This window comes from Pelophylax lessonae (assembly GCF_965119305.1).
Source record: "Pelophylax lessonae genome assembly, chromosome: 2".
NCBI classification, from domain to species: Eukaryota; Metazoa; Chordata; class Amphibia; order Anura; family Ranidae; genus Pelophylax; species Pelophylax lessonae.
In genome coordinates, this window is record NC_138769.1 from 600100907 (window position 1) to 600172995 (window position 72089).

The 72089-nt window shown below is 43.9% G+C and overlaps 2 protein-coding genes across 2 annotated transcripts; one reads left to right on the plus strand and one right to left on the minus strand.

The window, feature by feature from the left end:
- Window positions 1–21820: 21820 nt before the first annotated feature.
- LOC309548203 (mitotic checkpoint serine/threonine-protein kinase BUB1 beta-like) lies at window positions 21821–23084 on the plus strand (the record flags this gene model as incomplete). The annotated part of the gene is made up of 1 exon (XM_082248158.1): window positions 21821–23084. The coding sequence occupies exon 1, from the start codon at window positions 21858–21860 to the stop codon at window positions 23082–23084; it is 1227 nt and encodes a 408-aa protein (XP_082104284.1). The 5' UTR covers window positions 21821–21857.
- A 3903-nt stretch (window positions 23085–26987) lies between these two features.
- Window positions 26988–28103, minus strand: LOC309547315 (E3 SUMO-protein ligase ZBED1-like; the record flags this gene model as incomplete). The annotated part of the gene is made up of 2 exons (XM_082247149.1): window positions 26988–27446; window positions 27657–28103. 2 exons carry the CDS (start codon window positions 28101–28103, stop codon window positions 26988–26990), a joined length of 906 nt encoding a protein of 301 aa, XP_082103275.1.
- Between the last annotated feature and the right edge of the window lie 43986 nt (window positions 28104–72089).

Consider the following 72089-nt stretch of genomic DNA (forward strand, 5'->3'; position numbering starts at 1 on the left):
CTAATTTTCCTTCCTTTTCTTTTTCCTTCTCCTTCTTTTCTATTATTGTTTTTGTTATGCTTTTTAAGAATTCTTAAGTGATGCTGATGGGGGACTATGAAGCCTCTAACTTCCAACGCTCTTGGTTTGAGGTATGGTGTTATGATAAGGCACTGAAACAATTCTTGGCAATTAAGGTTTCCCTCCCTTTCCATGTAATTGAGATACAGTATGTGGACCTACAGTTTATCTGAACACTACTTCATAAATTTTCCTATTCATGAAGTTTTGCAATAGGCTCCTGATACAGCGTGCCTCGCAGCCCTAGACATAAGGCCACTGAACACTTCAGAGGGTGCATCCTCTTGTTGATATTTATTTTGATACTGTATGTTTTTCATATATGATGTTTAAAACTCTACAATAAAAATTATTGAAAGTGAATACAAATGTCCCAATGGGGGGATTCCTCCATCCACCTCATTTGTGTGGAATCAGGAATGGTTTAATTTTGTTTCTTATTTAGCCCATTGGCTGAAAAAAAAAAAAAAAAAAAAACATATCCATCTATAGCCAAACCTAGTAGATGTCCTGGGGACCCACCTACATCTTTCATTTTTCGCAGTAAACCAGGAGATAGACCGACAGGTTGATATAGGTGAAGAATTTTGCTATCACTTCACAGGGGAAGATGCACTTGTAGGCAGTTGGTGTTTAATTGGGTGGCCCATGCCCATACAGACAATACAAACAGAATGGCTTCTTTGTGTCTACTGAATTACTTATCAATGACAATCAAAGTCATGGCAGGGGATGGGGGAATGCCTACCTTGTCTTGGGCCCCATTTTGCCCTAATCTTCTTGCTTACTTGAATTATTCAACATAAATTAACAATAAAAGGATTTTCTTTTCCTCATTGATAAGATTTCTCCTCACTTCCTGTCCTGATAATACAGGTTGTCCCCATTACAGAAATTAGGAGAAAATCTCCCTGAAGGAGACACAAGCATAAAAAAAAAATTATGGTAAGAAGGTTCTAGCCCTTCTTTCTCTATTCAAAACATGAAGCTGAGATTAGATATGTATACACGGCTATAATTTGTAGTATATAACCAAAATACAGGTATTCACTGCATATCAATCACAAAAAAAGTCCTTAAAGTTCATGTGCAAAAATTAATAAATTCATGTGCAATTAAATATAAGTGCAAGTAAAAAATTAAACACAGTTGTGACTTCTTGACAGTAAATGTCCAAAAATAAAGTGATTAGTGCTTGGTGCTCCGTGATAAATTTAATCACTCTTGCCCTGGTGTCCCTTCTAGTGTTTCACCGTGAAAAGGTAGATGAAATTCACCCTCACCAAATCGCAGGGGTCCTATATGTCTTATGACACTAGGACCATACGTGCTTTTAGTGACCCTCTCTGGGTCGGGGTACGTTCCCTCCAGGCAAATGTCTTTCTCTGCAGTAACAATCCTCCTGCTGATCACCTTCAATAAGGGATGTATGGAAAGTAAAGAAAGATCCAGATAGTGAAGATGTCTAACCAATGATGAAACATGCTAGGTGGAACGCACGTCGTGACATCACAGGAGCTCAGTGGAACACAAGCCGGAAGTGCCGCTCTCCACCTCATAGCTCACATGTGTGACGGCGTGTTTTACTGTTTCTATTGATTTTTTACTGTTCTATTGGATTTTCCCTGTTTTTATTCACTTCCCTATTTTATTGGAACTGTAACCTTTGGATTGTCCGGATTGTGTGCAATAAATAACATTTAAAAACGTTACTGCACTATCTGGATCTTTCTTTCCTTTCCATACGTCCCTTATTGGAGGTGATCAGCAGGAGGAGTGTTAGTGCAGAGAAAGACATTTGACTGGAGGGAACGTACCCCGACCCAGAGAGGGTCACTAAAAGCACGTATGGTCCTAGTGTCATAAGACATATAGGACCCCTGCGATCTGGTGAGTGTGAATTTCATCTACCTTTTCACGGTGAAACACTAGAAGGGACACCAGGGCAAGAGTGATTAAATTTATCATGGAGCACCAACCACTAATCACTTTATTTTTGGACATTTTCTGTCAAGAAGTCACAACTGTGTTTAATTTTTTACTTGCACTTATATTTAATTGCACATGAATTTATTAATTTTTGCACATGAACTTTAAGAACTTTTTTTGTGATTGATATATTTTTTCTATAATATTTGTTCTTAAATATTTTGATATACTATATATACAGTTTTATTTTTACCGTATTTTATATTTATTGCAATTTTACCTCAGCACTATTATACATTATTTATTATTCAATTTGTAATGCATCACGGGATTTGTATGTAATTTATCAGATTGTTTACCAATTCATTTAAGCAAGCGCTATAGGTAATCACATATTTATTGATTACTCCATCCATTTTTGAGCAGTCGCACTTTACTATAGCAGCTGCGAATCACACTATTATAATTGAATTTATTTAGGTCCTTACACACTCATAGGTCTCCTCACGTGGTGCGGGAAATATACCTTGTATATTTTATCTTCCATTCACTGCATGTATTCATGATCTGCTGATCAGATATCAAAAGAGGAGGGAGGAACACATAAAGTACTTGTCTCATTTACCGTATATACTCGAGTATAAGCCCACTTTTTCAGCACATTTTTTATGCTGAAAAAGCACCCCCTCGGCTTATACTCGAGTGAGCAAAAAAATGAAAGTGGAGAAATGCCAGGAACGTTTAGGAATGGCCGGGAATAACTGTGTATCTCACCCCGACCCTCCCGCCCCGCATCCGCCGCCGTTAATATGATAATACTGTATGCCGGAAAGACATGACCCGCCGCTTGACTCCTCTGTAGCAGAGGAGCGGAGGAGACAGTCAGCGGAGAGTCAGTGGACGAGCTGCGCCCGCACGTCACACCGTGGGAGGAGCCAGTGCTGGCAGCCGCGCTGCTGAAGAAGTGAAGAAGATGCCCGAGCCGGGAGCGGGAGGCACAGAGGGAACCGTTACCCACACCTGCCACCATCTGCAGATCAGCAGCATCCACCACCCCAAGGTTCCTCAATAATTATATTTATTGGTTTATTTTACAGTATAGATTTTTATTTATTACCGGTACTTATGGTTAACCTGGGTTGAGGGAGGGGGAGGGGGGAGGCCTAATGTGCTGTAATGTACAGTGTAATGTGCTGTGATGTACAGTGTAATGTGCTGTAATGTACAGTGTAATGTGCTGTGATGTACAGTGTAATGTGCTGTAATGTGCTGTGATGTACAGTGTAATGTGCTGTAATGTACAGTGTAATGTGCTGTAATGTACTTTGTAATGTGCCAGTAGCTGCTGCATTTCCCACCCTAGGCTTATACTCGAGTCAATCATTTTTCCCATTTTTTTGTGGTAAAATTAGGGGCCTCGGCTTATATTCGGGTCGGCTTATACTCGAGTATATACGGTATTTATTAGGCCACTTATTAGGCCACTGACCACCTAAGAAACACATTTTAAGATTTACAGTTGCAAAATCAGTGAAGCGTTTAAAACCTGGTCTAAAATGTCTCTTTCATAGTGAATATATTATTTTCAAGATAAAAATCCAAGACATGCATTAGGACACACTAAATAATTTAGGGTAAAGGTATTTAGGCATAATGTGCAGTTCAACTGCTAAGTTAGGCTTTAAGAATAATAGTCCCTTCAAATAAAAGCCCCATAAAAATTAAAGCGCTATTAGTCACATTAAAAATATAGAGGTCAAGGAGGCTTTCATAAAACATTGTGGTCTTAGAATTCCTAAATAGTGTTGAGCGAACACGGACTGTATTATTCGTGTTCGTACCGAATAATTGGATTTTTTTTACCCGAACACGGACACGGACACTTTACTGTATGTTCGGGTAAAAATCCGTGTTCGGTCGTTTTATTTCCGGGTTTTGCATGCTTTGGCGCTCTTTTCATGGCGGGCTTTCAACAGCCAATCAACAATCGTTTAACTGGTGTGCCTTAAGCCATCCCAGCCATGCCTGCAAATGTCTTAGTAGCTGTGATTGGCCGTCTGAAGCATGTGACCAAGTCTTTATAAGTTCGAGGCAGCCGCCGCAGCAGCGTCATTCTGCTGCTTAGCTAAGGGACAGAGCACACATCAATGTGCTGGCTGCTGATTAGGGAAAGATAGGCAGGAAAAAACCATTTGTGTCCGGAAAGAATTGAGGGACAGGTCGGAGTGTTTAGGCAGGGCGAGTTGTAGGCATTTTAGGGATAGAGTCTGCTGAATTATAGGGTCAGTGTCTTCTACAAACTACAATCGATATTGCTGTGTGGGGGGTGGGGTGAATCTGCACTCAATCCTGATCTACGATCTCTTCTCAATCCTGTTAGGGACAGAGTCTGCTGAATTTTAGGGAAACTGTGTTCTACAAACTACAATCGATATTGCTGTGTGGTGTGGGATTGGAGATAGGCAGGTGTCAGTGATCCACATCCATTTTTCTGTGTGTGAGCTGCAGTGAACACAATCTTTTTGGGCTGCAGTGAACACAATCTTTTTGGGCTGCAGTGAACACAATCTTTTTGGGCTGCAGTGAACACAATCTTTTTGGGGTGCAGTGAACAAAATCTTTTTGGGGTGCAGTGAACACAATCCTTTTTGGTGTGCAGTGAACACAATCTTTGTGGGGTGCAGTGAACAAAATCCTTTGTGGGGTGCAGTGAACACAATCTTTTTGGGGTGCAGTGAACAAAATCCTTTTTGGGGTGCAGTGAACAACATCCTTTTTGGGGTGCAGTGAACACAATCTTTTTGGGGTGCAGTGAACAAAATCCTTTGTGGGGTGCAGTGAACACAATCTTTTTGGGGTGCAGTGAACACAATCTTTTTGGGGTGGAGTGAACAACATCCTTTTTGGGGTGCAGTGAACAAAATCCTTTTTGGGGTGCAGTGAACAAAATCATTTTTGGGGTGCAGTGAACACAATCTTTGTGGGGTGCAGTGAACACAATCTTTTTGGGGTGGAGTGAACAAAATCATTTTTGGGGTGCAGTGAACAACATCCTTTTTGGGGTGCAGTGATCAAAATCCTTTTTGGGGTGCAGTGAACACAATCTTTTTGGGGTGCAGTGAACAAAATCCTTTGTGGGGTGCAGTGAACAGAATCTTTGTGGGGTGCAGTGAACACAATCTTTGGGGGGGTACAGTGAACACAATCTTTTTGGGGTGCAGTGAACACAATCTTTGTGGGGTACAGTGAACAGAATCTTTGTGGGGTGCAGTGAACACAATCTTTGGGGGGTACAGTGAACACAATCTTTTTGGGGTGCAGTGAACACAATCTTTGGGGGGTACAGTGAACACAATCTTTTTGGGGTGCAGTGAACACAATCTTTGTGGGGTGCAGTGAACACAATCTTTGGGGGGGTACAGTGAACACAATCTTTTTGGGGTGCAGTGAACAACATCCTTTTAGGGTGCAGTGAACACAATCTTTGTGGGGTGCAGTGAACAACATCCTTTTAGGGTGCAGTGAACACAATCTTTGTGGGGTACAGTGAACAGAATCTTTGTGGGGTGCAGTGAACACAATCTTTGGGGGGTACAGTGAACACAATCTTTGTGAGGTGCAGTGAACACAATCTTTGTGGGGTGCAGTGAACACAATCATTGTGGGGTGCAGTGAACTCAATCTTTGTGGGGTACAGTGAACACAATCTCATACTTCTGAAGATTTGAGGGTGCTGCCTGTTCCATACTCCCCCTACTCCTCATCTAGCCTTTTAGGGGTACAAACAATAGTAATTGGGGCCTAGTGTGGTTGTGTACGTGTGATATACATACACTTTTTTTGGATCATATTTTCTATTCCGCTATTTAATCAAAAACCTTTGGGGATCAGTTAAATTGGGGGATAGTCTGTGTTGGTACGTGTGAGAGAGATCCACCTTTCCAAGTTGTTGGGGTTCATCTCATACTTCTGAAGGTTTGAGGGTGCTGCCTGTTCCATACTCCCCCTACTCCTAGCCTTTTAGGGGTACAAACAATAGTAATTGGGGCCTAGTGTGGTTGTGTACGTGTGATATACATACACTTTTTTTGGATCATATTTTCTATTCCGCTATTTAATCAAAAACCTTTGGGGATCAGTTAATTCGGGGGATAGTCTGTGTTGGTACGTGTGAGAGAGATCCACCTTTCCAAGTTGTTGGGGTTCATCTCATACTTCTGAAGGTTTGAGGGTGCTGCCTGTTCCATACCCCCCCTACTCCTCATCTAGCCTTTTAGGGGTACAAACAATAGTAATTGGGGCCTAGTGTGGTTGTGTACGTGTGATATACATACACTTTTTTTGGATCATATTTTCTATTCCGCTATTTAATCAAAAACCTTTGGGGATCAGTTAAATTGGGGGATAGTCTGTGTTGGTACGTGTGAGAGAGATCCACCTTTCCAAGTTGTTGGGGTTCATCTCATACTTCTGAAGGTTTGAGGGTGCTGCCTGTTCCATACTCCCCCTACTCCTAGCCTTTTAGGGGTACAAACAATAGTAATTGGGGCCTAGTGTGGTTGTGTACGTGTGATATACATACACTTTTTTTGGATCATATTTTCTATTCCGCTATTTAATCAAAAACCTTTGGGGATCAGTTAAATTGGGGGATAGTCTGTGTTGGTACGTGTGAGAGAGATCCACCTTTCCAAGTTGTTGGGGTTCATCTCATACTCCTGAAGGTTTGAGGGTGCTGCCTGTTCCATACCCCCCCTACTCCTCATCTAGCCTTTTAGGGGTACAAACAATAGTAATTGGGGCCTAGTGTGGTTGTGTACGTGTGATATACATACACTTTTTTTGGATCATATTTTCTATTCCGCTATTTAATCAAAAACCTTTGGGGATCAGTTAAATTGGGGGATAGTCTGTGTTGGTACGTGTGAGAGAGATCCACCTTTCCAAGTTGTTGGGGTTCATCTCATACTTCTGAAGGTTTGAGGGTGCTGCCTGTTCCATACTCCCCCTACTCCTCATCTAGCCTTTTAGGGGTACAAACAATAGTAATTGGGGCCCAGTGTGGTTGTGTACGTGTGATATACATACACTTTTTTTGGATCATATTTTCTATTCCGCTATTTAATCAAAAACCTTTGGGGATCAGTTAAATTGGGGGATAGTCTGTGTTGGTACGTGTGAGAGAGATCCACCTTTCCAAGTTGTTGGGGTTCATCTCATACTTCTGAAGGTTTGAGGGTGCTGCCTGTTCCATACCCCCCCTACTCCTCATCTAGCCTTTTAGGGGTACAAACAATAGTAATTGGGGCCTAGTGTGGTTGTGTACGTGTGATATACATACACTTTTTTTGGATCATATTTTCTATTCCGCTATTTAATCAAAAACCTTTGGGGATCAGTTAAATTGGGGGATAGTCTGTGTTGGTACGTGTGAGAGAGATCCACCTTTCCAAGTTGTTGGGGTTCATCTCATACTTCTGAAGGTTTGAGGGTGCTGCCTGTTCCATACCCCCCCTACTCCTCATCTAGCCTTTTAGGGGTACAAACAATAGTAATTGGGGCCTAGTGTGGTTGTGTACGTGTGATATACATACACTTTTTTTGGATCATATTTTCTATTCCGCTATTTAATCAAAAACCTTTGGGGATCAGTTAAATTGGGGGATAGTCTGTGTTGGTACGTGTGAGAGAGATCCACCTTTCCAAGTTTTTGGGGTTCATCTCATACTTCTGAAGATTTGAGGGTGCTGCCTGTTCCATACCCCCCCTACTCCTCATCTAGCCTTTTAGGGGTACAAACAATAGTAATTGGGGCCTAGTGTGGTTGTGTACGTGTGATATACATACACTTTTTTTGGATCATATTTTCTATTCCGCTATTTAATCAAAAACCTTTGGGGATCAGTTAAATTGGGGGATAGTCTGTGTTGGTACGTGTGAGAGAGATCCACCTTTCCAAGTTGTTGGGGTTCATCTCATACTTCTGAAGGTTTGAGGGTGCTGCCTGTTCCATACCCCCCCCTACTCCTCATCTAGCCTTTTAGGGGTACAAACAATAGTAATTGGGGCCTAGTGTGGTTGTGTACGTGTGATATACATACACTTTTTTTAGATCATATTTTCTATTCCGCTATTTAATCAAAAACCTTTGGGGATCAGTTAAATTGGGGGATAGTCTGTGTTGGTACGTGTGAGAGAGATCCACCTTTCCAAGTTGTTGGGGTTCATCTCATACTTCTGAAGGTTTGAGGGTGCTGCCTGTTCCATACTCCCCCTACTCCTCATCTAGCCTTTTAGGGGTACAAACAATAGTAATTGGGGCCCAGTGTGGTTGTGTACGTGTGATATACATACACTTTTTTTGGATCATATTTTCTATTCCGCTATTTAATCAAAAACCTTTGGGGATCAGTTAAATTGCGGGATAGTCTGTGTTGGTACGTGTGAGAGAGATCCACCTTTCCAAGTTGTTGGGGTTCATCTCATACTTCTGAAGGTTTGAGGGTGCTGCCTGTTCCATACCCCCCCTACTCCTCATCTAGCCTTTTAGGGGTACAAACAATAGTAATTGGGGCCTAGTGTGGTTGTGTACGTGTGATATACATACACTTTTTTTGGATCATATTTTCTATTCCGCTATTTAATCAAAAACCTTTGGGGATCAGTTAAATTGGGGGATAGTCTGTGTTGGTACGTGTGAGAGAGATCCACCTTTCCAAGTTGTTGGGGTTCATCTCATACTTCTGAAGGTTTGAGGGTGCTGCCTGTTCCATACCCCCCCTACTCCTCATCTAGCCTTTTAGGGGTACAAACAATAGTAATTGGGGCCTAGTGTGGTTGTGTACGTGTGATATACATACACTTTTTTTGGATCATATTTTCTATTCCGCTATTTAATCAAAAACCTTTGGGGATCAGTTAAATTGGGGGATAGTCTGTGTTGGTACGTGTGAGAGAGATCCACCTTTCCAAGTTTTTGGGGTTCATCTCATACTTCTGAAGATTTGAGGGTGCTGCCTGTTCCATACCCCCCCTACTCCTCATCTAGCCTTTTAGGGGTACAAACAATAGTAATTGGGGCCTAGTGTGGTTGTGTACGTGTGATATACATACACTTTTTTTGGATCATATTTTCTATTCCGCTATTTAATCAAAAACCTTTGGGGATCAGTTAAATTGGGGGATAGTCTGTGTTGGTACGTGTGAGAGAGATCCACCTTTCCAAGTTGTTGGGGTTCATCTCATACTTCTGAAGGTTTGAGGGTGCTGCCTGTTCCATACTCCCCCTACTCCTCATCTAGCCTTTTAGGGGTACAAACAATAGTAATTGGGGCCCAGTGTGGTTGTGTACGTGTGATATACATACACTTTTTTTGGATCATATTTTCTATTCCGCTATTTAATCAAAAACCTTTGGGGATCAGTTAAATTGGGGGATAGTCTGTGTTGGTACGTGTGAGAGAGATCCACCTTTCCAAGTTTTTGGGGTTCATCTCATACTTCTGAAGATTTGAGGGTGCTGCATGTTCCATACTCCTCTTCCTCATCCTCCCTTTAGGGTAGGAAAAAATTTAATCGGGCCTAGTCTGTGTTTGTACGTGTGAGATACACAGTTTTTTATCCTATTCCGCTATTCAATACACACCCTTTTGGTGTAAAAAACATTAAATTGCGGCATAGTTTGCATATTTGACATTTGCATATATTGTGCCTTGTTGCGCTGTTTTGGGTACTCCACCAACATGGCCAGTGGCAATGACGCCATTCTCAGCTTAACTATCCCACTTCTATGCCTCCTTGAAAAAACAATTTGGGCGATGATGGAAGAGGATGTGGCACAGGATGAGGAGGAGGAGGAGGAGGATGAAGAGGTAACATTTCAAAGGCTTTCAGGGCAGTCATTCGCAAGGGGCTCCGAGGGTGGGTTCCTGCACACACAAACGCCAGGGACACAATTGTCCAGCAGGGGCACAGTTCTGGAGGATGAGGAGGATGAGGAGGAGGAGGAGCTGGAGGAGGAGATGGAACCATGTTCACAGCAGGGTGGCACCCAGGCCAGCTCATGGCCATCACTGGTGCGTGGCTGGGGGGATACAGAGGACACGGACGATACACCTCCCACAGAGGACAGCCTTTCGTCGCCTCTGGGCAGCCTGGCACACATGAGCGATTACATGCTGCAGTGTCTCCACAACGACCGCCGAGTTGCCCACATTCTAACTTGTGCTGATTACTGGGTGGCCACGCTGCTGGATCCCCGTTACAAGGACAATGTACCGTCCTTAATTCACTCACTGGAGCGCGATCGCAAGATGCGCGAGTACAAGCGCACGCTGGTAGACGCCATGCTGCTGGCATTCCCATCTGACAGCGGGGCCACAGTGGAAGCACAAGGCAGAGGAGGAGGAGGAGGAGGTCGCCAACGCAACCAGGGCACCGCCAGCACCTCAGAAGGCAGGGTTAGCATGGCCGAAATGTGGAAAAGCTTTGTCAGCACGCCACAACAAACAGCAGCACCAGCAGCTCAGATGGAACGTCTTAGCAGGAGGCAGCATTTTACCAACATGGTGGAGCAGTATGTGTGCACACGCCTACATGTAGTGAATGACGGGTCTGCCCCCTTCAACTTCTGGGTCTCCAAATTGGGCACATGGCCTGAGCTTGCCCTTTACGCCTTGGAGGTGCTGGCGTGCCCTGCAGCCAGTGTATTATCTGAACGGGTATTTAGCACGGCTGGGGGCGTTATAACAGACAAGCGCAGCCGCCTGTCCAGAGACAATGTGGACAAGCTCACGTTCATTAAAATGAACCAGGCATGGATCCCACGGGACTTTTCCGTACCTTATGCAGAATAGCAATGGATACCGACCTTACCCACCCATTGTTCCATTTTTGCTCTTTCTCACTCTTTTGGGGTGTACCCTCATTTAAAATTTTTGAAAAGAAGCAGTGTTGGCTACCTCGTCCTCCTCCTCAGGGCCAGATTAATGTAGGGGCTATTGGAGCTGCAGCTCCAGGCCCCTACCTTTTATATAGGCCCCGGGTTGGCCATATTCACTGTTACCGCTCTTCTGTCACTTGTAAACACAGAAGTCTGGCTTCTATGCTTGCTTCCCCAGGCAGCACCCTCAGAACCTCCCCACACAGCGTGAAGGCCGGACAAGGAGGGACAGTTGGCGATGCATGGATGTGTTTATGGGCTTCAGAGACAGCATCCCATGTTGAATTAGGCATGCATGGCTGCACCCTTCCTCCTCTGGGTGCATGGCAAGGCACGGCCCTTAAGGCCCTTCAAAATCCTCAGCACCAAGCCCATGATGCTGTTAATCCGGCCCTGGTCCTCCTCCACCGCCGCTTCCACCTACACCGCCCATAGGTGTGCGCAGCCTATTGCATTAAGGTGTGCACCCCAAAGTTGAAATACACATGCATGTGTTTGCCAGCAGGGAGAGTAATGTATCGGGGCCATGTACCTGTAGGCAAGGAGAAATAGAGCAGAGCAGGTCCCAGGGAGATCTTTCCCATCTCCTCACTGGCAATGCTATGTGCCCTAGGTGATTAGGGTGTGCCCAGGCACACCCAGCACACCCTGTGCGCACGCCTATGTCACCGCCACATCCACCACCACCTCAACCTCCCTCCTACTCCATATGGGCCTCGTCCTTCAGAGATGAAGAAGAACATTGTTTTATTTTTCTGTTTTTTTTTGTTGTTTTAAGTTATTTCCCTATCCACATTTGTTTGCAGAGCACTTGCCATGCTCTTAATTAAGTTTTGCTGCCATTTGCAGCACTCTAGCCCTTTCCTTTGGTGTTTTAGAGCCATTTTAGTGCCTTAAAGTTCGGGTCCCCATTGACTTCAATGGGGTTCGGTGTCCGGGAAAAGTTCGGTAAAAGTCCGGGACACGGACCCGGACTTTTTTTTAAAGTTCGGCCGAACCCGTCGAACACGGACATCTAGGTGTCCGCTCAACCCTATTCCTAAATGTTTTTTCGCTTGCATGTGTATGGTTTTACAAGCATTTAACGCAGTGACATGTGGATGTTGTACGAACTGAGCTGTTTTACATCAAATTTATAGAGGTTGTTTGAAGGAAAAGGAAAACTAATAATAGAGCTATCAAGTAGAAGAGGATTTTTAAAAAATGTTAATACAATTATCCTTTGTATGCAATGCTATATACAATTCAGAGTGACATAGGTTTTCCTAGGCAAATCAGAGATTTCCACAGGCTGAAAAGCGACCTAGAAGCCAGCCACAGCCTTGAAAAACAAAATGAAGAAAGGGCCACAATTATACTGTGGATTGTGGTTTCTAATGATGATCTTAAGTGTATTTAAAGAGGTTGTAAAGGTTTAAGGCTTTTTACACTCATGCATTCTATGCATGAAGATATACAGTGGGGATCGAAATTTTGGGCACCCCAGGTAAAAATTTGTATTAATGTGCATAAAGAAGCCAAGGAAAGATGGAAAAATCTCCAAAAGGCATCAAATTACAGATTAGACATTCTTATAATAAGTCAACAAAAGTTAGATTTTATTTCCATCATTTACACTTTCAAAATAACAGAAAACCAAAAAATGGCGTCTGCAAAAGTTCGGGCACCCTGCAGAGTTAATATCTTGTACTGCCCCCTTTGGCAAGTATCACAGCTTGTAAACACTTTTTGTATCCGGCCAAGAGTCTTTCAATTCTTGTTTGAGGTATCTTTGCCCATTCTTCCTCACAAAAGTCTTCCAGTTCTTTGAGATTTCTGGGCTGTCTGTCACGCACTGCTCTTTTAAGGTCTATCTATAGATTTTCAATTATGTTATGGTCAGGAGATTGTGAAAGAAAAAAGTGAACAACTGCGCTAAACCAAAGAGATTGTAAGCAGCAACTTCAAGTGTGACTATCACCTCAAAAACAATGTATAAATATAAGTTGCGCTATATAGTGAAAACATATATGATAATGTAAAAAAGTCCAGAGATAAAGTCCATATAAAGGCAAACAGCACGTCTGACGAAATTTTCTGTACAGGTACCGCTTACCAAAGGCTAATGATAAATAGGCCCAAAGATTCCAAGTGATCCACAGGAACCAGATCTCAGACGGACTCCGTATGTTGAATGGATCTCCTCAGTGTTGAGTGATCATGTGAAATGAAATAAAAAACGCCATAGCGTAAAACCACAAACAAATAAATGTAACACCCCAAGTGATGGGAATATCAGAAAGGTGCTGTAGTAGTGATAGTAAAGAACATAGACACCTCCAATCCTGTGAATATACTCCTTACCAGAGTAATAGAAAAATATTGCAGAAACAAATAGTGTAGAGGACCTCCCCCAATAGGACTGCAGCTTACCAAAAGGAAAGTAAATAGAGCACATAAATCCCAATCGTGTCGCCGAAGAGGGCTGACATACATATGCCCTTACCAGCTCCAAATGATAAAAGGCAGAAAAGGGTCCTAATTCGCCTAAGCACTTCCGCTGCGAGCAAAACTCCAAATGCTGGTGTCTAGATATTCCAAACCAGGCGCCTCCAATGGGAACACTGATACAGGCTCAGCATACAGGTGGTGATGGCCGTGAATTGAAAGAGAGGTAGACCATAGTGTAAAACCCACAAACAATTTATTAAAACAAAGGGCAAACACTTACAAACATGTAGATCAAAAAAGCCAAACGGAGAGATGTAGGGAGCCGCCGGCCGGACGGCTCTGCTCGCCCGTTCCTTCGTAGGACTGTAGCGTATGGGTGACGTCAGCACGCCGTGAACTGACGCGTTTCATCAAAGATGATGTTCTCAAAGGTACGGGCGGCGTGCTGACGCCACCTATAAATAGCCAATGGAACCGCCAAATCGATAACCGGAAGTTCCCTTGCCGCCATATTAAGTGTGGTGCTCCGGAACCGGAAGTAACTACACTACCCGGAACCATAGAGCGATCAATATCAGTCAAAGAGTGGACAACATATGACGAAAAAAACCCGGATATCCGGAAAACACGGGTTATGTAAATAAAATAAACTGGTGCACAGTAAATGTCCAAAAAACAACACCGTAAACCAGAAGAGGAACATAACTAAATAAATGATGGAGTGAATAGCCCCTGATTAAATTTGGGATATACCATACAAATTCATTTTAGTCACGAATGACCAACTAAACGGGAAATTCCGGTGATGGACTCGCTCCAAATTATAGGTACAGCCCTGCAACACTAAATCGGTGTAGCCCTCGTGACTAAACATAATAAAATGAAGCAATAATATGATGCCAATTAGACATCTCCCCACCAGTGTGGGTCTTACAACTGTACCCCTAAATTAAAATTGTAAAATATTGTTCTAGCCTAGATTAAGACTATAACAAAACAGGACAAAATAAATTAAATCGAATAACAAAGATCAAAGGTATTAGGATTACATGAATTCCAACAATTTAAGAGTTATCAATGAACGCATTAATCTCAGTATCGACATTCAACACGAAAGGTGTGTAGGTTTTGGCCCTATAAATCCAGGACATCTCGAGGCGAGAGATGCCTCTAGTCAACGGTTCCCCCCTCCAATGGGGTGTGAATTTGTCTATTCCCAAAAACAAGGTATTTTTGGGGTTGCTATTATGGGCCTGTGCATAATGTTTAGAAACTGAATGTTTCGGGAAGGCCTTTCTAATATTGGCCACATGTTCGTTTAGTCTAACGTTCAGTGGCCGCTTGGTTCTACCAATGTATTGGTAGCCACAAGGGCACTGGAGCATATAGACCACTCCCTTGGTAGTACAGGATATAAAAGGTTCTATATCGTGTATTTTACCAGTACTATGGGAGGTAAAGGTTTTGGTATTACGCTTTTTAATGGCGTTGAGGGAACAGATTTGACACCTATTACATCGATAATATCCAGTGAGTTGGTCCAAGAAGGTAGCTTTAGATGGTGGAGGCTCTAATACATTCGGAGCTACCTGGTTCCTTAAGGACATTGCACCTTTGAAAATGACTCTAGGCTTATCGGGTAAAGATGAGCCCAGAACTGGGTCATTATTCAAAATATGCCAATGTCGACGGATTCGATTTTTTATGGCCATATGTTGGCTGGAAAAAGAGGTAATGAAGGGTGCGGCAGACACAGTGGGCACAGTATCAGAACGATCTACCCTTCGTGGTTTCAGAAGTTGTGCCCTATCAAGTGATTGGACCTCCATGAGTGTCTCTTGGAGGAATTCATAATTGTACCCCTTTTCCAAAAATCTCTTAGTTAAGACCTCAGCTTGAGACAAAAATTCTAGATGGTCAGAACAATTCCTCCTAATGCGGAGGTATTGTCCCTTCGGTACCGCTTTTAGCCAGGGGTCGTAATGACAGCTATCTACAGGGATGTATGCATTTCTGTCTGTAGCCTTAAAATAGGTAGATGTTACAAACTGATTGTCTTTGACAGAAATGGTTATATCCAAAAAGTGAATGGTAGATTGGCTACTCTCATAATTGAATTGTATACCTCTGGAATTAGAGTTTAGCAATTCCATGAAGGCTATTAGATCATGCTGATGACCATCCCAAAGGAGGAGGACGTCATCAATATACCTGGCCCACAGCATCAGCTGCGGCCTATGATGGGCATAGATGACGTCCTCCTCCCACTGTGCCATAAACAAATTGGCAAGGGATGGGGCATATTTAGCCCCCATAGCCACCCCCGTTATTTGACGGTAGAACCGCCCATCAAACCAGAAGTAGTTGTGATGGGTAGCATACTCAAGAAGTCTCATCATGAGAGAGCAAATCTGAATGATCTGCTGGACCTTATCGCTTTGTGTGGATGTTACCACGGGTTGCTAATTCACCGGGCCCAGCTCCTTTTGAACCCTCAACATCTGCGCATGACTCTTCTGAACCCATGCATCTTGGCTTACTTCGCCCTTCACTTTTCAAAGAGGAACGTCAACACAGACGCCAGAATAATCTGTGTTTACACTGTGGGGAACCAGGCCCCTATGTGAGAACCTGCCCAGCCAAACTCTGTAAGTGCCTGTCTATTTCTTCTTCCAAGTCTCCAACCCTGCCAAGTGACTAAGTGCTTCCAGGAGGAACTATTCAAGTACCAGCTATAATTGATTCTGGGGCCTGCAGTTGCTTCATTGACCTGTCCTTTGCCACTGAACACCATATGCTTTTGCAACCCAAGGCCCAGAGGCTCTCAGTTCATCTTGCAGATGGGTCCACCATCAAGTCTGGATTAGTCTCTCAGGAGACCACCCCATTACCTGCCCCCATTGCTACCAATCACAAGGAACTTTTACGCTTAGATGTCATTGCCTCACCCTTGTTCCCCCATTATATTAGGCATGACTTGTCTGCAGGCACATAACCCACACACAAATTGGGTTACGTGGGAAATTCACTTTAGTTTAACCTATTGCTATCAAGCTTGCCTACCTGAACCACCATGTTCCCCACCATCCCTGTTATGTATGGATTCAGACCCCGAAGCATGTTGATACCACAAACTTTCTCCTCATAGGTCCTACGATTGCCCAATTGAGCTGTTCCAGGGGGCCGAGGTGCCTTTTGGAAGAATCTTTCCCTTATCTGAACTTGAGCTCCTAGCTCTTAAGGATTACATTGATGAAAGTTTGAAGAAAGGGTTTATTCGGCCATCTACCACTCCGGCTGGGGCAAGCATTTTTTTGTGGAGAAAAAGGATCATTCTCTTTGACCCTGTGTTGACTACCGCGAGCTCAACAGGTTCACAATCAAAAACCGGTACTCCCTGCCCCTGGTACCTAAACTTTTTCAAAGGCTTAGGTCAGCAACAATCTTGACAAAGCTGGATCTCAGGGCATACAATCTGGTCCACATACGGGCTGGGGATGAATGAAAGACGGCATTTCAGACTCTATTGGGCATTTCTAATACCAAGTGATGCCCTTTGGCCTGTGTAATGCCCCTGCCACATTCCAGCATTTTGTCAATTAAATTTTTCAAGATTTTTTTGGACCTTTTTGTTATCTATCTGGATGATATTCTGATTCCCCCCCCCCCTCCCTTCATTAGAGATTCATTCACAATGTACACTCATCTCAGACAGCATGGTTTACAGTATATGCCAAACCTGAGAAATGTGAGTTTGAGCATCAGAGCATCCAGTTTCTGGAAATAATCTCTACAGAGGGCATAAAGATGGATCCCCAAAAAGTTACTGCCATTCTGGATTGGCCGGCACCCACAGAGAAGAAAAGAATACAACGTTTCGAAGGATTCGCAAACTTCTATCGGAAGTTTATCAAGGGCTTTTCAGCCATTATTTCTCCTATCACACAACTGACCAAGCATAGCAACTGGTTTTCCTGGACTCCCGAAGCCCAGTCTGCTTTTGAGACCCTTAAAGAGTTGTTTACTTCTGCATCTATTCTAAGGCATCCTGACTCAACTCTACCATACGTGTTGGAGGTTAATGCATCAAAATCAGCAGTGGTGGCAGTGCTTTCTCAATGCCAGGGGGCCAAAGCCCTTCTACACCCAGTTGCGTTCTTGTATCGTAAACTTTCACTGACAGAAAATAATTACGATGTGGGGGACCGTGAACTTCTTGCAATTAAGGCTGCACTAGAAGAGTGGAGATATCTCTTGGAAGGGGCAGTTCATCCAAATACTAATTTTTACTGGACCATAAGAACCTCAAGCTTGAGAACAGCAAAATGTTTGAGGCCACGTCAAGCCAGGTGGGCATTTGTTCTTTTCAAGGTTTGTCTTTCACATAACGTACAGGCCTGGGTCAAAGAATACTAAACCTGACGCTCTTTCCTGCATGTTTGGTGAGCCTGAGGAAACAGCTCCCTGACACCATTTTGTCCTCTGGAAACTTTCTGTTGTTGCAGGAAGATATAATCTCTCCAATCAAACAGGCCTCTGTGGGAGTTCCCTCACCCTCTGAGACACCCTTACAAATAAGGGATGGAATATTATGGCACCAATATAAGAAGCACGTGTTTCTGTTTTGAGCCTGTGACATGACCATGTGTTAAAAAAAATTTGAACAAAAAGTTCAGAAAGTGGGACTTTATATGAGGCTCTGCCCGTGGGGCTAGATGCCTCCATCCCTGGTCATAAAAATATAAGGGGAAGAAAATAATAAAATTGGTAAAAAAGGGGGTACATCAGGCAGTGGGCTTGTTAAAAGGGTAATATAGTAGAAACATAATAAATTAACAGTAAATTATTATATAAATTGGTATCGTGCAGCCCATTGCCAGAAAGGGGGTAACTAACAAGGGAACCAATAAAAAAGGGGGGAACCAAAAAAAAAGGGGGGCAATGGGCTGCACGATGCAATTTATGCAATGCTATACAAGTTTACATTTACTATAAAACTTGTTTTCTTTGCTTTATCAGTGACTTTACCATTCTTATTACCAACCGCTTATCCACACACTTCATATAAAGTCCCATTTCCCCCCTTTTTTATTTGTTTATTTATTTATTGGTCCCCTTGAGATTTGTCTTCCAACAAGTCAATGATCCAAAACATAAAGCAAAATCTACAATGGAATGGTTCACAAATAAACATATCCAGGTGGAGCTACAAAGTATTAACTTAAGGGGGCTGAATAATTTTGCACGCACAATTTTTCAGTTTTTTATTTGTTAACAAAGTTTGAACCATCCAATAAATTTCGTTCCACTTCATGATTGTGTCCCACTTGTTGTTGATTCTTCACAAAAAATTACAGTTTTATATCTTTATGCTTGAAGCCTGAAATGTGGCAAAAGGTTGCAAAGTTCAAGGGGGCTGAATACTTTCTGTATGTATATGTATATGTACATATATATATGTATATATACAGTGGGTACGGAAAGTATTCAGACCCCCTTAAATTTTTCACTCTTTGTTATATTGCAGCCATTTGCTAAAATCATTTAGGTTCATTCTTCTTCCTCATGAATTTACACATAGCACCCCATACTGACAGAAAAACACAGAATTGTTGACATTGTTGCAGATTTATTAAAAAAGAAAAACTGAAATATCACATGGTCCTAAGTATTCAGACCCTTTGCTGTGACACTCATATATTTAACTCAGGTGCTTTCCATTTCTTCTGATCATCCTTGAGATGGTTCTACACCTTCATTTGAGTCCAGCTGTGTTTGATTATACTGATTGGACTTGATTAGGAAAGCCACACACCTGTCTATATAAGACCTTCCAGATCACAATGCATGTCAGAGCAAATGAGAATCATGAGGTCAAAGGAACTGCCTGAAGAGCTCAGAGACAGAATTGTGGCAAGGCACAGATCTGGCCAAGGTAACAAAAAGATTTCTGCTGCACTTAAGGTTCCTAAGAGCACAGTGGCCTCCATAATCCTCAAATGGAAGACGTTTGGGACAACCAGAACCCTTCCTAGAGCTGGCCGTCCGGCCAAACTGAGCTATCGGGGGAGAAGAGCCTTGGTGAGAGAGGTAAAGAAGAACCCAAAGATCACTGTGGCTGAGCTCCAGAGATGCAGTCAGGAGATGGGAGAAAGTTGTAGAAAGTCAACCATCACTGCAGCCCTCCACCAGTCGGGGCTTTATGGCAGAGTGGCCCGACGGAAGCCTCTCCTCAGTGTAAGACACATGAAAGCCTGCATGGAGTTTGCTAAAAAACACCTGAAGGACTCCAAGATGGTGAGAAATAAGATTCTCTGGTCTGATGAGACCAAAATAGAACTTTTTGGCCTTAATTCTAAGCAGTATGTGTGGAGAAAACCAGGCACTGCTCATCACCTGTCCAATACAGTCCCAACAGTGAAGCATGGTGGTGGCAGCATCATGCTGTGGGGGTGTTTTTCAGCTGCAGGGACAGGACGACTGGTTTCAATAGAGGGAAAGATGAATGCGGCCAAGTATAGGGATATCCTGGACAAAAACCTTCTCCAGGGTGATCTGGACCTCAGACTGGGCCGAAGGTTTACCTTCCAACAAGACAATGACCCTAAGCACACAGCTAAAATAACGAAGGAGTGGCTTCACAACAACTCCGTGACTGTTCTTGAATGGCCCAGCCAGAGCCCTGACTTAAACCCAATTGAGTATCTCTGGAGAGACCTAAAAATGGCTGTCCACCAACGTTTACCATCCAACCTGACAGAACTGGAGAGGATCTGCAAGGAGGAATGGCAGAGGATCCCCAAATCCAGGTGTGAAAGACTTGTTGCATCTTTCCCAAAAAGACTCCTGGCTGTATTAGATCAAAAGGGGGCTTCTACTAAATACTGAGCAAAGGGTCTGAATACTTAGGACCATGTGATATTTCAGTTTTTCTTTTTTAATAAATCTGCAACAATGTCAACAATTCTGTGTTTTTCTGTCAGTATGGGGTGCTATGTGTACATTCATGAGGAAGAAGAATGAACCTAAATGATTTTAGCAAATGGCTGCAATATAACAAAGAGTGAAAAATTTAAGGGGGTCTGAATACTTTCCGTACCCACTGTATATATATATATATATATATATATACATACATACATACATACATACATAGTATCTCACAAAAGTGAGTACAACCCTCACATCTTTGTAAATATTTTATTTAATCTTTTCATGTGACAACACTGAAGAAATTACACTTTGCTACAATGTAAAGTAGTTAGTGTACAGCTTGTATATTAGTGTAAATTTTCTGTCCCCTGAAAGTGACTCAACACACAGCCATTAATGTCTAAACCGCTGTCAACAAAAGTGAGTACACCCCTAAGTGACAATGTCCAAATTGGGCCCAAAGTGTCAATATTTTGTTTGACCACCATTATTTTCAAGCACTGCCTTAATCCTCTTGGGCATGGGGTTCACCAGAGCTTCACAGGTTGTGATTATTATCACTCCTGTTATCACAGGAGTGATAACACCAAATGTAACACTGGCCAAGCATGTCTCCAGGCCTAAACCCTATTGAGCATCTGTGGGGCATCCTCAAAAGGAAGGTGGAAATGGGTGAAAGAGTAGACAAGGTCCCTTACTACACAACAGTATTTAATTTGCTTGGTGATTGAAGAAGTGTACATGTATACATAGAGCAGGATGATCTACAGCAGGGGTACTCAAATATAAACCTGAAAGGTCCACTTACCAATTTTCCATTCAGTCCGAGGTCCGGGAAAGTGACCGTCAAATTCCAAATACAGAACGCCAACAACAAAAAAAAGGCATTCCCCAACACTTTTGAACTATACACAAAAAAAATGACCTAACAAATTGTGCTGTTACACAGTTAATATTCTCATTATTGTAGATGCAATTTACATAGTATATTCTGTGATTTATTTACCATGTATTTTTCTATGGGTAGGTATTTACCAAAAAAGGCCAGAAGGTGGCAGCAATGCTCTTGTTCCTCCTGTGAGCATGATACATCATTTCCTTGTATGTAAACTCCACCCCCTGCTCTGCTGTATTTCCTGTGTCATGGCTGCATTTACCTCATGTAACAGGGACATGCTAAGCTAAGGAAAGCATCATCTTTTGACCGCATAATACTGAAATCCATTCATTCTGCTGTATTCCTGTTGTGTGATGTTCAGAATAAACCAGCTTTTGGATGAAACCAGTATTGGTGAGTTCAAGCTATCTGAGGAGGATTGTCCGCAGTGACCGTATCTGCTTATACAGGCCAGGCACAGAGGTCTCACAAGGGTTAGATCACTACCACAACAATCCGAGTCAGAATAGTCAAAAGATGATGCTTTCCTTAGCTTAGCATGGATACAAGAGCCCTGTTACTTGAGGTAAATGCAGCCATGACACAGGAAATACAACAAGAGCAGGGGCTCCAGTGAGCAGAGTGGGAGATAACCTAAAACGCTCTAGCCAGAGTTTTAGCGCTCCGATGGCTCCCCCGCAACAAATACCCAGTCGGACTGGTTTTGCTGTGTTTGATGAAAATACAGGCATTCATGTCCCTGAAAGTCAACCAACACTTGCTGCTCAACCCTGGGCAGCATTGCCTCAATCATGGGCCAAAGAAAATGAACTCAAAGCAGGGCCCTGGAACTCTGGCCGGCCACCGCGCAGCACCCATCAGACTTCCAGCCATGATTCAATTCCAAGTCTTCCCAGCTTCACACCCTATGTGGATGAATTGGCCGAGCAACAGACAGTTACACCATACAAGATTAACCCCTCAGTTACTAGTGTCTTGAGTGCTCGGAAGTCTAGCAAGGAGGAGGATCCTCTACAGAGGCTGCAGAGCTGCACACAAGGGAAAGAGGAGATGGTTATTTACTGTAAAAACAAAGTCTATGCTGGAGTGGAAGAGTTTTCAATCGAGGAAATCCGTGCAGAAATTTACATGGCAAAAGTTCACAAGAAGAGAGAAGAAGATCTCCTAGCCAGTGCTCTACGTAGACAGGAGATGGAGAGGCAGATTGAAGAGTTGGAGAAGAGGCTAAAAGGCTCATGCACTGAAAACCAAGAACAAGTGGGCATGGAGGCAGCACCAGCTGAAGGGTCCAATAGAATTCCGGAGATAGTGGAAACTGAGCCTCAATCTGAGCAGACCGCAGCGTCCAGCGATTGCACACCTTCAAAAAAAGATGATGTGGATCCTGTGCGATGCACCCTTCCTGCTCTTCTGTCACCAAGCATTAATATCTTGGATCAAAACCAACCCAAATGTACTGACCTGTCATCAACGCTGTCCTCTAATGAACCATTTACCATTTATGATGAAACATGTGAAGCACAGCCTAGCATTGCCTCGCAAAGTTTGAATAATGTGCCACCACCAGCCCGTCGTCCACTTGCTGCCATTTCAAAAGCACCTGTTGTTCATGACGATGTCCCACTCACAGACACTCTTGATTGTATTAAATCCCTGAATGAAGAGGCTATAGTGTCTGAGTCAGACCAGAACAAGACTTTGTTTGCAGATCCAGAGGACACCTGTGACTTTGTAAGAGCTGCTCAGCTGGCGTCCACACCTTTTCGCAAGGGAAAGGATGAGTCAGAAGAAAGCGACTCATCTGATCTGGGAAGGCTTCCATTTAGAGAGAAAACTCCAGTGTATGAGGAGTCTTTCCGACAAGTTTTTCCCAAAAAGTTAAGCCCAATTTAAGAAGCCAGTAGAGAGGATACTCCTTCCTCTGTGTCTTCTGTCTCTACTGGATCCACTAGCCTGCTGACTTCGAAGACTCTGCTTGTCCAAAAAAAGTTCGACCCTACAGGCCAGATGTCAGGGGTATTTGAACGTGCACTGGACTGCTCTGTGGATTTAGAGGAGCTGCACAAAAACTTGCTGTTGCCCACTTCTGAACTATTGACATTACAGCATATCCACCAAGAGGCCAGACAGATGCCCTTTTTGAAGGACGCAGGAAATGGCAACACCCAAATCCTAACGTTAAAGTTGGAGATCTTGTTCTGCTCAAGGATCAACAAGCTGGGAGACTCGAGTGGCCTATGGGACTCATTATAAAGAGTGTTCCTAGTGATGATGGCAAGGTACGCAAGGTGGAGGTGAAGGTTGCAAGACAAGGGACTGTAAAGACCTTCATCAGACCTATCACTGAACTTATTCTGCTCTTGCCTTTTGGAGAATGAACTTACTTGCGTATGTTGCTTGTTCTTACCTTTGACTTCAAGAAGGAAGAGTCTTGGACGTTAATGTTAACTTGAAGCTGTTGCATTTTTTGCATGTTTTTTCTTTATGTCTTTCAGGTTCTCAAGACATCAAGCAAATTGCACTGTTGTTTATTTGCACTTGTATAACTACCGTTATGGTATAAAATAGTGACATTTACAATGTCAGACGGGGAGTGTGCTGTTACACAGTTAATATTCTCATTATTGTAAATGCAATTTACATAGTAGATTCTGTGATTTATTTACCATGTATTTTTCTATGGGTAGGTATTTACCAAAAAAGGCCAGAAGGTGGCAGCAATGCTCTTGTTCCTCCTGTGAGCATGATACATCATTTCCTTGTATGTAAACTCCACCCCCTGCTCTGCTGTATTTCCTGTGTCATGGCTGCATTTACCTCATGTAACAGGGACATGCTAAGCTAAGGAAAGCATCATCTTTTGACCGCATAATACTGAAATCCATTCATTCTGCTGTATTCCTGTTGTGTGATGTTCAAAATAAACCAGATTTTGGATGAAACCAGTATTGGTGAGTTCAAGCTCTCTGAGGAGGATTGTCCGCAGTGACCGTATCTGCTTATACAGGCCAGGCACAGAGGTCTCACAAGGGTTAGATCACTACCACAACAATCCGAGTCAGAATACAAATACACAACCGATATGCGAAATATGACACTGTTTGATCCATAGATGGGAGAGACTGTAAACAGAGTTTTGTGTCTTTTAGCTATTCTTCCTGATTTATAATTTCAGCCATTGTGGCGGCAATGATGGAAAACTAATATATATATATGTGCACGTAAAATAAATCTATAATTTTAACTATACAGAACTACAGAAATGTTTTTAAAAGATTAATGTATTTCACCTGCATGTACAATGAACATTAGGGCTGTGCATCTTCACTTACCTCACGATTCGATGCGATTACGATTATTAGGGTCGCGATTCGATATGATTCGATTCCGCGATGCATCACGATGCATCACGATTACTGCCCAATGCCCATGCCCAGCCCACTGCCCAATGGTTTTCAAAACTTTATAAAAAAAACAAACAATCAAGCAGTCACAAATAAAAGAATCCTTTTTATTTTCATTTGCTTCAAAGGACACTTTCCTGGACCCTGTCATGGCCTGCAAGCCCTGCATACTTTAGTGCACTTGCACTGCAAACATATAGGAAGGTCTGAAAATGCAAACAGCATAGCAGAGACAGACAACAACACTAGTATTTTACTAGAAGTAACAGTAAAATTAGTAAAAAACTGTAGTAGTGCAGTTTACTGCTTCATAAAAGAAAATATTAATATAAGCCAGGCCTACCACCATTTAAAGTACAACTAAAGGCCAAACTTTTTGGATTTTGGATAAAGTTTGGCCTATAGTTGTACTTTAAGGCAAGCCAAGATAGAAGAAGCCAGCCAGCCAGCCAGCCAGCCAAGCTAATATTCTTGTGAAAATGGTCATCATAAATTCCCACAAAACATTATATATAAATCCTTTTATGTGAATATGCATTGCAATAAATTCCAGGTGTGCCATAACCTCTCCTCTACAAAACAGAGCACTTCCTGACTAGTAGCAAACATCAAGGGTGAACCTGGCAATAGTGCACTGCTGCATAACTTCCATGTTCACCATGATGTTTGTTTCCCTCTGCAACTGCCAGTCAACTCAAGTGAGATGATGGATTGGCTGCTAGAGGGGAGTTACAAATATAAGCTTTAAGCTTATCAATTCACTTATGTCACTTTTATGTCACTTACTTTACAGAAAACGTTACCTGTCCTGCAGACAGTCTCTATCTCTACCACAATTAAACCCAACTGAAGCCAAGCCAAAGCCACCATTAGAGGAAGGAAAACCCTTGACAGAGTAAATCATCAACTAAAGCTTAAACCTTGAATAAATCTTCATGGGATCACAAAAAAACACACAACACGATTGTCTGCATCAGAATCATGAGAACTGAAGAAAGGTTTGGCATTGCCACACTGGTACAACTCAAGGCATATAGGTTAGGTCAGGTTTGTGTGTATTTGTGATCCAGTAAAGATTTAATCAAGGTTTTACGCTTCAATGTATGATTGATTTAATCTTTCAAGGATGTCCTTTCCTGTACCGTGGCTGCCTGGCTTGCCTTCAGTTGTCTAGATACACTTTTACCTTTAGTATTTGTTTGGTTGAGGAAACCCCCTACACTTGCTATTGCTACAGAGTACAACAGACCAGCAGACAGACATGCGTTGCAATAATTTCCAGGTGTGTGCCATAACCTGTCCTCTACAAAACAGAGCACTTCCTGACTAGTAGCAAATATCAAAGGTGAACCTGGCAATAGTGCACTGCTGCATAACTTCCATGTTCACCGTGATGTTTGTTTCCCCCTGCAACTGCCGGTCAACTCAAGTGAAGTGAGTTGATGGCTGCTAGAGGGGAGTTATACAAATATAAGCTTAAGCTTAAATAATTATCAATTCACTTATGTGAATGGACCATTTTTGAAAACAAGCCATTCTCCATCTCTCCAGTGCTAGAAAAGCTGTAAAAAATAGAAAATGTTCCAGGTTCACTGTGATTGTGTTTGCCCCTGCCATTGCCAGTCAACTAAACACAGTGTGTGTGTGTGTGTGTCGTGACTACTCAAAAGCTTATATGCAGCCTCATCAGCATCAACTCAACACACACACACTATGTGTGTGTGTTGAGTTAATGCTAGAGCTGCGTTATAAGCTCTTGAGTTGTCACGACAGTCAGTCAGTCAGTCACGTTACAGAAAGAAAACTTTACCTGCACTGCACTGAGCAGCACTCTACCATGTCGATTACATCTGTAACTGAAGCCAAGCTAGCCAACAAGCCACCATTAGAGGAAGGAAAATCCTTGAGAGAATAAATTGTAAACTGAAGCTTAACCTTGAGGAAATCCTATGGGGTTCACATTCACAAACTCACAAATATAGTATATTACACAAGAATCCACAATTGGTGTTTGTGATCCAAAAAGATAAGATTTACTCGAGGTTAAGCTTCAAATGTACAAGTTATTTCTCTCAATGATTTTCCTTCCTATAATGCTGCACCGTGGCTGGCTTGGTGTCAGTTGTCTAGAAGAAAATACACTTTAATATTATTTATTTGGTTGAGGGTTAAATGAACCCCTAGTACTTGCCTAGACACTTTTAGTGTGAAGCAACGGAACGGATTATGGATTGGAAATGGACACATTGGACAGGACAATCTTCAAAAACAAACCATCAGTGCTATAAAGCTATAAAACAAGACTGGTGATGTGACTGACTGGTGACTGGTGGCAGACTGAATTAGTAATTACTAATTCATTAAAAACATGAATTAGTAATTATTTCAGTGCTTAGCATTTGGGAACATGTAGGTTTTTCTGTAAGAACACTAGATGATCCACATGCTCAGGTTTAAGACTGCTTCTTTTCGCTGTTATAACATCTCCTGCAGTAGAGAAAACCCGCTCTGCAGATACACTTGTACCTGGGATACACAAGTATTGCTTTGACAGCTGAGAGAGGAGGGGGAATATGACCTCATGCTCACGCCACCATTTTAAAGGGTCCTCAGTGAGAGGCAGAGGTGGGGCTTTACAATATTTTTCCATTTCGTCTTCTGCCTTGGCATAGGGGGTCTTAGGTTCTATTGCACCATCAGTGAAAGACTGCCCCAGCAAAGTCATGAGCAGCGATGTTGTGGCCTTTTTTTTGGGAGGAGAATGGCTGTCCTCAATGGGTGTTGTTTCTTCTTCCACAGTTGCTTTTTCCCTAGGCACTTCATCCACATTTGTCCTTCTATTAGATGTAATCTGTGTGGTTGAACAAAAGATAATAGTATAAGAAGAGCTGAACTGACTAAGAGTGTGATTCATTGATGAGGTGTGGGAAACTGCACGGTAATCCATACCATACAGTTCCACTTCCCACACCGCATCAGTGAATCAGGGCATGTTATTACACAACACAATGTAGCTGAGCTTCTAGCTGTCTGGCAGGAAACATGATGAAATTCTAATTACCTCCAAAGATGCAGCCTCCTCAGTCACTCCTCTGTATATCTCCGATCTCTCCTCCTCTGTGAGAATAAAAGGCAGTCCTTTAAAGCGAGGATCCAGAGCAGAGGCTGTATGAAGGATCTTCTTCTCTGCCTCACTGCTGTACCTCTTCAGGAGATCTGTTTTGATTGCATTCTTGATCTCATGGGTCATGGCTGTGTCTCCCATGGTGTCTGTCATGCTCTGGAGCAGTTGTGCATTTAGAGGGGCAATGAGAGACACTGTTGGGTTGCGCTCTTCTGACATCAGCAAGGTTGCATCCTTCATTGGCTTTAATGCACTCACAGCATCCTCTGCATTTGACACATCTGTTTCATTGAGAGTGCAGAGATCAGACTCTCCTTTTCTGACTTCTGGAGACAGCAAGGTGGCACAAACTGCAGGTTGTTGTTCTAAGAACCTCTCGACCATGTCATATGCGCTGTTCCATCTTGTTGGCTCATCAGTTATTAGCTTATGATTCTTCAGGCCCAGACATTTCTGTTTCTCTTTTAGACAGTGGCTTGCTCTAGTGCTGCGATGGAAGAATGTGGATATTCTTTGCACTCTGGCGAGAAGCCTGGAGAGCGTGGCCCCTTTCAGTGCCCGCTGACATGCAAGATTGAGTGTATGGGCAAAACATTTAACATGAGGAAATTTACCAACTTGAGCTGCAACTATCATGTTCGCCGCGTTGTCGGTCACAAGCACTACAGATTTATCAGACAGCTGCCATTCTTCCACAACATGAGACAGTAGCTCTGCCAGATGAGCACCTGTGTGAGACTCATAAATGGCTCTTGTTTGCAACACATGTGACAAGACCTGCCAGTCCTTAGTAACGTAATGTGCTGTTATTGTAACATAGGACTCCGTTGTGACTGACGTCCATGAATCACACGTTATTGCGACTCGACTGGCTTGGTTCATTGACGCAAGTACCTGAGCTTTGGTGTCGTGGTAGAGTGCAGGTATAACGTTTTCTGTAAAGTGCCTGCATGATGGGATCTTATAACGTGGCTCTAGCGTCTTCACAAGGTAGCGAAACCCGGCCTTGTCCATAACTGAGTAAGGCCGTAGGTCCTTGGCGATGAAAGCTGCCACAGCTTTGGTTAGTTTCTTCCCTTTTTCTGAGTTGGGCGGATAAGTTGACAGTATGGCATCAATTCTTGGCTGATCTGGGTCTAGCAGTCTTTCCTTGGCAGTGGTGGCACTGCTGGTGGCGACAGGTGTTACTAACTCAGAGTGAAAACGGCTAACATGGTTTCTCAAGTTCGTAGTATTCCCTAGGTATTTAATTTTTGTGTGACAGGCTTTACATACGGCGTGTGTCTTGTCCAACTCACGCTTCCCTGTGTGTTCGTAAAATCCGAAATGTGCCCAGATGTTTGCTCTTAAAACGCTAGGTGCATTTTTTATCTCTCGATCTTTTTCTCATTCTGCCATATTTACCACCATACTACCACGTATGTGACGGAGACGGATGACGTAAGTTGCCAAACTCTGTCAGTGTTTAAAAAAAAACTAAAAAAAAAAAAAACTTAAACTAAGCCGCAACAAATCAACCAAGCAACATCTTTCATAAAATATGACTGTCTGTCTGTCTGTCAGACTCCCTTCCTTGCATGCACTGAGCCAAAACCCCCGGGGCCCCCCCTTACCCCACAGCTGCCTGTGACAGTGACACTGACAGAGACCCCCCTCCCCCCACAGCTGAGCTGACTGCAGCCTGACACACTGACAGAGACCTGGGTGGATGTCCCACACCTTCCCCAATCCCCCACAGCATTGACAAACACTGAGAGTGAGTGAGTCCCCCCCCCTGCCCAGACCCCCACACTGACAGAGACCTGGAAGTCCCACACCTTCACCAATCCCCCACAGCACTGACAAACACTTGAGTGAGAGTGAGTCCCCCCCCTTGCCCAGACCCCCACACTGACAGAGACCTGGATGTCCCCCACACCTTCCCCAATCCCCCACAGCACTGACAAACACTGAGTGAGTCCCCCCCTTGCCCAGACCCCCATAGCTGACTGACACTGACAGAGACCCCCAGGCCCCCACTGACACTGACTGACCCCCCTGGCTGCCAGACTGCCACAGCAGAACAGTACCCCCGGGCCCCGACCGACCGTCCCCTGTCCCAGGCCCCCCCCCATCACAGACATCCCCCAGAGATACAGACGAGAGACCCCCATGAATGATTACACAATTATTTGTTCGGACATACCTGCTGTGTGACTGTGTGGGTTGTTGTGCACTGCATTGCAGAGGAAGACAGGTGCTGTGCTGCTCTCTCGGCTCTGTGGCGGGCGGCTGGCGTCACTGGCAGTGGCGTGGCGGCTGGGCCTCCAGGGCCTGTCAGCTACAGTGAGGTGAGGTGAGGCTGGCGGCGCTGGCTGGCTGCGATGGGGAAGCACTTGGGGCTCCTCGCTCCTGTGTGTGGACTCACTGGACTGGCGGCTTCTGGCTTGGATGGCTGGCTGGCTTCTAGGCCACAGGTGGGACGCCGATACACGCGATAGGGCGTGGCTGCGGCTGATGACGTCATTTCGTATAATCGATTATGCCGGCAGCCCGCATCGATGCAGAATCGCGAAGGGTCGAATCGCGATGCATCGATCTTTCGATTATATTCCCCAGCCCTACTGAACATATACAGCAAAAAAAAAATAGTTTGTACTACTGTAAACCATAAAAATTAAGTCTCACTGCATTTTTAAAGAATTATTTTCATTATATTATATGAAATTAATTCTTTAAAAATGCAGTGAGATTTCATTTTTATGGTTTACAGAAGTACAAACTATTTTTTGCTGTATATGTTCAGTGTATATGCAGGTGAAATACATTAATCTTTTTAAAAACATTTCTGTAGTTCTGTATAGTTAAAATGATAGATTTGGTGGGGAGAAGTAATTCACCAGTTTATTAAGCTTACCCCGCTCCTTCCTCTTAGGTGGCATGATCGGTGGTCGGTCGAGGATGCAGGGATGGTCGGGATGTGAGTTTGGAGTGACCCTCTTCGATGTGGTAGGTCCCGGTCTGTCTGCTTGGCAAGGAGCTGAGCGCTCAGACGTCCATGCACCTCGCCGGCCGGCTCCGCCCCCCTTCAGAGCACTTTCTAATAGAAGAGTGGGGGAGCTCAGGCACGAGGAGGAAGTTCATCCTCCGCTTTGAATGCTGGGCGGCGTGCGTGTGACGTCACTGGTTGGTAGACGCTAGGCGGCCGGTGATCTAGCAACCAGTGATCTGATAAACAAACAGGCAGCTGCTTCGGTGCAGAGCGCTTCGGCGGCCCAGATTTAAGCGCGTCTGGGTCCAGACGCGGCCGGAGTCCGCCTATTGAGGACCCCGGATCTACAGTAATAATTGGGTTTATATTTTAATTGATTTGACATGTTTCTCTACTAATAAACATTAGATAATTTTTTTTAAGTTGTAAGTATTTTTCTATCAGGGGAATTGAACATTTAGGCTGTGCTATATGTGCATCGGCGTGCACAGGGGGTGCGCCAGGTGTGCCTGGGCACACTCTAATCGCTCTGTGTGGTGCCAATTCCCCCTACTGCCCGGGCCTCCCCTCCTGTTGCGCCCCCCCTACCGCAGTGCTGCTGGCTTCCTCCTTTCCTCTCCTCTCCCCCCTGCTGCTGTGGGGGATGTTTCATAATGGAGAGTGGGAGAAGAGGCTAATCCATATGTAATTTACCGACCCCTTCCTTTTCAATATGAACACAGTGAATACACTCACTCGCTGTGTTCAATAACTGAAGCATAGTAAACATGTGTTTACTATGCTTCAGTTTATGAATGAACAGGAAGCCACTCACCACAGAGCACTTTCCATTCATTCACTGCCCAGTGCAGTTGAGGCTGTTAAGAAAGGCATGTGTGTTTGAGCTTTGGGGTGCCCACCCTAATGAAATGGACTGTGCACCCTTATGTATATGTGCTATATTGTGTTTCCACCTAATCTTCAGGCAACATTTGTTCATTTGGTTTCTAGGTGCGGCATAGTCATGCTACCTGAGCCTGAATTTTAATATCTGCTCCTGGGCAAACCCTTCACTATGCAAGTTTCCTTCCTCCACAGTTCTATTAACTCTCACATCTAATGTTGACCAGAATCCAGTTGAGCTGGTCATAGATGGATTGAAATTAGACCAGTTCAGTAGGGACTGGCCACATTTCGATCCATCTATGGGCAGGTTGCTCTGACAGAAGTCGAACCCTTGACTTCTGTACAACATCCCCGCTGTCAGAACGCAATCGCTCTGTGGGAGGGATTCCCCCTTCCACATTGAGTGGGTGGATGGGGAAATCAATTAATTTTCTTTTGTTCAACCTGCTGGTTGAACGAAAGAAAATTGATCTTGTATAGCCTGTCCGACTCCAGAGATCCTAAAAAGCTTACAGTGAGTTATTGCACAGAATCTTTAATAAAAGGTAGTGATGAGCCGAACACCCCTCTGTTCGGTTCACACAGAACATCTCGAACAGGAGACATGTTCTAGTGCAGGGGTTCCCAAACTTTTCAGACCGCGACCCCCAATATTAGATTGCTGACGACCCGCGACCCCTCCCCCTCGTATGTAAGATTTGCGATTTGGTTACATACTGACAGAGCTAAAACAAAAAGGAACACAATCTCTAAGCCAGGCTATTTTATTAACAAATTACAGCCCACCAGCAGTGTCCATACATGCAGCCCACCAGCAGTGTCCATACATGCAGCCCACCAGCAGTGTCCATACATGCAGCCCACCAGCAGTGTCCATACATGCAGCCCACCAGCAGTGTCAATGAATGCAGCCCACCAAGTGTCCATACATGCAGCCCACCAAGTGTCCATATAAGCAGCCCACCAAGTGTCCATATAAGCAGCCCACCAAGTGTCCATATAAGCAGCCCACCAAGTGTCCATATAAGCAGCCCACCAAGTGTCCATACATGCAGCCTAGCAAGCGCAATGTCCAAATATGCAGCATCGCAAGCGCCATTGGAACTAACCTCATTTTGTTTCAAAAAAGACCGGGAAGCAGCGCCGAGAGCAGAAGGGGCGGGCCGGGCCGAGAAGGAAGGACGAGCTGTCATACCGTAAGAGCAGAAGGGGGCGGGCCGAGCTGAGGAGAAGGGAGAACAAGCGAGCGCAGTCATCGGAAGTCCCGTCTCCTCTGCCGAGACGTGTGACGTCTGTCATAGGCGGGACTACCGATGACTGCGCTCGCTCGTTCTCTCTTCTCCTCGGCTCGGCCCGCCCCTTCTGCTCTAATGACAGCTAGTCCTTCCTTCTCCTCGGCCCGGCCCGCCCCTTCTGCTCTCGTCGATGCTTCCTGGCCGTTTTTTTTTTTAATATCGGCGTATAACACGCATCTCGCGACCCCCCGCTCCCCACTCCGCGACCCCCCGGGGGGTCGCGACCCCCACTTTGGGAACCACTGTTCTAGTGAACATGTGAATTCCATTAAAGTCTATGGTACATGAACATGAAAAATGAAAAGTCCTAATTTTAAAGGCTTAAATGCAAGTTATTGGCCCAAAAAAGTGTATGGGGACCTGGGTACTGCCCTGGGGGACATGAATCAATAAAATTTTTTTTTTTTTAACTACTTAAGCCCCGGAGGATTTGGCTGTTCAAAGACCAGGCCCTATTTTGCAATTCGGCACTGCGTGACTTTAACGGACAATTGCACGGTCGTGCGACACTGTACTCAAATGAAATTGAGGTCCTTTTTTTCCTACAAACAGAGCTTTCTTTTGGTGGTATTTGATCACCTGTGCGATTTTTATTTTTTGCACAATAAACAAAAAAAGAGCGACAATTTTGAAAAAACAATAATATTTTTCACATTTTTTTTATATCAAATTCTCAAAAAAAAAAAATGTAAAAATCAAAATGTTTTAACATTAGGCCAATTTGTTTTCTGCTACATATGTTTGGTAAAAAAAAATCGCAATAAGTGTATTTTGATTGGTTTGCGCAAAAGTTATTGCGTTTACTAACTACGGGAAAGATTTATGTAATTTTTATTGTTTTTTTTTTTAACTAGTAATGGCGGCGATCTGAGTTTCTTTTTTTTTTGCGGGACTGCGACATTGTGTCGGACAGATCGAACTCCTGACTGACATTTTTGACACTTTTGGCGTACCAGTGACATTACTACAGTAATTAGTGCTATAAAGTCATGTTAAAAGAAGGCCATAAAGCATCTGCCATAGGGCCAATTAAAGTAAACCAGTGGCCAAGCTATGTTTTTTTTAAGTATTTACATATTTATAATAAGCAATTAAGGAGCTTTAAAATGGTTGTAAAGTCAAAACATTGTGTACCTCAATGCATTCCCTGTATTAGGGTAAGAAATGTCCCATTACTTGTTGTGCCCCCCTGCTCGTAACACTTACCTGACTCCCCCCTGCTCGTAACACTTACCTGACTCCTCCCCTTATCCAGAGCTGTCCCCTCTGCAGCACAGCTCCACCCCATCCCTAGTCTCACAGGACATACTGAGAGCTACAGGAGCCATAGGCTTCTGCTGCTGTCAGTCAAATCCTGTGAGGAGGAGTGGGGGGGGGGCATGGCTGAGCCACGCTGTGTGTCTATGAATGCACACAGCCCGGCTCGGGAGCACACATCGTCCCTTAGCAGCCGGCTTGCTAAGGGGGCACCCACAGGAATGAGAAGAGGAGACCACTGGTGGGTGACTTCCAAATTAAGGTACTTGACCACTCTGTTTAATACCATTGTACAGAACAGGTAAGTATAACCTCTTTTTTGTTAGAAATTCTGTATATAGCCCTACATAACAGACAGGCAGTGCACAGTCCATATTGGCTTTGCTTCTTAACTGCAGACAGGGAACAGGACCTTTATTATCAGGGAAAAGACAATAGAGTATGCAGTACCATAGATGCAGCTACAAACTTATAAAACACTGCCATCTACTGGCTTATGTAGTTGTTACACAAAATACTTGAACAATGTATTTTAACACTCCCACATAACTACACCTTACATTAGTCCCATTTCGAATCTCAGTTCTATAAATCTGTTTCAGTTCTCTTCACCAGCAAGCTCTGATCCAATTTTTTTTATCGGAAGTTGGAAGTCTTTGCATCTCGTCCCATTAATTTGGCTCTGGTTTTAATGCTACGTGAGCAACATGGGACAGATGTTTTGCTGGGATGCCTTTATTGTTTCTGGTGGATTTCCTGATCAAAGCCTCTTGTGGCCTGATTTCTTTTTTTACAGCATATGGATCTTCTGCGTTAATTTCTATCTATGTGACACAGATGTGGAATTTAAGCGTTTGTGTTAGTTTATGAAATTTTGAACACACTGAAGTTTAATCGACAATTACACATTTACTGATAGTTACCTTGTTTGTGTCTTGGTGTAGAATTCTATCGGTATCTGTAAAATTCATATGAAGTTCTCAATTGATTTTCCTGATAATCGATTTTGGAGATAGCATGCAGTCATAATTGCTTCTCCCCAGTATGTGATTGGCATATCTGCATCACACGGTATGGTTCTTCCACTCTCACAGAGTGTGGTTCATTCTTTCTGCAACCCGTTTTGCTCTGGGTTGTATGGCACAGTAGTTTGAATATTATGCCATGCTTTCTGAGAATTGCCTGTTATCACCTGTATATGTAGTTCCATTGTCTGTGCGCAATACACTCGGCATTTGGCAAATTTGTTGCTTACTTGAGCCAAATACTGTTCAAGTTCCCCTGCAATGGCAGCTGGTGCATAGGGGGCGCCAGGGCGCCGCCCCCCCCCCTAAAAAGAAGAAGAAAAAAAAATATTAAAAAAGAACAAATAAAGTTTAAAAAAAAATTGCGTTCGCCGGCCTGTGGTGGCTATGGGGGGGAGGGGGGTTACGACCCAGAAGAGGCGCCGATTGGCTGCCTTCTGGGGGCGTAACCTGGGCGCAAGTCATTGCGCTTGGACTCCCCCAGTTTCGTGATATCCTGGCTGTGATTGGTCCGGTCTCCAGCCTGGACCAATCATCATACAGGACACCCGATTGTGACGCCGCTGGCGTCGCAATGGGGGCGGTGCCGGTGCGTGCATCAGTCACTCACCGTCACCGCCCGGTCAGCTTCCCGCCGCCGAAGAGGAGTCCAGTCCGGAGAAGAAGCCGGCGCCGGTCACCTTCCCGCCGCCCGTCACCCGCCGCAGAAGAGGCCGAGAGGGAGATGCGCCGCTCACCTTCCCATCGCCGAACGAAGAAGAGGAGAGGGAGAAGCCGCCGTGACTCACAGGTAAGTGCACTGCTCTCAGTCGGGCACGCACGCATAGCTCTGCATTGGGGAACATGTATACTGGCTGCACTGGAGGCACGCATCGCATGCATAGCTCTGCATTGGGGAACATGTATACTGGCTGCACTGGAGGCACGCACGCATAGCTCTGCATTGGGGGACATGTATACTGGCTGCACTGGAGGCACGCATCGCATGCATAGCTCTGCATTGGGGAACATGTATACTGGCTGCGCTGGAGGCACGCACGCATAGCTCTGCATTGGGGGACATGTATACTGGCTGCACTGGAGGCACGCATGCATAGCTCTGCATTGGGGAACATGTATACTGGCTGCACTGGAGGCACGCATGCATAGCTCTGCATTGGGGAACATGTATACTGGCTGCACTAGAGGCACGCACGCATAGCTCTGCATTGGGGGACATGTATACTGGCTGCACTGGAGGCACGCACGCATAGCTCTGCATTGGGGGACATGTATACTGGCTGCACTGGAGGCACGCACGCATAGCTCTGCATTGGGGGACATGTATACTGGCTGCACTGGAGGCACGCACGCATAGCTCTGCATTGGGAACATGTATACTGGCTGCACTGGAGGCACGCACGCATAGCTCTGCATTGGGGGACATGTATGCTGGCTGCACTGGAGGCACGCACGCATAGCTCTGCATTGGTGGACATGTATACTGGCTGCACTGGAGGCACGCACGCATAGCTCTGCATTGGGGACATGTATACTGGCTGCACTGGAGGCACGCACGCATAGCTCTACATTGGGGGATATGTATACTGGCTGCACTGGAGGCACGCATGCATAGCTCTGCATTGGGGAACATGTATACTGGCTGCACTGGAGGCACGCATGCATAGCTCTGCATTGGGGGACATTTATACTGGCTGCACTGGAGGCACGCACGCATAGCTCTGCATTGGGGAACATGTATACTGGCTGCACTGGAGGCACGCATGCATAGCTCTGCATTGGGGGACATGTATACTGGCTGCACTGGAGGCACGCACGCATAGCTCTGCATTGGGGACATGTATACTGGTGGTCACTGGCTGCACTAGAGGCACGCATGCATAGCTCTGCATTGGGGACATGTACGCTGGTGGTCACTGCATTGGAGGCACGCACGCATATCTCTGCATTGGGGACATGTACACTGGCGGTCACTGCATTGGAGGCACGCACGCATAGCTCTGCATTGGGGACATGTATACTGGTCACTGCATTGGGGACATGTATGCTGGTCACTACATTGAAAGGGGGCATTTATACTGGTCACTATATTGAAGGGGGCATGTACTGTGGGGTTTGTGCTAGGGGCCTGTACTGTGAGGTTTATGCTAGAGGGCCTGTACTGTGGGGTTTATGCTTGAGTTGTTTGTGCGGGGTTTGTGCTTGAGGGGTTTGTGCTGGGGGGGTCTGTACTGTGGGGTTTGTGCCACTCTCAGTCCATGTATCCCATAATAGGATGTCTCTCACAGTATATTCCATAATAGGGCCCCTGTTCCCTATTATGGGATATACTAGTACTGATGGACCCCTTAATATGTGATATATTGGGAGAATTGGTTCACGCAAGCAAAATACAGGGGACAAAATGGGTGGAGTCTATAAGGGGTGTGGCTTCTGAGAAATGGGAGGGGTCAAAATGGAAGGGCGGGGTCTTGCGCCCCCCCATCTTAAAACTTCACCAGTGTAATGTTCTGGTACCTCTGGTACCCTTATTCCACTTTCCAATTCAGTGTATGTGTCCCACCATTCTCTTCTGGTAGGTGCGCATACACCTTTAAGACCGATGCTGTCATCACTGAGCGCCGCAGAGCGGCTATTTCAACCGCCGGCGTTCTCACTCACATGTTCGTTCAACCTGCCTTGAACCTCATATGCTTACAAGCGTACCTCGCTGTCGGAACCTCGCTGCTGATCCCTGTATCCCGCTACCGGATCACTCGCTCATACCGAACTTCTCTACTACTGCTTGCTATTAGTGATAAGTACCCCGCAGGGGAATCCTCCATAACCTTCCTACTAAGCTTACACTATCTAGCTCTGCATATTAAGGACTGTTACTATCATCTGCACTGTTTAGATTGCTAGCTCTTGAGCCTACTAACATCTATCCTTGCACTGGGTTAGTCTCTCCTGTATGTCATCTGCTATCCTACCACCTACTACCATACATGATTGCTAACCTATCTGCATCCTACCTGTTACCATCTATACTCTCATGAACATTTCTCTCAAGTGCTGTTCACCTATTGTCACTGTTCATACCTGTCTCTTCAGCTCATCACCACTATACTGCTATATACATCTATCACTCCAGGAACATCTTATTGAGTGTGTATATTTGTATGCTGAATCAGACAAACCACAGTGATGAGTCTTGGGAGTTGGAATTGGTATTTCAACGTATCTCTACATGACTGCTGAGTGGAGTTTTTCTGCAGCTGCAAATCCATCTTGTTTCAGAAACGCAGGAGCGTTACAGATTGAACGAACCTAAAATGGATTCAGCAGATCTACCCACTCAAGTGACACAATTAAAACAACAAGTCACTGCGTTAATACACGCTCTTACTGAATTAAAAGAAGACAATCAGGCTCTGAAGCAGCAGGTAACCCGTCTATCACAACTTGCCGCTGCTCAGCCCCCTGAACCCAAAATAAATCCTCCTCTAGTGTTTACAGGTGATCGCAAAAAATGTAGTGAATTCAAAAACGCCTGTCAGTTACTTTTCTTGCTAAAACCTCGTACCTACCTTACTGATCATATCAAAGTCTGTACTATTATTTCATACCTAACGGGTGATCCACGGGCCTGGGCAGACTCTCTCTTTGAGAAAAATGATCAGCTTCTCAACTCCTATGCTTTATTCCTAGCGGAACTCGCTAGTCTATATGATGACCCCAATAGGCAGAGTACTGCCGATATTCAATTGAGGTCCTTGAAACAAGGTAGGAGACCTGTAGAAGACTTTGTAGCAGAGTTCAAAAGATGGACCCTTGATTCAGGGTGGAATGATACATCTCTGAGAACTCAATTTAGACTCGGCCTATCAGAAGCCTTTAAAGACGAGCTCGCCCGAGCGGATTTACCGGACACCCTGGATGCTTTGATACAACTCAGTATCAACATAGACAGGAGGCTGCGAGAAAGAAAGGCTGAAAAAATGGGAATGCCATTGTCCAGTCCTTCTCAGATTTCGGCCGTTGACCCTACTCCTATGGAGGTAGGAACCATACGCCCACCTTTATCAACTACTGAAAGAGCCAGGAGACGATCCAGTAATCTTTGCTTGTACTGCGCATCCCCGGATCACATGATAAGCGTCTGTCCCCTTGTCCGCAAAAAAGAGGGTGAGTGTTCTCATGTCCTCCTAGGGGGATTGACAACTTCATTTACTAACCCTTATCTTTTTGTTTGTTTGACATTGCAGTGGGACCAGACTAGGATTACCACTAAGGCCATGATCGACACAGGATCTTGCGGAAATTATATCGATATACGTTTTGCTACTTTAAATAAAGTACCTATTATTTCAAAACCTAAGCCTGTCTCTGTGAGTCTTATTAGCGGTATTCCGTTATCTTCTGGCCCAATCACTAATCAGACACAAGCACTCCTAGTCACCACTAACGAGTCTCATTCGGAGACCACTACCTTCGACCTATTATCTTCGCCCCACTTTCCCATTGTTTTGGGACTTCCCTGGTTACACACACATCAACCAACCATAGATTGGAAGAAACGGACCCTAACCTTCCTCTCTTACTATTGCGAGAGTACGTGTAACCTCCCGTCTTATGGAAAGATCCTGTCTGTGGTGTCAGATGAGATTGCACCACTATGCTATCAGGATCTGTCCGAAGTTTTTCTTGAGAAAAATGCTCAAGTACTGCCTCCCCATAGGGATTATGATTGCACTATTGATCTACTCCCAAATAGTAAATTGCCTTTTGGTCATGTTTATCCTCTTTCGCAGGATGAACTTTCCCATCTCAAAGAATACTTGCATGAGAATTTGACAAAAGGTTTTATTAGACCTTCCACTTCTTCCACAGCTGCAGGACTTTTTTTTGTCCGCAATAAAGACTCAAGTCTCAGGCCTATTATCGACTATAGGCAATTGAACGCCATTACAGTAAAAGATCGCTATCCTTTGCCGCTTATCCCTGAACTCATTGAACAAGTGCGTGGAGCTACCTACTTTTCAAAATTGGACCTGAAAGGGGCATACAATCTAATCCGAATCCGTGATGGAGATGAGTGGAAGACAGCATTCAGAACCAGATACGGATTGTTCGAATATCTTGTAATGCCATTTGGGCTATGTAACGCTCCCGCAGCCTTCCAACGATTCATAAACGATATCTTTAGAGACTTACTTGATGTTTGTGTTGTGGTATATCTGGACGATATACTTATTTATTCACGATCCTTGTCTGAACATATAAAACATGTAAGACTTGTGTTATCCAGATTACTCACACACAATCTATACGTGAAACTAAAAAAATGCTTATTTCATAAAGAAGAAGTATTATTCCTAGGATACATCATATCCAAAACAGGAATCAAGATGGATATGAGTAAGATATCCTGTATTCAAGATTGGCCTATACCAACCACCCGCAAAGCACTACAGCGATTCCTTGGATTTTCAAACTTCTATAGGAAGTTCATCAAGAACTTCTCTGCCATTGTGAGACCTCTCACACAACTCACAAGTATTAAGAAACCATTTAAATGGTCAGATGAAGCAAATGAAGCTTTCCGCCTGTTAAAAACAAGCTTTACCTCTGCTCCCATACTACGCCATCCAGACCCATCCCTCCAATACATTCTGGAAGTAGATGCGTCAAATATGGCAGTAGGAGCAGTACTCTCCCAACGACCAACGAATACTTCACCACTCCATCCAGTTGCCTTCTTCTCTAAATCTCTAAGCAGCCCAGAGGTGAATTACCCAGTGGGTGAAAAGGAACTGCTTGCTATAAAACTGGCTCTGGAGAATTGGCGACATCTACTTGAAGGCACCCAATTACCAATACTCATATATACAGATCATAAAAATCTTCAATATCTTCAGACTAACAAAACCCTCTCCCACCGGCAGGTACGATGGTCACTATTCTTCCTAAGATTTAACTTCCTAGTGACCTACACACCTGCAGACAAGAATAAAAAAGCGGATGCGCTATCACGATTAACTGAAGATAATTACTCCGAAATCCCTTCCGTTCCTATAATACCCTACAAGCGTATTATTGGGGTTGTCCATTCCTTGAAGGAAGAGATTCTGCACAGTATAGGTTTGGATTCACCTCCACCACAACTAAGTGCTGATGCAGAAGGCTTCCTCTACTACAACGACAAACTCTACATACCCCCTACTATGCGCACCAAGATCTTGGAATTGTCACATGATGTGCCTATGGCAGGACATATGGGTATGACAAAGACCCTTAATTTGATTACCAGGCAGTTTTGGTGGCCTGATATGAAGACATCTATACAAAAATTTGTCTCTTCGTGCAACGTCTGTGCCAGGTCCAAAATTGACACTACAAAACCATCCGGTCTACTATGCAGTCTACCAATACCCCAGACTCCATGGGAAGTTGTGTCCTTTGACTTTATAGTAGAACTACCACCTTCCAAAGGATTTAATACCATTTTAGTGTCAGTGGACCATCTGACAAAGATGGCACATTTCGTTGCTATTCGCAGACTACCTTCGTCCAAACAAACAGCGGAACTACTGATGAAACATGTCTTTAAGTTACATGGTATTCCAAAAACTCTTTTGTCTGACCGTGGATCACAATTCATCTCCAAGTTTTGGCAAGAACTATGTCACATACTACGAATTGAGCGAAAGCTCACTTCTCCCTACCATCCCACCTCCACCTCTTGTACAAGTTGAAGGCGGAGAAGAATATGAGATAAAGGAGATTCTGGATTCTCGTATCCACAGAAGAAAACTCCAATATCTAGTACGATGGAAGAACTATGGGCCCCAAGACGACACCTGGCTGGATACCTCTGATATACATGCCCCTAGGCTGATTCGCAATTTTCACGCGAAATACCCGGAAAAAACAGTTCTAGAGGCCTTCCGGAGCCGGCCTTAAGGGGGGGGTACTGCAATGTTCTGGTACCTCTGGTACCCTTATTCCACTTTCCAATTCAGTGTATGCGTCCCACCATTCTCTTCTGGTAGGTGCGCATACACCTTTAAGACCGATGCTGTCATCACTGAGCGCCGCAGAGCGGCTATTTCAACCGCCGGCGTTCTCACTCACATGTTCGTTCAACCTGCCTTGAACCTCATATGCTTACAAGCGTACCTCGCTGTCGGAACCTCGCTGCTGATCCCTGTATCCCGCTACCGGATCACTCGCTCATACCGAACCTCTCTACTACTGCTTGCTATTAGTGATAAGTACCCCGCAGGGGAATCCTCCATAACCTTCCTACTAAGCTTACACTATCTAGCTCTGCATATTAAGGACTGTTACTATCATCTGCACTGTTGTTTAGATTGCTAGCTCTTGAGCCTACTAACATCTATCCTTGCACTGTGTTAGTCTCTCCTGTATGTCATCTGCTATCCTACCACCTACTACCATACATGATTGCTAACCTATCTGCATCCTACCTGTTACCATCTATACTCTCATGAACATTTCTCTCAAGTGCTGTTCACCTATTGTCACTGTTCATACCTGTCTCTTCAGCTCATCACCACTATACTGCTATATACATCTATCACTCCAGGAACATCTTATTGAGTGTGTATATTTGTATGCTGAATCAGACAGACCACAGTGATGAGTCTTGGGAGTTGGAATTGGTATTTCAACGTATCTCTACATGACTGCTGAGTGGAGTTTTTCTGCAGCTGCAAATCCATCTTGTTTCAGAAACGCAGGAGCGTTACAACCAGCCGCCACTGTTCCCCTGGTACTTCACTTTTGCTGTGTAACAGATATAGTGTAGTACACATGGAGTAATAATCTATAAAAGTGAGAAAATACTGAAAAGATCTGAATTAATTAAGTCCAGAGGTTTCTTAGCTCTGCTCTGTTGCTTTGCTTTGGAAAGGCTTTTCTTGACATTTTCCTTTTATACAGCTGGTGCATTTCATTGTTTGATCACATGGACTAATTTTTATTCCACTTGCATAGTCATTCGCAGGTAATTTATTTATTATGTCAGGAGTTGTGTGGCCAAGGCACCTGTGCCATGTGTGAATGCAGTTTGAATGTTTTTCCTCCTTGGCAGTATTAATCACCACATTGCAGTTCAGTTGATAGAGTTTATCTGTAATTTTAGCCTTTGCAAGTAAGATATCCTCTTTTGTGATGGCATAACTGTCATCTTGAAAGGGCACTACATTGCCTTGTTTTGTGAGCTTCTTCACAGACAAAAGATTTGTTTTCAAGAGCATGGATATAGAGGACATTTTTCACAGTTATCTTTCTGGTGACACTCTGAAAAATAGGACAGTAAAGAAAACTGTATCCTATTCCTTCTAATGTCATTATTTGCCCATTAGCTGTGGTGTTTTTTTTCTTCTTTATCTTGCGTTCACCCCAGGTACAATTTAAAGAAGTACGAATTTAAAGCCTGACTTCAGCACTACTTCTGCAAGATTTTTAATGATTTGATAAGACTTCAGTGCTACTTCAGTGAGAGGGGCTGTCCATTAGTGATGGACGAACACCAGCCGGGGCGGTGCGCAAACGTTAGCCGCAAACTTTCTCAAATGTCCGCGAACCACAAGTTCGCGGCGGGCCCTATTGACTTTAATGGGAGGCGAACTTTAAAAACCTTTAGGTCATATTTGCAGCCACAAAAGACTTACTAGCTGTGCACAAATAGTCCCACCACATTGACAATGTCATAACAGAAGTATTGCAATTGGAAAAGTTGCCCTAAAAATTTTTTTTTCCCTAAATCAGCCAGAACTGACAGCAGCCGGTAAATACATGTCAAATAAATATAGGGTCCATTCACACATCTGTAAAATGGGTCTGTATTCATTCCACAATTTGTCGGAACGTTTACAGACCCATTGATTTTTCAATTCCAGTCTGAAAAATTAGGCATTCACAGGATAAAGAAGTAAGTGTTGGCCATTCCAGGCCCCAAAAATTAGCCCACATGGGTTTACCTGACATCTAAGAATGTTGTATTCTGTGGCTGAAGGTACATTAGGCATTCACAGGATACAGAAGTAAGTGTCGGCCATAAAAGGCCCCAAAAATTAGCCCACATGGGTTTACCTGACAGCTAAGAACGTTGTATTCTGTGGCTGAAGGTACATTAGGCATTGACAGGATACAGAAGTAAGTGTCGGCCATAAAAGGCCCCAAAAATTAGGCATTCAATGGACATGAAATCCCTTTTCTGCCGCTGTATTTGCCGAAGACAAGGACCATGAATTGTTGTGGGTGGATGGCGGTCTGGTGGATATTTGTGGCCTGTCATGGGGAATTTAAATGAAACATGGTCTACTGGTCACATGTGTTGAATTCCTCAGAGATCCATGCCTCATTCATTTTTATAAATGTGAGGTAGTCAACACTGTCATGAGCTAGGCGAGTGCGCTTATTGATCACGATCCCCCCTGCTGCGCTGAACGTCCTTTCGGACAGGACACTGGATGGGGGGCAAGTCAACAGTTCCATTGCAAATTGTGCAAGTTCTGGCCAGGGGTCAAGCCTGCCCACCCAGTAGTCCAGGGTTCATCACTCCTCAGAGCATCCACATCAGCTGTTAACCCGATGTAGTGGTACACCTGTCGGTCTAGGCATTCCCTGATGCTGGATCCAGAGTACAGCTGTGAAGTGACCAACACATCTTCAAACCGCCCTCTTCTTGCAGGCGCTGTTGGATTGCTACCCACAACTGTCTCTCTGTGACTGGAAATTCCTCTGCCAGCGCATGCAAAAGCAGAATGCAGCATTTCTCGCAGCAAGGCCTGGAAGCAGGGCCGTCTTTAAGGCAGGGCAAAAGGGGAAGCTGCCCAAAGCAGCTGCCTCATACTTGCCAACTATCCCTGTTTAATTTCCCTTAAAGTTTTAGTCCCATAGCTGCCCAGCTCTGCCCTATTGCCATGTACAGATGACTCACCTGCAGACCCGGTGTTTACCTGTAAATAACCTTCAATGATATGTAAATTGTGTGTCATTAATATGTAAATAGCCATGGACCAGCAGAATTGATATGTAAATAGAGGCAGCATTCATTTGTATATCATGACACCCTGAGGTCATATCCACCTTCACTTCTGTTGAATGCTGCCCACTGGGGAGGTAAAGGGGCATGCTTGAAAGTCCTGTCTACAACTGAGGTCATTAAGCCTACCATCACCCTGTTCTGCAAAGGTATGCAAATTGGCGTGGGAACCTTTTTTCAAAATACCATGGTGGCACAGCACCCTGAATTTTGGTGGATGTGAATACGCAGGTGAAGGTGTCATTTACAATTAATGCCACTGCTGTGTACCAGGTGAAGGGCAACACATTTCTGTGGTGTCAGGAAAGCAATTTTGCATGTTTTTCTGACACAAGAAATGTGAATGCAGGCTAAATGTCTCAGTTACATTGGTGGTCAGTGTAAATCTTCTCATTACATTGGGGCTTGGTGAAAAATCCTTTCATTCACACTAGGGGCCAGTGTAAATGCCCCCCTTACTTTGGTTGTCAGTGTAACGTCTTCATTACATTGGTAATCAGTGTACATTTTCCTTTACAGTGGTGGTAAGTGCAGAATTGCCCTTACATTGGTGGTACAAATCTCCTCAACAATGGTTGTCAGTGTAAACTCCCCCTTACATGGAGGTCATTGTATATTCCCCCTTACACTGGTGGTTGGTAAAAATGCTCCTATTACATTGGTGTCAGTGTAGAAATCCCTCTTTATATTGGTGGGAGGCGTAAAATCACCAGTTGAATTGTGGTCAGTGCAAATTACCCCTCACATTGGTGGTCTGCGTAGAATTCCCCCTCTATATACTTGCCAAAGATTTCCTGCTTTGCTCTACATGATTCAGAATTTGCCAGTGTACTGCCTCCTGACTAATCCCATCCCCCCACCACTGCCACTGATCCCATCTACCCTTCAGCATTGCCACTGATCACCCCTCTTCCCCAGCAATGCCACTGATCCCAGGAGTCCTAGTACCCCTAGGAGTTTTCTATCTACTGATGGGTCCCCTCGCCTCCCCAGTCCATGGTGTGCAGGCAAGCAACCAATCAGTGGGCAGTAATGTTATAGTGAAAATACTGCGCTAACAAACAAAATTAGTGAACAAATAGCTGCTGACACTCCAACAGACTGTGATGGCATCCAAATATAACATAAAACAGTGCAGCGCTCAAAAAATTTAGGTGAGTGTTAATAAATACACACTTTATATCCAAAATAAAGTCCAATAATATACAATGAAAGTCCAATAATAAAATTGAACAAAAATAAGGTGACCAGTCCCACACAAGAAAGTGGCTAGCTTGTGATATTGTCAATCCCACACCAAAAGAGAATATAATTCACTCACCAGATGGAATGGACCCAAAGTACCTTACAGCAATTGGGTCATGCAGGCTGAAAGTGATGATCTCTCTGGAACAGAATAGCAATGGCTTCCACAGATTCTCCGGATGGCGGATGTTTAAGGTCCCTCAAGGAAGGTCCACGTACGGATATCTAGAAATCCCCACTCAGGAAAGTGTGTGATGGGATAAACCGGAGAGACACCATAGCGTGATACAGTTTAAATGATTTATTGAAATAAAGAAAGTAATGCACTTACAATGGGTCAGATGGTAAGAAACATTCAATACAATTCGGCACTCTTTACAAATCCTAACGCATTTCATTACACATAACATTTTCAAAGGAATTAGCCTGGTGCCAAAATCGACATACCTTGTATTTATAAGGGTGTAAAGGAACAGCTGATGAAAATCAGGAATTGATGACACACTGCGCCATTCCAATATGGCGCCGCCGTGTGAGTCAAGCCTCCTTCTGGTACACCAATTGGGAGGTGTCTTCATTAATGGGAACCAATCTAAATAAGCGTTGTATTATAAATTAAACTGTGTTGTAGCCATGCCACACTGGCGTGCGGTTCAAACCTCCCTATGAGGTAAATCAAGGAGGCTGATCCGTCGCCAGGAAGTGACACTCCCGGAAGGCCACCTCTCCCATTGGTTAGGGAGTAATTGTAAACACCGTGCATAATCTCCGGTCACGCCGGATGTGACGTAATCACGTCACTGCAAGTGACTACAAGATGTGTCCAAGCCTCCTTATCGAACCTGGAAGTGACGGTAATAGAGGGTAAATCAGAAAAAACGTAGACCGAACGTCTACAGCATTCACCAGCGAAGGTGGCTGGTGATAAAATATATATTCTCAACAAGGAAAATATTAAAAACAATAAATTTACATCTAGGGAACAAAAGATTGAGCAATCTTAAAAAATTAAAAAGGTGATAAAATCACGTTAAAAATAAATGTAAATGTGATCAGATTTAAAAGATGGATAAAATCACATAAAAAGCCCCTCTAAGCTTTGCATAAATATTAAAAAGTAATAATCTAAAAAGATGCATTAATAGGATTTGCAACAACAACAAAGGACCATAATATAAAAACAGATTAAATGGGTGCAAACATGTGTCTATTCACGGGACAAAATGTGGATAGGGAACATCAAATAAAATTAAGAAGTGCTCATAAAAGCATTGATGTCCCACTCAACATTTAAGCCATAAGGTACATAAGTCTGCAAGGAGTAAATCCAGTAGGTTTCTAAACGGGAAACTCCTTGTTTACCCGACCCTCCTCTCCATGGAACTGTGTAATGTATCTGTCAATCACTTGAAAGGTGGTGCCCCTAGGATCTTTGTTGTGATGGCTTAAATAATGTTTTGGGACACTATGATTGTTTTTTCCGGCAATAATGTTAGAGATGTGTTCGTTTACACGGATGGAGAAAGTTCTGATAGTCCGACCAATGTATTGTTTTTTGCATGGACAGGTAATCAAATAAACTACATAGGTAGTGTTGCAGGTAGCAAAGAACTTGATATGGTAAATCCCATTGGTGGTATTAGATTGGAAAGTCAGAAACTTCCTCCTGGGGTCCGCATTCAATTTGCAGACTCTACATTTTCTGCACGGAAAAAAAAAACAATAAAATTGTGAAAAAAAGTTGGTTTAACGGGTGAATTAATAACATTCGGGGCCAATTGGCCTCTAACGGAAGGAGCTCCCCTGAAAAAAGTGGGCAGTAATGATGTGCACTGGAATAAAGAGGGGTTTTTTTGGTGTCTCAAGCCAAAGTGGTGGGACTTTGTGGGCAAGTATCAATTCAAAATGAGTAAAAAATGTATCTCAATTTATTCCAATAATACATAAAGATAAATAAAAGTAAATATATATATCAATGATGTGAGCATTTGTGTTGGGTACAGGCCCAATGTGATAAAAATTGGAGAAAGAAAGATTCTCAACGAATCTGTGACATGTGTGATAAACTTGTGACAATTATATGGATCTTGTCTCTGTGTATCCTGTGTACAGCCCAGGAACGAGTGGTTCACAGAGTTTCATTCATAATCTGACGCGTTTCAGCTGTATTAGCCTTTTTCAAAGGTTTTTGTCACCTGGCTGTAATGCATAATCAATAATATTTCAATGATATGCCAAAAAAGGGCTGATTTCCTTTCTAGGTGTTTTCTTAGGGTTCCGAACAAAGCCATAATGTCTGAGTCCTGTTGTTCCTGCCCTTGGAAACTCTTTTGGATGTCCGACATGAGGGCATTCCATCCATCTCCCATCAGGTCTCCTGTGGGTATCTCTTCAATTGTGGAAGGGTTATACGTGGATCTCAGCCTTGTTGGTTGAGAAGAAGGGTGTGGGGTATAATATCCCCTTATTCTTATGTGATGTTATCACCAAAAAAGGGGGAGAAAGTACTACCCAACCCTTAAAAATAATTTCATTTATGGGGTCCTGCTGAGCGACCCAATAGAGTTAGTGTATTTTTTAATGGTTTCTTGTCCACCTAAAGATCAATGAGAACATGGATGTATTATCCATCCGGTTGATTTAACGAGGGGGTGGGGGTTTTTGATCTTAGGGTGGTATGAGTAGGTTTTGCCTCCGTCCCTGTGACTTGGAATAAAGAGGGTTTTTTTGGTGTCTCAAGCCAAAGTGGTGGGACTTTGTGGGCAAGTAAGTATCAATTCAAAATGAGTAAAAAATGTATCTCAATTTATTCCAATAATACATAAAGATAAATAAAAGTAAATATATATATCAATGATGTGAGCATTTGTGTTGGGTACAGGCCCAATGTGATAAAGATTGGAGAAAGAAAGATTCTCAACGAATCCGTGACATGTGTGATAAACTTGTGACAATTATATGGATCTTGTCACTGTGTATCCTGTGTACAGCCCAGGAACAAGTGGTTCACAGAGTTTCATCCATAAATCTGACGCGTTTCGGCTGTATTAGCCTTTTTCAAAGGTTTTTGTCACCCAGCTGTAAATTACAAAATTATCTACTTTGGGATGTATAATGAAACTAAAACCATACATATATATGTTCTTTTCAGAAAGAATGATTCAGGATAATTTTGGAGTATTAACCAATCATCTATATATGAACACTTTCAAACCTGGTTGTGAGTAAATTTTTAAACAATGGTATTATATGACCCCATTAACCATATATACGACATTATAACAATAAATATATCCTTCCAGACCATGGTACCCTACGGCTCCTTGTTGCAGGTTTAGAGGACACAGAGAGAATTTTGGTTTGCAGAAACAAAATTTAAACAAAGTATGTACCTAACATTTTATCATTATATAATTTCAAATTGTATATATATTTCCACTAACGGAAATATTATTGATTATGCATTACAGCTGGGTGACAAAAACCTTTGAAAAAGGCTAATACAGCCGAAACGCGTCAGTTTATGGATGAAACTCTGTGAACCACTCGTTCCTGGGCTGTACACAGGATACACAGAGACAAGATCCATATAATTGTCACAAGTTTATCACACATGTCACGGATTCGTTGAGAATCTTTCTTTCTCCAATCTTTATCACATTGGGCCTGTACCCAACACAAATGCTCACATCATTGATATATATATTTATTTTTATTTATCTTTATGTATTATTGGAATAAATTGAGATACATTTTTTACACATTTTGAATTGATACTTACTTGCCCACAAAGTACCACCACTTTGGCTTGAGACACCAAAAAACCCCCTCTTTATTCCAAGACACAGGGACGGAGGCAAAACCTACTCATACCACCCTAAGATCAAAAACCTTAATGATGATGTGCACTAACCTCTTGCAACCGATTATTGATCGGTAAGGATGTGCAGTAACCTCTAGCAGCCAATCAGCGAGCAGTAATAATGTGCAGTAACCTCTAGTAACCAATTAGTGAGTGGTAAGGATGTTCAGTAGCCTCTAGCAACCAATCAGTGAGCAGTGTTATTGTACAGTAATCTCTAGAAACCAATCAACAAGCAGTAGTCATGTGCTGTAACCTCGAGTAAATAAACTGTGAGCCATAATGTGTGCTGTAACTTCTAGCAGTCAGTCAGTGAGCAGTAATGATACACTGTAACCTCTGGCAACCAATCACAATTGCTGCCTGATCTGATTAAGTAAACTGATTTTAAGTCTAGCTGCTGTTTACTGTATGTCTCAAAGAAGGTGGAGAGCGAAATTGGATGGGGGGCCCAAGAAAATGTTTGCCCAGGGTCCAATCAATAATAAAGACGGCCCTGCCTAGAAGTGCAGCATTCTGACCGCCCTCTGATGGTGGTAACATTTCCGCCATTTTTTGTTTGTACCTGGGGTCTAAGTACATTGCCACCCAGTACTGATCCTTGGCCTTTATGCCTTTTATACGGGGGTCCCCTTTAAAACACTGGAGCATGAAGGCCCCCATTCGCACTAAACTGGACGCGGTGTAGTGGCCTGGCTCCAGCTCATCATCCAGGATAATGTCGTCCTTGTTCTCCCCCCCCCCCCCCATCCACGGACAACACCAGGGATCCCAGACAGGTTTAAAGCATGCTCTTCTTGCTCCTCCTCATCCGCCCCGGCCCCATCCTCCTCTGACTCCTCTTCAGACTCCTGTTGTTGACTTACCTCAGATGGAGTAGCATCCCCTGGGAATTCATCCAACATTGCGACTTCCTCATCTTCCTGCTCCTGCTCCTCGATGGCTTGATCAATGACACGACGCAATGCACGCTCCAGTAAGAAGGCGTAAGGTACGATATCACTGATGGCACCCTGGCCGTGACTGACCAGTTTGGGGATTTCATCAAATGGCCGCAGAAGTCTGCATGCATCGCACATGTGCAGCCACTGGCGAGGTGAAAAAAACCCAAGCTCCCCAGAACCTGTCCTGCCACAGAGTTCGTACAGGTAGTCATTAACTGCGCGTTTCTGCTGGAGCAGCCTATCAAGCATATGCAACGTTGAGTTCCATCACATCGAGCAGTCACAAATAAGATGCCTGATGGGCAGGTTGTGTCGCCGCTGAATGTCAGCAAGGTGAGCCATGGCTGTGTAAGATCTTCTGAAATGGCCCGAGATTTTTCTGGCCTGCCGCAAGACGTCCTGGACCCCAAGGTATTTGGCAACGAATCGCTGCACGACAAAGTTTAGGACGTGTGCCATGCATGGCACGTGTGTTATTGTGCCCGGTTTCCGCGCACTCAGCAGATTGGCACCGTTGTCGCACACCACTTTACCAACTGTCAAATTGTGCGCTGTCAGCCACTGATCTGCCTGTGAACGCAAAGCTGAAAGGAGTGCAAAGACCAGTGTGGCTCTTGGCTTCCAGGCACAACAGACACAGCATGGCAACGTCTCACCTGGCATGTGGAATAGGTTCTGGGGATCTTGGGCGGCGCAGCGGAAGAGACGGTAGCAGCGGAAAAGGAGGAGTCAGCCGAGGAGGAGAGATGGATGGAGTAGAAGGAGGAGAAGAAGAGGCAGGCCTGCATGCAATCCGTGGCGCTAAAACCAAATCTACATGAGTGCCATGGTTTACATGCTTGACAGCCGTCAGAAGGTTCACCCAGTGGGCAGTAAAAGTGATATACCTTCCCTGCCCTTGTTTGCTAGACCATGTGTCTGTGGTCAGATGTATCTTGGCACCGACACTGTGTGCCAGAGATACATTTACTTGCCACTGAACATGGCCATACAGCTCTGGAATGCCCTTCTGCTAGAAATATTTCCTGCCTGGGACCTTCCATTGGGGTGTTCCAATGGGCACAAATTTCCAAAAGGCCTCCGAGTCCACCAGTTGATATGGCAGTAGTTGGCGGGCTATCAGTTCTGACAAGCCAGCAGTCAAACGTTGGGAAAGAGGGTTATCCGGCGTCATCATTTTTTTACGCTCAAACATTTGGGCCATGGAAGCCTGCCTTTTTCGAGAACAATGTGAGGACGGCATGATGGAAGGTGGAGTGGAGGACAAATGTGAGGAGAAGGAGAAGAGGCTGGATGGTGAGAGCCTGGAGTGTGGCTTTGTGGGTTCTGATGGCGTTGCTCCCACTGGGCTCGGTGATGGGAGTTCAGGTGCCTTCTTAAGGCGGTCGTCCCTAGGTGAGTGTTGGGCTTACCGCGACTTATGCGTTGATTGCAAAGGCTGCAGATGGCAAAACTGTTGTCAGCAGTGGACACATTAAAAAAAGCCCACACTGCGGAGCCAGGTGCCGGCGTCCTGGGAGCGCTAGATGGGACCGTACATGGTTGATGGCTGTAATGTTCTGGTACCTTTGGTACCCTAATTCCACTTTTCCTAAGTGTATGCGCCCCACCATTCTCTTTTGGTAAGGTGCGCATACACCTTTAAGATCGATGCTGTCATCACTGAGCGCCGCTGGAGCGGCTATTTCAACCTCCGGCGGTCTCACTCACATGTTCGTTCAACGCCGCATAATCTGCCTTGAAGCTCTCATGCTTGCAAGCATACCTCGCTATCGGAACCACGCTGCTGATCCCTGTATCCCGCTACCGGATCATCCGCTCTTGCCGAACCTCTCCTCTACTACATTGCTACTAGTGATAAGTACCCCACAGGGGAAACCTCTATAACCTTCATACTAAAGCTTACACTATCTAGCTCTGCATACTAAGGACTATTACTACATCTGCATTAACTAAGATTGCTAGCTCTTGAGCCTAATACCATCTGCTCTTGCACTGGGTTGGTCTATCCTGTATGTTCACCTGCTACTCTATCATCTGCTACCATACATGATTGCTTAACCTATCTGCATCCCATCTGCTACTATCTTACTTTCAAGAACATTCCTTTCAAGTGTCTGTCATCTACCATCTCTACCCAACCTGTCTCTTCAGCCTATCATCACTATATTACTATACATATAAGTCACTCTAGGAACATCTTATTGAGTGTGTGTATCTACTTGCTGAATTGAGACTATCCACACATGATGAGTCTTGGGAGTTGGGATTGGTGTCTCAGCGTTTCTCTACATGACTACTGAAGTGGAATATTTCTGCAGCTGTAAATCCACATTATACATAAAACGCAGGAGCGTTACAGATTGAACGAACCTCAAATGGATTCAGCAGAAATAACCACTCAGGTGACACAATTAAAACAGCAAGTAACTGCGTTAATACACGCACTTGCTGAATTAAGAGAAGAAAATCAGGCTCTGACGCAGCAGGTAACCAGACTGACACAACTTACCACTGCTCAGTCCCCTGAACCCAAAATAAATCCTCCTTTGGTATTTACAGGCGATCGCAAAAAATTTCGCGAATTTAAAAACGCATGTGAGTTACTTTTCTTGCTAAAACCCCGTACCTACCTTACTGATCACATTAAGGTTTGTACTATTATTTCTTACCTAACAGGCGATCCTCGGGCCTGGGCAGACTCTCTTTTTGAGAAAAACGATCAGCTTCTCAAATCCTATACCTTATTTCTAGCAGAACTTACTAGCCTATATGATGATCCCAATAGGCAGAGTACTGCCGATCTTCAATTAAGGTCCTTGAAACAAGGTAGGAGACCTGTGGAAGACTTTGTCGCAGAATTCAAGAGATGGACCCTTGATTCAGAATGGAATGATGCATCTCTGAAAACTCAATTTAGGCTTGGCCTATCAGAGGCCGTTAAAGACGAGCTCGCCCGAGCGGATCTGCCAAAAACCCTGGATGCATTGATACAACTCAGTATCACCATAGATAGAAGACTACGAAAAAGAAAGGCTGAAAAAATGGGAATGCCATTATCCAGTTCTTCTCGGATTTCGGCCGATGACCCCACTCCTATGGAGGTAGGAACCATACGCCCACCTCTATCAACTATGGAAAGAGCCAGAAGACGATCTGGTAATCTCTGCTTGTACTGTGCATCCCCGGATCACAAGATAAACGTCTGTCCCCTAGTCTACAAAAAGAAGGGTGAGTGTTCACATGTCCTCCTAGGGGGATTGACAACTTCAATTACTAACCCTTACCTTTTTGTTTGCTTAACATTACAGTGGGACCAGAACAGGATTACTACTAAGGCCATGATTGACACAGGATCTTGTGGAAATTATATTGACATACGTTTTGCTGCTTTAAATAAAGTCCCTATTATTTCTAAACCTAAACCTGTCTCAGTGAGTCTTATTAACGGTGTTCCTTTATCCTCTGGTCCGATCACTGATCAGACACAGGCACTCCTAGTCACTACTAACGGGTCTCATATGGAGACCACTACCTTCGATCTAATACCTTCACCCCACTTTCCCATTGTTTTGGGACTTCCCTGGTTACACACACATCAACCAACCATAGATTGGAAGGAACGGACCCTGGCCTTCCTCTCTTGCTATTGCGAGGGTACGTGTAACCTCCCGTCTTCCGGGAAGATCCTGTCTGTGGTGACAGATGAGATTGCACCACTATGTTATCAGGATCTCTCTGAGGTTTTTCTTGAGAAAAATGCTCAAGCACTACCTCCCCATCGAGACTATGATTGTAGTATTGATCTACTCCCAAATAGCAAATTGCCGTTCGGTCATGTTTATCCTCTTTCACAGGATGAACTTTCCCATCTCAAAGAATATTTGGATGAGAATTTGAAAAAAGGTTTTATTAGACCTTCCACTTCTTCCACAGCAGCAGGACTCTTTTTTGTCCGCAATAAGGACTCAAGTCTCAGGCCTATCATCGACTATAGGCAATTGAATGCTATTACAATAAAAGATCGCTATCCTCTACCGCTTATCCCTGAACTCATTGAGCAGGTGCGTGGAGCTACCTATTTTTCAAAATTGGACCTGAAAGGGGCATACAATCTCATTCGAATCCGTGATGGACACGAGTGGAAGACTGCATTCAGAACCAGATACGGATTGTTCGAATATCTTGTAATGCCATTCGGGCTATGCAACGCCCCTGCAGCCTTTCAACGATTTATAAACGATATTTTCAGAGACTTACTAGATGTCTGTGTTGTGGTATATCTGGACGATATACTTATATATTCACGATCCTTGTCTGAACACATAAGACATGTAAGACTAGTATTATCGAGATTGCTTGCACACAACCTATACGTGAAACTGAAAAAATGCTTGTTTCATAAAGAAGAGGTACTGTTTCTAGGCTACATCATATCCAAAACAGGAATCAAGATGGACATGAGTAAGATATCCTGCATTCAGGATTGGCCTACACCAACCACCCGCAAGGCGCTACAGCGATTCCTTGGATTTTCTAATTTCTACAGGAAATTCATCAGGAACTTCTCTGCCATTGTGAGACCCCTCACACAGCTCACTAGCATTAAGAGACCATTCAAATGGTCAGATGAAGCAAATAAAGCTTTTCACCTGTTAAAGACAAGGTTTACTTCTGCTCCCATACTACGCCATCCAGACCCATCCCTCCAATACATTCTGGAAGTAGATGCATCAAACATGGCAGTAGGAGCAATACTCTCCCAACGACCAACTAACACTTCACCACTCCATCCAGTCGCCTTCTTTTCTAAATCCTTAAGCAGTCCAGAGGTAAATTACCCCGTGGGTGAAAAGGAACTGCTTGCTATAAAATTGGCTCTGGAGAATTGGTGACATCTACTCGAAGGCACCCGATTACCAATACTTATATACACGGACCATAAAAATCTTCAATATCTTCATACTAACAAAACTCTCTCTCACCGACAGGTACGATGGTCACTATTCTTTCTAAGGTTTAACTTCCTAGTGACCTACACACCTGCAGATAAGAACAAAAAGGCGGATGCACTATCACGACTAACTGAAGAAAACTACTTCGAAATCCCTTCCGTTCCTATAATACCTCACAAGCGTATTAATGGAGTTGTCCGTTCTTTGAAGGAAGAGGTTTTGCATGGTATAAGTTTGGATTCACCCCCACCACAACTAGATACCGATGCAGAAGGCTTCCTCTACTACAACGACAAACTTTACATACCACCTACCATGCGCACCAAGATCTTGGAATTATCGCATGATGTGCCTATGGCAGGACATATGGGTATGACAAAGACTCTTAATCTGATTACCAGACAATTCTGGTGGCCTGTCATGAAAACATCTATACAAAAATTCGTCTCTTCATGCAATGTCTGTGCCAGGTCCAAAATTGACACTACGAGACCATCCGGTCTACTATGCAGTCTACCAATACCCCAAACTCCATGGGAAGTTGTGTCCTTGGACTTTATAGTAGAACTACCTCCTTCTAAAGGATTTAATACCATCTTGGTGTCAGTGGACCATCTGACAAAGATGGCACATTTCATTGCTATTCGCAGACTACCTTCGTCCAAACAAACGGCAGAACTCCTGATGAAACATGTCTTTAAGTTACATGGTATCCCAAAAACTCTTCTGTCTGACCGTGGATCACAATTTATTTCCAAGTTCTGGCAAGAACTATGTCACATACTACGAACTGAGCGGAAGCTCACTTCTCCTTACCATCCGCAGACCAACGGACAGACTGAAAGAGTCAACCAATGCATCAAGCAATATTTACGTTGTTACACTTCTTACCAACAGGATGATTGGGTGGATCTTCTCCCTCTGGCAGAATTTGCCTACAACAACGCAACCCACAGTACGACCAAGCAGAGTCCGTTCTACTTGAACTATGGGTTTCATCCCTCTATTCTTCCACCACACATCCTTCCTTCAAATAACCCAGTAGCCTAAGACTATCTTACCCAAATAAAGGACTCTCTGGGTTTGCTTAATACTACCATTGCACACGCTCATAGTCAACAAAAGAAGTACTATGATCTTCGCAGAAGACCTTCTCCTCAGTATGCTATTGGGGACCTCGTTTGGCTCTCAACAAAAAATTTAAGACTGAAAATCCCTAGCAAAAAGCTTGGACCTCTCTTCTTGGGACCTTTCCCAATCAAGAAACTTATTGGAAAAGCTGCAGTACAGCTTACATTGCCAATAGACCTCAAAATACATCCCATTTTCCATGTGTCGCTACTGAAGCCCCATGTTCCTGACCAAGGAATAAGGCCTACTATCCCACTTCCTCCTCCTGTACAAGTTGAAGGTGGAGAAGAATATGAGATAAAAGAGATTCTGGATTCTCGTATCCACAGAAGAAAACTTCAATACTTAGTTCGATGGAAGAACTATGGGCCCCAAGACGACACCTGGCTAAACACCTCTGACACACATGCCCCTAGATTAATCCGCAACTTTCATGCGAAGTACCCAGACAAACCAGCTCCAGAGGCCTTCAGGAGCCGGCCTTAAGGGGGGGGGTACTGTAATGTTCTGGTACCTTTGGTACCCTAATTCCACTTTTCCTAAGTGTATGCGCCCCACCATTCTCTTTTGGTAAGGTGCGCATACACCTTTAAGATCGATGCTGTCATCACTGAGCGCCGCTGGAGCGGCTATTTCAACCTCCGGCGGTCTCACTCACATGTTCGTTCAACGCCGCATAATCTGCCTTGAAGCTCTCATGCTTGCAAGCATACCTCGCTATCGGAACCACGCTGCTGATCCCTGTATCCCGCTACCGGATCATCCGCTCTTGCCGAACCTCTCCTCTACTACATTGCTACTAGTGATAAGTACCCCACAGGGGAAACCTCTATAACCTTCATACTAAAGCTTACACTATCTAGCTCTGCATACTAAGGACTATTACTACATCTGCATTAACTAAGATTGCTAGCTCTTGAGCCTAATACCATCTGCTCTTGCACTGGGTTGGTCTATCCTGTATGTTCACCTGCTACTCTATCATCTGCTACCATACATGATTGCTTAACCTATCTGCATCCCATCTGCTACTATCTTACTTTCAAGAACATTCCTTTCAAGTGTCTGTCATCTACCATCTCTACCCAACCTGTCTCTTCAGCCTATCATCACTATATTACTATACATATAAGTCACTCTAGGAACATCTTATTGAGTGTGTGTATCTACTTGCTGAATTGAGACTATCCACACATGATGAGTCTTGGGAGTTGGGATTGGTGTCTCAGCGTTTCTCTACATGACTACTGAAGTGGAATATTTCTGCAGCTGTAAATCCACATTATACATAAAACGCAGGAGCGTTACAATGGCTCGCTCCTGATACATTTGCAGTCTGCTTTGTCCCTCCTGTGCAATGCAAGTTCCGCCTGCTTCTCCTCCCTATCTGCTGGTCCGTCTCTCCCTCTGAACTCCCCTCCTCTTCCTCTCTTGTGGCCACCCATGTGATGTCCATAGACACGTCATCTTCCCCACCACTAACATTTGAGATCTCGGAGTAGGCAGCAACAGCGGGGACCAACCTCCTTGGGCTGATCTGGGTACTGTCGTCAGACTACTGAGTGGCGGCTGTTGCTACCTCCTCTTCCTTATCCGATGCCAACAATGGCTGCGCATCACAAATGTCTTGTGATGGATCGGAAAATAATTCTAGTGACTCAAGCGGAGGGTATATGGTAGTGGTGTTGGTGGTGGTGTCTTTGGGGGTGCACACAGCAGAGAGTGAAGAGGGTGCACATAGAGAGGATTAGGAGGGTGCAGAAGAGGAAGGCTGAGTGAGCCACTCAACCAAGTATGGTGAGTCCTTTGACGTAATCGAACGCACCTTCTGAAACTTAACATTTTGACTCCGGCCTACTGCTCCTGCCCTACCCCTACCACCCCTGTGTAAGGGCCTGCATCTTCCTCTGCCTGTCATTTTTTTAATTACCCTGTGACAAAAGTCTCTAAAGAAGGGCAGTATATGTGGAACAAGGTATATAACACCCTGCTTCAATCTGTGGTATTGGGGGGCCACTGGTTTATCACACCAGTTGTCCAAAAATTGGCCAGTACATTTGGCACTGTGTGTAGCAGAGTTAACGCAGCAAAAGAGGCAATATTGTTGTAGGGCACAAATACATTTATAAAAGTATACTCAGATAACACCCCACTTCAATATGTGGTATTGGGGGGCCACTGGTTTATCACACCAGTTATACAAATAATTGGCCAGTAACTGTTGTCACTGTGTGTAGCACAGTTAACGCAGCAAAAGAGGCCACATTTTTGCAGGACTAAAATACACTCTTATAAAAGTATACTGTTAAATAACAACCCACTTCAATATGTGGCATTGGTGGGCCACTGGTTTATCACATCAGTTGTACAAAAAATTGGCCAGTACGTTTGGCACTGTGTGTAGCAGAGTTAACCCAGCAAAAGAGGCAATATTGTTGCAGGACAAAATTCACTTAAAGTATACTCAGATAACACCCGTTTCAATCTGTGGTATTGGGGGGCCACTGGTTTATCACACCGGTTGTACAAAAAAATTGGCCTGTACGTTTGGCACTGTGTGTAGCAGAGTTAACGCAGCAAAAGAGGCAATATTGTTGCAGGGCACAAATACACTTATAAAAAGTATACTCAGATAACACCCCACTTCAATATGTGGTATTGGGGGGCCACTGCTATCACACCAGTTGTACAAAAAATTGGCCAGTACATTTGGCACTGTGTGTAGCAGAGTTAACGCAGCAATAGAGGCAATATTGATGCAGGACACAAATACACTTATAAAAGTATACTCAGATAACACCCCACTTCAATATGTGGTATTGGGGGGCCACTGGTCTATCACAGAAGTTATAAAAACTTTAAAAGTGCTTTTGCCACTGTTTGTAGTTTTGCTGCAGAAACGCTCAACACACCAGTCACAATGCTGCACAGTGCACAATACAAATTCACTAAAATTTGCTTTCCATTTTACAAAGTATATTATAAGTGGATTACACCCCCATATAGTGCACTGAACACCTATAGCAAATACCAGTCCTTAAAATGACTTTTGTGGACCTTAACAGATTTGTGTCACAGACGTATCTGTCCCTGGTGCACACAGCAGACCTCTCCCTACACTGACAAAAATGAGACAGTACACCTATACCAAATACCAGCCCTTAAAATGACTTTTGTGGACCTTAACAGAGCGATTTGTGTCACTGATGATCTGTCCCTGGTGCACACAGCAAACCTCTCCCTACACTGACAAAAGAGACAATATAGATAGAGTACACCTATACCAAATACCAGAAGAAATGGAAGGATTGGGAAACAAGGATTTCGGGCACACTGATTATATAAAATCACTTTTTTATTAAAGGTATCAATTAAAAGAAATTACAGGCAGATAAATTTGTGTTGAAGGTGAGACCCATATATGGTCTATGTTGTAAAATACATTAGTTCATGACACGGTATACAATTGGGTGTACAGAAAAATTGCAATTCAACAATAATCAGAAACAATATACTTCGCTTCAGGAGGTTCCTGCCGACGGATACCCGGAAAATCAAGGTGCCGGTCAACAGGGTCAACTGAAATCGTGATTGGTTTTCACCATACTATATTTTGCATTTTGCTCAACATGTTTCGCTTTGCTACGAAAAGCTTCATCTGGAGCATATCATTTAATTTATCTGCATAAGAAATGTGATATATTTTAAAACAGAAATTCAACAACATATAAAGTATGACATAATTTCACAACAATCTTTTCTCTCATAGATTTACATATGTATATTACAAATAGTTTGTATCAACACAAACATATTGTTTAGATGCAGGGGAGTCTACAGGGGGCATAAGTGAGTAGCCTATAGTGAATGTATGTGGGGACTCACCCCATATATTCTCACCCCTATATACTCCTTGCTATATATCTACCGGTGAGCAATTGAATATACTGACCTAAACATCGGCATGCTGCATGTTTGTACTCTATACTCTCTTTGGTTGTCTATTCTGTAGCCATTTTCTTGTGACAATTATGTATGTGCTTTACTGCTGGGTCACATAGTAATCCAATAGACCTGCATGCTATATAGGCACACAATTCCTTTTTATTTCATTCTCACATTTCTGCCTAACGCATGTGCATGCTTTATAAGAAGCATTATCTAATGCATCAACACTGGGTGTTTCTACACTAAGGACTAAAGTTCTCTGTGGCAAGTAAAATAAAATATGCATTTTTATATTTTGTCCAGATATTAAACATAAAGTGACTACCCTCACATTTATGTGAATCTCTATCCACCAGTATATGAGCTGTCTGTAAATGCACAGTAGTCCTCCTTGTTAAGTATCAAGGAATTTGAGATATATGTCTAGTTATACAATGTACAGGTATGTATATTGTCCTTTATAAAATCTCTAACACATATCTACTATTGTCCAACTGAATATACGGCGTGGGTCCCCACATACATTCACTATAGGCTACTCACTTATGCCCCCTGTAGCCTCCCCTGGCTCTAGATGCAACTTAATATCTAAACAATATGTTTGTGTTGATACAAACTATTTGTAATATAGTTACATAGTTACATAGTTAGTGAGGGTGAAAAAAGACATCAGTCCATCCAGTTCAACCTATGATGTGTGTGTGTGTTTGCTTTTAACCGTACATTGTATACCCCTGTATGTTGTGGTCTTTAAGGTGTCCATCTAATAGTTTTTTGAAACTATCAATGCTCCCTGCTGATACGATTGCTTGTGGAAGAGAATTCCACATCCTTACCGCTCTTACAGTGAAGAACCCCTTACGCACTTTAAGGTTAAACCGCCTTTCCTCAAGTTTTAGTGAGTGGCCACGTGTCTTATTGTATCTCCTCTCTCTGAATAGTTTGTTCCTTATGCTCGGGTCGCCAGTACAGTATTTGTACATTGATATCATATCCCCCCTCAATCGTCTCTTCTCCAGAGAGAATAGGTTCAGTGCTTGTAGTCTTTCCTCATAGCTGATGTCCTCCATTCCCCTAATTATTTTTGTTGCCCTTCTCTGGACTTTCTCCAGTTCCAGCACATCCTTCCTGAGGACCGGTGCCCAGAACTGGACAGCATACTCCAGATGTGGCCGGACCAGAGTCTTGTAGAGCGGGAGAATAATCTCTTTATTTCTGGAGTGAATCCCCTTTTTTATACAACCCAGTATTCTGTTGGCTTTGCTTGCGGCGGCTTGGCATTGCATGCCACTGCCAAGCCTGTTGTCTACCAGTACCCCCAAGTCCTTTTCCATCCTAGACTCACCCAGAGGTTCCCCCCCTAGTGAGTAGCTTGCTTTCTGGTTTCTGGCCCCCAAGTGCATTACTTTACATTTTTCAACATTAAATCTCATCTGCCATGTAGTTGCCCACCCCGTTATTTTGTACAGGTCCGCTTGCAAGGTTTCCACATCCTGCATAGAAGATATTGGCATGCCTAATTTAGTATCATCTGCAAATACTGAGATTGTACTAGATATCCCCTCCTCTAGATCATTTATGAATAAATTAAACAGGATTGGTCCCAGGACAGAACCCTGGGGGACCCCACTTTCCACACCCGCCCAATCCGAGTACTCCCCATTAATCACCACCCTCTGTACTCTCCCCTGGAGCCAGTTCTCTATCCAGGTACTCACCTTATGGTCCATACCTACCTTCCTTAGTTTGTACAGTAAGCGTTTGTGGGGAACGGTGTCAAAGGCCTTTGCAAAGTCCAGATACACCACATCCACAGGCTTACTTTTATCTAGGTGGCAGCTCACTTCATCGTAGAAGGTTAATAGATTGGTTTGGCACGAACGATTTTTCATGAATCCATGCTGATTACTACTTATAATACCGTTTTCATTACTAAAGTCTTGTATGTGGTCCCTTATCATCCCCTCCAAAATTTTGCAGACTACTGATGTTAGGCTGACCGGCCTATAGTTACCCGGGATATATCTCGGCCCCTTTTTAAATATTGGTTCCACGTTGGCTTTTTTCCAATCAGCTGGCACCATACCCGTCTGTAAACTATCCTTAAAGATCAAGAATAATGGTCTGGCAATCACCTGGCTGAGCTCATTAAGAACCCTCGGGTGCAAGCCATCCGGTCCCGGGGATTTATTTATGTTAAGTTTCTCTAGTTTAGCTCTAAGTCTATCCTCTGTTAGCCATGGCGGCACTTCCTGAGGTGTATTATTTAGTTCAGCCTTACAAGCAAGGTTCGTGTAGCCCCCCGATTCCTTTGTGAAGACTGAAGAAAAGAAATTATTTAACACTTCCGCCTTTTCTCTGTCCTCTGTGGCCATTTTTCCTTTATCATCTTTTATGGGGCCAATGTGCTCTGGCCTCGCTTTCCTACTGTTTATATACTTAAAGAACTTCTTGGGGTTCTTTTTACTCTCCTCCGCTATATGTCTCTCGTGTTCTATTTTAGCCGCCCTGATTTCGTCTTTACATTTCTTATTACACTCTTTGTAGTGCTTAAATGCTGCCAATGACCCCTCAGTCTTGTATTTTTTGAAGGCCTTTTCTTTAGCTCTAATATACATTTTTATGTTGGAGTTTAGCCACCCAGGGTTTAGTTTTGCTCTTTTAAATTTATTTCCCTGTGGAATGCACTGGCCCACCCCCTTGTTAAGTATGCTCTTGAAGCACTCCCATTTTTCCTCCGTGTTCTTTGTTCCCAGGGTTCTATCCCATTTGATATTTTCTAGCAGCGAGCGCAGTTTAGGGAAATTGGCTCTTTTGAAATTCAGTGTCCTTATATTACCCTTGTGTTTCCTATTACTGTAATTAATACTGAAACCATTTGACCTATGGTCACTGTTCCCTAAGTTGTCCCGTATTTCTATATCCGTGAGCAGGTCTGTATTGTTGGTAATCAGTAGGTCAAGTATCGCATTGTTTCTTGTCGGTGCATTCACCATCTGACCCATGAAATTGTCCTGCAAAACATTTAGGAACTGCCGAGCCTTGGCTGAGTGTGCGGTTCCTTCTGCCCAGTCTATATCTGGATAATTAAAGTCCCCCATTATAATGACATTTCCCATCCTTGCTGCCAATCCTATCTGTAACATGAGGTCCGCCTCACCCTCCTCCCTCTGGTTGGGGGGCCTATAGCATACGCCCAATATTACCTTCCCCACCGTGCCTTCCCTTTGAAGCTCTACCCATAGGGATTCTGCCTCGTCCATAGCTCCATTATTAATATCATCCCTCATATTTACCTGTACACTGTTCTTAATATACAGACATACCCCTCCCCCTTTTTTACCCTCTCTATCCCTGCGATAAAGGGAATACCCCTGAATGGTTGCCATCCAGTCATGAGAGCTGTCAAACCAAGTCTCAGTTATCCCCACAAAATCTAAGTCCTTCTCAAACATCAGCAGCTCCAGCTCTCCCATATTGTTGGCCAGGCATCTGGCATTGGTATACAAGCCTCGTAATTTTGATTGGTTACATTTATCCTCATTTGATGTTTTTAGGCTGCTCTCTTGATTTTTCCCCCGTACCCACCCTGGGTTTAGGAGCTCCGAACACCCTACCGCTAATGCCCCCATTTCTGCCCTCTGAAACTTGCTTTCCACTGGCTAATTCTACATCTGTACCCTCCCCCCCATTCCCTAGTTTAAAAGCCCCTCTAACTTTTTGGCCATCCTCTCACCCAGTACGGCTGCACCCACCCCATTTAGGTGCAATCCGTCCCTACCAAAGAGCCGGTGACCGACTGAGAAGTCGGCCCAGTTCTCCAGGAACCCGAAACCCTCCTTACTACACCAGTTCCTCAGCCACTCGTTAACTTCCCTAATCTCCCGCTGCCTCTCTGGTGTGGCTCGAGGTACAGGTAGTATTTCGGAAAATACTACCTTGGAGGTCCTAGTCCTCAACTTAGCGCCTAAGTCCCTGAAATCGTTTAAGACTCTCCATCTTCCTCTGCCTATGTCATTGGTACCCACGTGTACCATGACAGCTGGGTCTTCCCCAGCCCCACCCAATAATCTGTTCACCCGATCCGCGATGTGCGATATGTATACATATGTAAATCTATGAGAGAAAAGATTGTTGTGAAATTATGTCATACTTTATATGTTGTTGAATTTCTGTTTTAAAATATATCACATTTCTTATGCAGATAAATTAAATGATATGCTCCAGATGAAGCTTTTCGTAGCAAAGCGAAACATGTTGAGCAAAATGCAAAATATTGTATGGTGAAAACCAATCACGATTTCAATTGACCCTGTTGACCGGCACCTTGATTTTCCGGGTATCCGTCGGCAGGAACCTCCTGAAGCGAAGTATATTGTTTCTGATTATTGTTGAATTGCAATTTTTCTGTACACCCAATTGTGTACCGTGTCATGAACTAATGTATTTTACAACATAGACCATATATGGGTCTCACCTTCAACACAAATTTATCTGCCTGTAATTTCTTTTAATTGATACCTTTAATAAAAAAGTGATTTTATATAATCAGTGTGCCCGAAATCCTTGTTTCCCAATCCTTCCATTTCTAATGATTTATTTAAGGATAGGGGCACCATTAAGTAGTATACTATATGGGCCCAGATAGCTGCTGTCTGGAGGCACATCTTTTTCAATAATTATACCAAATACCAGCCCTTAAAAGGACTTTTGTGGACCTTTAACAGAGCGATCTGTGTCACTGACAGTCTGTCCCTGCTGCACACAGCCAACCTCTCCCTACACTTACAAAAAGCAGAATGTGAAATGGCCGCCAGCTCAGGTTTATTTATAGGGTAGGGGGTATGTCCATGTGCTGAAATGTTTCAATTGGCTGTCCCCTTCCACCTGATGGCTGTGCATGGGTTAAAGTTCTCCCCAATGTAAACTAATATGGCCTCCGCAAACAACGCCATATGTTCGCAAAATCGGCAGGCTGCGAACAAGCAAAGTTTGCCCCGAACCGTCCGCCGGGCGAACCGCAAGGCCATCCCTACTCTGTCCATGTCACATTGGGGAACAGTAATGTTCTGAACAAAAGTTTAACTAGCAAAACTTTAATATTTAACTTCTTTTAGGGCTCAAGTAGTGCTGATATAGACACAGGTACGATTTGCAGCACAATTTACATTATAGTCTTTGGCAGTGAATTAGTGCTGAAGTCCTGAAAAAATAATATATGTAATACTTAAAATTGTATCTATTAACCACTTTGCTACTGAGTACCGGAGTCCTACTGTGGCAAACTGGCACGATCCCGTCTGACTACGTAGACCTACGTCGCCAGACTCCTCCCCTGTAGGCGCCGCTGCTCTGCCCCGATCGTCTGGGATCTAGTGTGGAGATCCGCTCGCCTGTGTAAACACAAGCGGGCGGATCTCCTCAGTGACAGGGAGTGACAGATCGGAGTGTTCAGCATAGCTGGACATCCGATCTGTCCCTGTCTCACACAGTCACCTCCCCCCCACACGTCAGTAAGCACCAGGCATACATTAACCCCTCCCTCTCCAATAAAATTAACCCCTTCCCTGCCAGTGTCATTTTTACAGTAACAGTGTATATTTATAGCACTGATTACTGCAGTAATGTCACTGGTAACCCCAAAAGTGTCAAAAATGTCAGTCAAGGGTCCGATCTGTCCGCCGCAATGTCGCAGTTCCGCAAAAGAAATCGCAGATCGCCGCCATTACTAAAAAAAACCACCAAAAATGACATAAATCTTTCCCTTTGTTAGTAAACGCAATAACTTTTGTGCAAACCAATCAAAATACGCTTATTGCGATTTTTTTTACCAAACATGGGTAGCAGAAAACAAATTGGCCAAAAATTTAAAAAAAAATTGGTTTTTACATCTTTTTTGGGGGGAATTTCATATAAAAAAATTTTAAAAATATTGTTATTTTTTCAAAATAAACGCTCTTTTTTTGTTTATAGCGCAAAAAGTAAAAATTGCACAGGTGATCAAATACCACCAAAAGAAAGCTCTGTTTGTGGGAAAAAAAGGACGTCAATTTCGTTTGGGTACGGCGACGCACGACCGCGCAATTGTCAGTTAAAATCGCACAGTGCCGAATTGCAAAAAGTGGCCTGGACACTGCCATAGAAATACATTAGATGCTGCTTCAGGTACGATTTGTAAATCATATGTTGTGCCTGAAGTCGTATTGGTGTAACCGAGGGCTTACTTTGGTCAAGGTGAATAAAGAAAGTTCTGTCACTTGTCACGGGACTCATAGCTTCTGAATCAACACACCATGCCTGCAAAGATGAGATGTGACTTTCGGATTGAAAAACATATTCATTACCTAAAGCAAAATCAGTTTCTTCCTTCGCACTTTTGGCCTTTTTGTAGTTTTAGTTTGTTTTTGCATTCTAGCTTTACAAATTCTGCAATCTGCTTTTAAATAACCTTGTTTCTTGCACACACAACATTCACATGTTTCTTTTTGCATGTTATGTCTTTTATTCCTATTTTTCGTCATTAAAACAGACTCTGCAACAGAAGTGCCTTCCCTATTAAAGAAGTTGTAAAGTCAGAAGGTTTTTTATCTGAATGCATTCAGATAAAAAGCCTTCTGTGTGTAGCAGCCACCCGAGCACCCCCTAATACTTACCTGAGCTCCATCTCTGTCCAGTGATGTCCACGAGTCCCTCGGCTGTCTGGGACTCTCCCTCCTGATTGGATGAGACAAAGCAGCAGCGCCATTGGCTCCTGCTGCTGTCAAAGTCAGCCAATCAGGAGGGGGCAGGCTGAATGGCAGCTCTGTGTCTAAATGGATGCACCGAGCTACAGCTCGGCTCGGGTGACCCCATAGCAAACTGCTTACTGCGGGGCCACTCGAGAGGTGGGAGGGGCTAGGAGAGCCAAAGAGGGACCCAAGAAGAGGAGGATCCGGACTGCCCTGTGCAAAACCAACTGCACAGAGGAGGTAAGTATAACATGTTTATTTAAAAAAAAAAAAAAAACAAGACTTTAAAATCACTTTAATGTTTTCTGTTTTACCCTTCTATTCATCCACAAGCTTGCCCTGAACACATTTCAATTTTAGTTCATAATCTGGATGTGCATCAAGTTCTGTGACAAGTGTTTAAGTGAGTAATAGTGCTGCGATATGAAAATCTTTTTTTCTTTTCATACATCACGGGACACAGAGCCATAAATCATAACATATGGGTTATATAGCCACCTGTAGGTGAAGGACACTGGCAACCAATCCGAATTTATGACCCCCTATATAACCCCTCCCATATAGGAAGTACCTTTGTTTTTCGCCAGTGTCTAAAAGGTGAAGCCGCTGTGGAAAGGTGCTCCACATGTTTGTAATGTTTGAAGAAGAAGAAAGAAGATTATGCTATCATGCCCCAAACAAAGATCACTGGATCTAAGGGGTTAGCTATCGGATCCATCTAAAACAGTCAATGGACTAAAAAGATGGTACCCGAGCCTCGGGAAGCAAATATGAGGTTTTGCCTGTAATGCTGTCCTTTTTTAGGCGCTGGACCCCAGGATCCGGGAATACCAAACCCCAAAGGCGCTCCGTGCTGGGTGCTCTACAGGTCCAAAGCCGTGGCCCCTCTTATATAGGGGACCCAGTCCTTGAAGGTCTCTAAGACCATGCTCACCATGATGAGTGTTCTGTTCTCACTTGGAGGCATAACAATAAGTGAGGATTGGATTCTTGCTTATAGCAGTTTCCTGCAGGACTGGTGAGTCCATTTTAAATATTTACACAGCAAACAAAAACATTTAAAAGGTTAAAAATTGCAAAATTGGAAATATTTTATGCACTGTTCCCTTTAATAAGATCACAGAGACTTGTGCCAAGTGTATTTCTGCTTGAAATTATATTGTAGCAGGTTTATGCAAAGTATGTTTAAAGCATACGGTTACATCGTTTCTTACCCTGAGCTGATTACCTGAAAAGTATCAGCTGTGACAAGCAAGATTCAGCCAAACTGTTCTCCCCCATTTGTTTGTTCTGTTCGCCCTGGCGCATAAGTGTTCACATGTTCGCCTCTGCTGGAACGTGTGTCTATGGCATAGGCCTTTTCGCACACGTGGGAATCTTCGCATTTAAGTACAGGCATGCGCCGCGTGCACCTGGACGCCACGCACCACGCCACACGTGCATAAAAGGGCACGTTCTGCAAGGAACTGTTTCTAACACACTAGCCTCTGTCACAGGCTGAAAGGGGCCACAGAGCAGCAGCAGCTGGGTTTTGTGAGTCACTGTGGGTGTAAGTTACTGGCACTAATAGGTCCTGTATCTTAGGTAATCAGTGTTGTGTGCATTAGGCTGTATAAGCTTGGCACAGATGTTAAGTATACTTTAAAAAGGTAGTGCCTCAAGTTTGTCTTGCTATAAAGCAATGTCTGCCCGAAAAAGGGCTGAAGGAAGCACAGTTGGAAAGGGCACTATGATGTTCCCGCATCCTCGGTTTGTGAAGTCAAGTATACCAACAGATCCCCTAAAAGAAAGCTCTCTCTTTCATGCATTGGACCAGCTGAGAGCTTAGAGGGTGATAACAGAGGTTCCAGAAAACGAAAGGTTCAAGGGTTTTTGCTCAAACCTATTCATAATCCCCAAACCAAATGGGGGTGTGAGACCTATTTTGAATCTCAAGGCACTGAATCAGTTTCTGAACATACGTTCTTTACGCATGGAATCAATTCAGGGAGAGGAATTTCTAGCATCCATAGACATCAAGGATGCATATCTTCATGTGCCTATTTTTCAGACCCATCAAAGCTTCCTTCGTTTTGCGATTGGAAATCATAATTTCCAGTTTGTGGACCTTCCCTTCGGGTTGGCCACAGCACCAAGAGTGTTCACAAAGATCCTAGCTCCAGTATTGGCTGTTCTAAGGTCCCGAGGGATATCGATAATAGGATATCTGGACGATCTATTACTAATAGATCAATCGGTGTCGGCTCTAAGCCAAAATATCCCTCAGACTGTACATTTTTTGAAACGTCTGGATACTGAACTTCGCAAGGTCAGCATTACAGCCAGTCCAGCATCTGGAATACCTGGGGCTTCTTGTTGACACGGTGCAGGCAAAGATTTTCTTGCCAGCAAGAAGGGTCTCAGACCTGAAGTGTCCACATTCAAGGCAATTCCCTATGCTCAATTCCATGCTAGACCCTGTCTGCATAGAATGGAAAGGTTCAGTCCTTGGACTGGTTCATATCTCTGCTACCAAGAGTATGACAGAGTCTGAATTGATGGTTGTTGACCAGAAATATGGAGAAGGGGAAGTCCTTTCTTCCAGTGACCTGGAAAGTGATGACTACAGATGGCAGTATCTCTGGCTGGGGGGCAGTTCTGCAGGAAGCCACTGTCTAGGGGAAATGGTTTTGGGTAGAGAGTTGTCTCCCCATCAATATTTTGGAAATTCGTGCAGTCAGTCGGGCTCTAAAATTCTGAATGCCAGACTTCGGGGTCACCCTGTCAGGGTGCAATCTGACAATGCCACGGCCGTGGCTTATATCAACCATCAAGGAGGCACAAGGAGTCGATCAGCCCAGAAAGAAGTGGATATTATCCTGTCCTGGGCAGAGAAGTTTGTGCCATGCCTGACAGCAGTGTTCATTCCATGAATAAGGAACTGGCAAGCAGATTTTAGGAGCCGTCAACAGATGTTTCCGGGGGAGTGGTCCTTACATCTCAAGATTTTTTAATCGATCTGCCTACACTGGGGGTGGGGGTCCCAGACGTAGATTTGTTGGCATCCAGGATCAACAACAAGTTGGAGAGATTTGTGTCCAGGACCAGGAATCCACTCGCAGTCGGAGTGTATGCTTTGATGACTCCATGGGAGGAGTATTCCCCGATCTATGCCTTTTCTCCGGTACAGCTGATATCGGGTTTGTTGGGATCCAGGTAGAAGGGAAACAGGTAATTCTGGTAGCTTCGGCTTTGCCGAGGAGGATTTGGTAAGCACAAATCCAGAGGTTGGCAGTGACAAGGCCTTGGGTTCTTCCACTGCGTCCGGACTTGCTCTCTCAAGGTCCGATATTCCACCCTGCTGTACAGTCTCTACATTTGATGGCTTGGCTATTGAAGCCCTAATATTGGAAGAGCAGGGTGTGTCTGGCCCCACAGTTCATACACTGATAAACGCCAGAAAGCCAGTCTCTAGAAATGTTTATTACAGAGTCTGGAAATCCTACATTGCCTGGTGTGAAGCCAGGAAATGGCATCCCCGCGCATATATTATCGGGAGAATTCTATCCTTCCTGCAAGCAGGGGTAGATATGAAATTAGCCCTGAGCATGTCTAAAGGGCAGATTTCCAGGAACCGATCGCTTCCCATTCGTTGGTTCAAACCTTCGTCCTGGGAATATTGCGTTTACTTCCTCCAGTGAAACTACCATTGTGTCCTTAGGACATAAATTTTGTGTTGGCAGTTTTGCAAAAACAGCCTTTTGAACCTCTGGGGCAGGTTCCTCTGGTTCCTTTCACCCAGAAACTGGTCTTTTTGATTGCGATAACTTCGGCTAGAAGGGTATTGGAACTAGCAGCTTTTTCTTGTAAAGAGCCATTCTTAATATTTTATCAAGATAGGGTGATTTTTTCGCCCTCACCCATATTTTTTGCCCAAGGTAGTGTCCGCCTTTCATTTGAATACCTTCTTTTTTTTCAGATCCTCACTGCGACCTGGTTGTCGGTGCATACGTTCACCCATTTCTATCGAGTGGATGTAGGGACCCAGGACAGGAGGAATCTGCTTTTGGCGGCAGTGTGCTGCAGGC